The sequence below is a fragment of the Pyxicephalus adspersus genome, chromosome 2, assembly GCF_032062135.1.
Source record: "Pyxicephalus adspersus chromosome 2, UCB_Pads_2.0, whole genome shotgun sequence".
Taxonomy (NCBI): Eukaryota; Metazoa; Chordata; class Amphibia; order Anura; family Pyxicephalidae; genus Pyxicephalus; species Pyxicephalus adspersus.
Genome location: NC_092859.1, coordinates 113,894,069 through 113,966,157, shown reverse-complemented (window position 1 = coordinate 113,966,157; position 72,089 = coordinate 113,894,069). Strand labels below are relative to the sequence as shown.

Genomic DNA, 72,089 nt, shown 5'->3' with positions numbered 1-72,089 from the left:
TTTGCACAGTTACATACTAAGATATTAGGCTGTCATATGTCCCCACACTGGAAGGGGCAAAGCCAGGAACTTCTCAGCACCCCCTTTTACCATTTTATAAATTTGGTAACAACAAGCAATGCTATATTTTGTTACTTTGTTTAGCCCTTTAAAAGGCCCATTCACAGTTCCCGTTAAAATAAAAAAAAATGCCCCGTTAAAATAAAAAAAACACATAACCTCATCATATAAAAGGATTTTATGTGAGCAGGTTAAGAATTAAAAAAACAGCAAATGACAGCTACTAGGATCAACTTATTTACTTCCCTTTTTCTAATTGCTATTTTTTAGATGTTGATGGGAAATTTTACACAATCTGCATAAGAAAAAGTACAAAATGTGTCTGGTATTTTGAAAACCAAATTACTAGAGTAGAAGGAACCTTAAATGCTACTAAAAATGTGCATGAAGTTAATATTGCCTTCACAAAATTTAAGTACATCTCAAAATGTTATGATCCATGTTGGAACCTAATTAAGGAGTCTTCACATAAGCTTTCACCGAGCAGATTTTGTTTGTGATCTAATATCATTAAATAGAATTTAATTGGCCTATTTGCAAATTAAGCAAGTGTTTGTAGCAACAAAGTAATTGCTTTTAACTTAGCTGATTTGATAAAACATTAAAGGTCATTTACGAAGCCGTGAACTTGTGCATTTTTGTCGGTTTAGTGTTAGCATTTACAAAAGGCATGTGGTTGTATGTCTTAGCAAGTCCAAATGCTTTTAATGACACCTGAGTGTAAATTGGTATCTCTATGTAGTAAGTTCACTTATCACTCAGGATATACAGGGGTCACAGAGATTAAATTTTGAGTAATTATCACCCCCATCATACGTTTAATCACAAAGAATGGAATACATTCAAATGACCATTTACCTTAGTGTAGTGTAATTTCAAAATTTCACTCTCAAGAGTGTCAGATATCAATATAAACTGAAAGCTAAGGTAGAAATATGGCCATAACTGTGTAAAGTCACACTCCTTCTAAGTTCTTGTATTAAGAAAAGATAGCATTGATGTGTATTTAATGTTTTTTTTAAATTTTGGATAGAATATGGCATAACTCTTTTTTTTTATTGACAGCTGCGTACCTCTGGATTTTCCAAAAAATTCAGTCTTGGTTGGTTTTGATTGTTTTTCCCCATATGGAAACCTATATCCTAGATATCTATCCCTGTTCCGGTGACAGGTCAAACATTTTGCATTTTTCACACTCCAAATAACCCTTTCTCATCCACTTTACTATGGAGGAGCTCTTGCACCTTTAAGGTCTTGGGGAACCCATGCCAATATTTAGCTACATTACCCAGCATCCCTGCATTACAGTGGGAACTATGTGTCTACACGAAAAAGGACAAACATAGGAAAAGGAAACAATTGCAGGAAATCAGTCTGTAACACAAAACTCAAAGCCATGCATAGGTTTTTTAAATTTCAGCTACAAAGATAATAATTCTAATTTTGACTACTCAACATGATTGGTTCAACAATTTGCCTTGTTTGATTTTGGATTCATTTGGTCCTTAAGTTGCAAGAATCCTGTGATTCCATTATTCTTCCTTTCATTATTGTCCTGTATTTTCTCCTACTATGTCACTGACCTAAAACTTGTATGTTCTTAATGAAATCAGAATTCCCCATCTGTGGCCAATCAACCTCCTATATGATGATGCCTGTTTAGGTCAGGGGCCCAACCAACTTGGTAAAGCCAGCTACATGACTCTAAAGATGTTTTTAGAGGACTGTGTTTTAGCCACTATTGTGGCATCCATTTAAGAGGGTTTTTTTTCCTTATCAACCTCCAAAAATTTGTTGTAGTAGGGGTTCCCCAACACATGAAAATTATTCCAAGGGTTTATCAGAAATAAAAAGGTTGAGAAAAGCTAAAATATAGTCTACAGTGACAGGTTCTCTTCAAGTTGTCTTGCTTAGGCCTAAAATTACGGTACAGATATGAGTCACAGTTAGCTCTTAGTAATCCTAAGCAGAACTTCTAATATTTCAAGCTGGAAGTGCTGCTGGACAACATAGTTCTCATAAATATATTTGTGACTATATCTAGCTTCATTATGGTAACTTGTTAGGATTTCAGGTTCTATAAGACTGTCTCATACATCTCCAGCAATCTTTATTGGTTTCTGACTTGCACCTTAACATATATGCACCTTCCGTCTATAGCAATCTATGTATTTCATTGCATACAATACAAAATTCTGCGTGCTCAGACGCTAAATGTCTGAATAAATCTATATCACTGTAATGTTGTACCTTTCACAGCTAAGCTCCGTCTCTTTGTTTATTGCTGTATACAGCAGGCGGCCCTGCATGTCTGTTTTTTGTGCAAGTTGTATAACTGACAGAATAAGGAATAAGTAACATAATTTTGCTTCTTGGAGATCTGCAAATATGTTATAATGCAAGTATGTTGTAATGAGAGCTCGCACAAGGTGGCGCTGGCTGTTATGCAGTAACTAAAGAGGATCAAGCAAGTCAGTGGAAAAATACTATTTGGAATTCATAGGACACATTAAAAGGTATAAACATAGTACCTAAAATAAAGGGGAACTTAAACTTAAACAGGAATTTAAACTTCATGCCATTCTAGGAGCACATGAATAAAAATGTTCTTTTGTACATGCTCTATACTTTTTATTCCCAGCCATGTAAGATGGAGCCAGATGTAATTACCAAGAAGAAAATCATGCTTCTTTGTTCCATATGGCTGTCAGAGAATTCTAGATTAGAGCAAGTGCTCTGTGCCAAACACCTCCTATATCCTAACAGATTTTTACATACTTATGCATTAGAAGACAAAGCTTTCTTCTGGTTTTATTACGCCTCTTTCCTATTACTATTGCAATGTCTATTAGCCTAGCATTTAGCTTAACCTTTCAAAATACTGTACATCCAAAGGGAAGTCACTTGCTTGGGCTGGGTGGGAAAAGTAAAGCCAGATCAGGAATTTCTTTTTCAGAATAGATAGACATGGGACTAATATTATTGATTAAAAAGTGGGAAGGACACAATTTGAAAAAATGCACCGTATATAGGCATATTGAATGTGTTATCATTGTGTATAGTCCTCGGTAGCATCTGCACACCTTTCCAAAATTGCATGTGTCCTGACGTTGGCAGAAAATGCAAAAGTAAAAAATGTAGAAATAAGCTGGTTTCTAAATCTCACACCATTCACAAGTTAAGCTATGTACATCAAGTTTCTAGCAACAGTAGAACAGCACTGTATACACATTACCATTTAGTTCTATAGAGAATAGAGGGGGAGGATGAGCGGGAGGCACCCCGCTGCATCCTCCCAGGCAGAAAATGACAGCGCCCATTCCCAGTCAGTCTTTAGTAATCTGCCATGTGGATTGCTAAATGACTTTGGGGGACCTCTGTACACGTGTTACATTTTTCCCCTAAAACAATCATGCTCATTTGTCTTAGGTGACAAATGTTTAGTGTGTGTATATAGTTTTATGCTTTCAGAGAAAGACATCTGTGTCTTTCACATTCATTAATCTGCAGTATGGCTGGATGAAATAAAGCCAGAAGCAGCAAACTGCTGCTGCGAAAGTTAAAAGAAAACAAGAGAAATAAACTTCTGACTTGAAGCAAAACAAAGACATGCTTTAATAAATGTATCAGCTGTAGTTTTTTCATTAAATACAAACAGTTCATGTTGAGGTTTGTTACTACATAATATTACTCTAGTGTTCTAGTAAGGTGATAAGCCAGCCATACACCCAGGCTTGATTATTTGATTTTCTCATTTGCACAAACTATTGGAAGGATTTCGTATGATTTGTGCAACAGACCCAAGTCTGGATATGCAAGGAAGTACCTGCTGTCATTGGGATTTGGAGGTTAAACTTATTATAGGATAGGATTTCCAACATTCTGTGAAATCAAATAAACAAAAATTGTTGTAGATTTTACTAGATGTTGCCCTGTTGAATTTTAGGTTATGAATATACAAGCAGTGAAAAATACTACATTACTACAAGCCCCTGATACCCAAAACAATTACAAATAAGTGATCTAGAGATTATACCAGCAAGATTGGACTCTACTGTCAGTGGGCTTCTGAAATGAACTGGTAAGGAAATCCTTTACGACTTTACTCAATCCTTTACTTGTCTCAGATTGAGAATATCTGAACAGCCCAGTTTAGTTATATATAAATCAAGGAAGTGGGAACCTTAAAACAGAAAATCTTTACTTGTACAATATACATTATTCACCCAAAAATGTTGCCATGTTGAGATCTGTTCTGAAGTTTCCTTTTTTTCATTGTTTTGGTTACCAGGACCATTGGCAGCTTTATATTCACATTTGTGCTTGCTGCAGATATTTGAATCCCTTTCTAATATGTTAGCAAACACAGAGCAGCATATATGTTTGCATTAAAAAAAAAAAAAAAAAAAATTCAAAAAGTTAGCAAACACATAGCAGCATACATGTTGGCATAACAAAATTTAAAAGGTTAGCACAGAGCAGCACACATGTTGGCAAAACAAAAATTAGCAAAAAATGTTAAACAGTTAACAAACACAGAGCAGCATACATGTTGGCATAAAAAAAAATTAGCAAAAAATTTCAAAAAGTTAGCAAACACAAGAGCGGCTTACCTGTTTGTCTCTGCAACAATTTTTTCGATAACTTCATCGGTCAAAAACAACTTCAGGTATGCCAGGGGGTCGTCCCATTCAGCCCCAAAATCCCAGGTGTGCCGGTAAATGGAAATCTTGGTGGTGCTTTCTGGTCCGAATCAAGGTCAATAGGACACCATGTGCGCACAGGTTCAGAATCGTTGCTCAGTTCACTTTTGCTGTCCGATGACAAATTTCCTGGTGAATCGCTATCGCTCGATTCAGCAAGGGACTCCAAATCGCTATCACTTCATTCAAATTCTTCAAAACAGCGTTTGCGCCGGCGAGATGCCGTTTGGATGCCATGTGGTCTCCAGCAAACAGTCAGGAACAATCAAGGTCAAAGACAAAGTGATGAAATGATACATTCAGGAAGTGATTTATAAATCATCAAAAGATCAAGGTCAGGGATAATAGTGGGCAAAATGTAAATCAGGGCACTGGGCAATGATGCTTGGTACACTAAAATGTGAGTTTGATACTTTTATTGTATGTTATTCTGTGTATTTCACTGTAAAAAAAATTTAAAAGCAGATTACATAGTAATCTGCTTTTAAATTTCCCGCCCCCCACAATCCATCGCATCACCCGAAAGATGTCACACATCTTGTCGGGTGATGCGATGGGGATGTCCCCGCCCTGCTCACTCTCCAGGCTGATCTCCAGTTGATCGCGCTTCTGATATTATCATTAACAAATCTACTGCTGCACAATAGATAAAAAGCAGCATTCAATCATTGTATGCATTTATTAAAAAAGTGATCCAATGTATTTTTAAAGATAAGTAGCATAGATGTGTTTTATGTGACATGATTTTAGCTTCCTGTAACCCTTTGCACAACACAGACTGGAAGAGCTCTTTAAAGTAAAGAAAGGCTTTGTTGCTTGCTAGAAACAATCTTACAGGAGGAAAGAACACAGAGGTGACCTCATCAGATTGCATCTTCCTTGTTCAGACACAAGATAAAAACTGCTCCTAGCCCAGTCATTATTGCTTTAAAGTGGAACATTCAGTGAAAGAAAAATACCACTTACTTTTATAGGTGTAAGACCTTTGATCCCTCCACTATCATAGTCCAGTAGGTCCTGGCCATCCTGTCTTCTTTCTTCCTTTTTTTTCAGACTGTAAACCGGGCATTGCCATCTTCTTTCTCTTCTCCTGGATTCTTCTTATGTCAACCAATCTCACACTGCGTAAGATCTGGTGCCAAGTGTTCCTGAAAATTTAAAAAATGTAATAAAATAAAAAAGATGTTGATCTGGCTGCAATAAACGTGTTGATAGGTCCGCTTTAACAAGCATTTAACCCAGCTCTCCATGTAGGTACAACATACTGATTTTCTCATTGCCAGCTGGAGTTTAGCTTTAGCTGTATTGTAGGTTTCAGGGACATACACTACAAGAATGTGGTATTTGCAATGGAATCCAATTAGGCAGACTTACACATTATTTAGCAGGTACAATTCTTGATTGGATTCCAGCTTTTTAAAATGGGCAGCATGGTTGGCTCAGTGGTTAGCACTCTCGCTTTTGCAGCTCTAGGTCACAGGTTCTAATCTCATACAGGACACTATCAACATGGAGTTTGTATGCTCTGCCTATGTCTGCATGGGTTTCCTCTCACATCCCAAAAACATGCAGTTAGGTTAATCATCTATCCCTCAATAATTGTCTTTGGACTACCTTAATGACATATTTGAGGGACAGTGAGTGATGTAACCATGAACCTGCGTAATATGTTGATGCTATATACTTGTTAATATTAACAATAATAATAAATTTGCAGTATCTGTGCATATAACCCTAGCCTGATACACTCGAAAGAAGTATATGTCATTCTAAAAAAAATATCTGCACCCCTCTCTCTAATTAGTTAAGCTGCAAAATTTATACACAATTGTCGGTAGTTTTCTTGACAGTTTTTTTGACAACATTAAGAAACAAGAAAATATGCAGAAAATACCCATGTTTTTATAAAAATGGATCTAAAGTGAGAATAAGGATCAACTTCTTTGTCAATGAGAAAAATTCATTTTAATTTAACTTTTGAACAGAAACAGACTGTCTTAGCCTAATCCTGTCATGACCAGGGGTCATGTAAGTGTGGCTATTCAAGTCAGATTTAGCAGCAACACTATAGATTAACTGTATGACTACTAAAGCACATCACAACATACTCTAATCCAGTTCACTGTACATTAGAACATGATCTTTTTTGGTAGATTCATAAGGCACCTGATTTGAATGAATGCAACACATGTTAATGCACAAAGAAAGGGGAGAGGAACACACTGTAATAGTATTAACCCATCCTCATAACTTTTTTCTCATTATAAATTGTATTAGGTTGTTATTCATCATTTTTTAAGTGTATATACTTTTAATACTGTAACCATCTTTCACGCTCACAGTATTAAACTGAAGCGCACTGCCATTTTCATGTTGTATTGTCAACTATAGACTAAAGCTTATCATAGCTAAACTAATTATCATATTATCACTACAGTGATTAATACACACTCATTAGTAGAATCAGAGCTGTCATTGACAGCCAGGCCTAACAATTAACTGCCATGCACAATGTTGGCTGCTATCTGTCAAAGAGGTAAAACATAGCTCAATAACCCCTATGCATAGAGCAGGCATGTCCAAAGTTTGGCTTGGGGGCCAATTGCAGCCCGTGTTCAGATTTCCACCGGCCCGCAGCCTCTGTCATAAAATCAATAGTATGCAGCCCGCCAGCACTGTTGACCACAGTATAAAATACACACATACAAAAAAGCTTTTTTTTTATTTAATTACAGTTGATCAACCGCCATGCAATTATCGGCCGGCTACTCAGCTTGCATAATCGGCAGGACAGGGGTCCCCATGTGTGCACAGGGCATCCCCTACGTCATTATAGTGGAACCCACATGGACCAAGCCCACTCTTATGCCAAGAATGTGCTTTGCACAGAGCCCTCACTGACACCAGACTCTGTGTACAGGGACTCCCTCAAGTCACCCTGGTGGGCATGTGCTGTGCGGGACCAGCGCAGACTACGCCCACACTAAACCTGAGTATGTGCTGGTCGGCCCACACACATTTTCACCTCACCAAATCTGGCCCGCAAAAAGTTTGGAAACCCTGACATAGAGCATTGTGTTGAGGAGCATTAATCTATAGATTGCAGACAGGAAGTGGTTGAGCATAAACTACACACAGAAAACTTGAATGAAATGCATTAGCCTATTTTCTTCTAGCCTATATTCTCCTAAATGTCCAGCATTATAGAGAAAACTTGTTCAATGAGTTGAGGGAGCTCTTTTCATTATGGTAATGTATAGCCTGAGGTTGTAGCTTCAGTAATATATAAAAGATGAAACAGTCAGGGCAAGATTTACTTATATGTGATTCCTTTACAGGCTAATACAATCTACTTTTAGTGAACAACTCTTCTAAATGTCAGGTTTGAAAATATGGGAAAATGATTTAAACAAAAAAACAAAAATCCTAGCTCTCTTTATTTAGGAAAACTGGGTTTAATTCGTTTATTTATTCATTATCTGTATTGTTATTTTGTCTTGGCTAGTATGTCCTGAAATTGAGGTTGTGAGAGTTGATAACAATCCCTTATTTTAATTATTGCTAATACATGCCATTTTATTTATGTTGCTATGTACTGATCTAAACTTGTGAGGGTAGATAACCATCCCCTATTTTAATTATCACTAATACATAGCATGGTATTTATGTTTTTTCATCTTCCCTATTCCTTTTCAGTCGGCTCAGCAGTATATCCTGCTGTATAACCGGGCTGATTTGTTATAAGTAAAGCACGGATCCAGGTTTTATGATCATTTTTCATCCAGGAATTTGCTATGAATTCTTCCAGCACAATGTACTCAGTATAATTAGGAAACTGTTTCAATTTATAGTTGAGAATTACTTTCCAATATATTGTGAGGATATAGTATATTCAAAGTCTTCTCTAGTACAAGATATGCTGGAGTTTCAAGTGCTGTATACAGAGATTAGGAGATTTCACATTAAATCTTATGTCTCTTTCAATTATAGACTAGTACATTTTCTTTTTAACTGATAATAAAAAAATAAATTCTAATAGGGATGTGTGGCAAGTACGGGTTTATTTGGATTACATGCCCTACAGAATGACCCATTTAGTGCAAATCAAAGATTGGCAGATCCCTGCATGTGAATGGTCTTCATATTTAGGGCAAACAGCAAAAGTATTAAGGAACCTAGTATAATCAATCAGAAGTCATTTGAAAACTATTTTCTGAGTGGGGCCTCTGGTCTGCATGAGAAAGCTCTGTTTTTCATTACAGAATGTGAATTCATAAGCAAGAAAGATTCCAATTACATCGCTACCATAGAATGTCATGCAATTAGGGGCTGCATTGATGGGCAAATGCAATGTCGTTTCAGGTGTATTCTTCTTGTATTGAGATCACTTTGGAACACTCTTAGCTCATTAAAACTCATTCATTAACATTGTTAGACTTGGACTAAAACTGCACTAACCTACTTTAAATTTTTTTTGCATTCCTGTTGACTTGTATGGGGAAAGATGTCCACTGATACAGATGGGCCTCCCAGCTTGGAGCATTTGGCAGAGATACATATTCCCCATTGGGAGTGTTCTATATATAGAAAAAGGGAAACAATAATTTGTCAGGTTACATTAAAAATAACCCTATTATGTATTAATTTGCCATCTGCCATAGTAATGGTATTTAAAGTAAACTTGGCATATGTTTAAGGATGTTTGGTACTTTAATTGGTTAATTTTTTTAGAAAATATTTAGTTTGAATTGTCCGGGTGTATGCCTAGTTTAGGGATATGCATAGTCAGAACTGTTTATATTTATCTTTTGGATTGAGCAGACAAAGGGTATTATCACTGTCATGTTACTTCTAATGTCCCCTTTGGAAGATTTATCTAAAATGTTGAATTTCCCATAACTAAGTGACGATGGTCAATAAGACAAATAGAAAGTGTGAATCACCTAGCAGTGAGAGCTATTAAAACTTCACGGGGTTCTTTTCTTTTCCTACTCAAATAAAACAAAAAATAACATTTTGGACTCTTGATACTTTAGAGTTTCAAGAGGAAGTTTACTTTTAACATTTTCAGTTATTTGAACAATTTAATAGAGTGCTTCTTTCGATCCAGAGAAAAGGGCAAACTGCAAGCTAATGATACAATGATCTCACTCTGAAAAAAAATTGCACATTGTTTGTTTTGTTTCTGGGCCTTTTCTATATAATTCATGTTTAAACGTTAAAGAATTGAAAATGTTCTTCATACAATCATTATTTTATGATTTCCAAGCACTCCAGCTGATATTTTTGAACCTTCTATACCACAAAGGTTTGTGTGTTTTTTATTTTTTGATGGAGTGTTGTTAACAACTGCTTACAAATGTGCCACCGGCTAGTTTTACAGAGAACCTGCAGGGAAAGCTCCAAAGCCCACATTTCTGGCAGCCACCCAGGACTGGGCCTGAGAAACACTTGCTAACATTAACTTTTCTTCTTGTTGCTTTGTTCATAGAGGAAAGCTGTGCTATCTAGTATTTCAGCACTGCAAACAATGGACAGCTCAACATCTTTTATTGAAAATGTACTGCTCTGGAATGACAGTACATACATCAGCTGCAGCTCACTTAATATCTAAGGATTAATGATCTTCAATGTCCCCATGAAAATCTGACAATGAGTTTTGAAAAAGTGACTGCCACTTCACAGACAACATGCGTAAACAAATGCTTCAGATATGTCATTTTGCTGAACCTTCTGCTCACCTAATAAAACCGGATGGGCGAAGCATACATTAATCGTTTCTGCTTTCTCTACAGGCTTTTGGTACATTTGTTCTATCACATTTCCTTTCCTTCCTAAATTTTCCTGATCAAACACTTATGCACGCGGGACACAGACAGATGTAATATGCCTTGACGCACTGACAATAAGAAAATGCTTTTTCCTAACAGCAGTTTAATGGCAAAATGGGTATGATCTATCAACATGATGATCACAGCCAACGTTGGTGATTACTGTGTGTATATATCCATTTTGCTTTGATATTGTTTTCATAATTTATTAAAGAACAACACAGATTGCAGCCTTGCTGTCTAGCTCCGGAAGAAAAAGTACAAACATGGCAGGGAACAAATTAATTTGCAAGTGTCACACTGTATGAAATGAGTGTATACAGTTATATGCGTTGCTCCGGACAATATCATTGCACACTTGCTATACATTTCACATTTATCTTATTCATCTTGTGAACAGTGGTAACTACATACATATATTACTTCTGCAAATGCTGTTAACAAGAGCTGACAAACTACATGTATGACATTTTGAAGCAGGAATCATCCTTACTTACTTACTATAGAGTGCAGTCAATCAACAATCATCAATTGTAACCAGAAAATGTGTTTATAACTATTTAATAGAATATTCTGTACAGGCACTGTTTAGTTGACCAACAATTAAAAAGAAAACAAATATTATATTATCAGCACCTCTGTTTTTAACACCCGGGTCTTCAGACTTCTTCCTGCCTAAGAGGTGCAATTGTGCAGATAACATGTCTCAAAACATTTAGCCAAAAGAAAAACTTGTGAGTAAGGTGTAATTTTCTCAGCTGTAATGTATCAGAACAAAGATAAATAATCAAAATGTCAAAGGATAAAATGCAATTCTTTACTCACATATTGAAAACATTTTGATATGACAAGAAAACTGATATGACTATTAGCTTACAAACACTGATATCTTCAGGATACAATAAGATAGAGAATTTGTTTAAATGTGAAAGAAAGGATAACAGTCACCATCAGTGTGCATTATAGCTCAAGTGGGCCTCTTCAATAAGCAAAATTTAGTAACCCATAGCAAATAATAAAGTTTGTCCTACTAAAGACAGAACAGTAGATAGTAGAATCAGAAATTTTGCTATAATTTGCATTGTGTATATTCCAGTATAAACAGATTTTTTATATAAAAATTCTATCTTAAAAAGAAACTTGGTTTATACTTAGATTACACCAGTAGAAGGCACTGTATCCTCATGTAAAATGTGTAATAAACGTATCCAACTAAAGACATGCTCTTTACAGGAGGACACAATACCATCTACTGGTGACTATCAGGGATGTACAGAGGATCGTTTACAGTGGAACTAAACTAAAGAAACTAAAAAAAAAATCTAACTTACCTTTACTTTCACACACCCCGCAGCTTTGCTTGATTGGGTCCTGTGCTATCCTGTTATCGTTCCTGCGCGGAGGAAGCACCAGGCCACCCATCTTTGTCCATCTTCTTTCTTCTTTTGGCTACATCACCTGATCTCGCACTGCGCAGCCACAAGATTGCATGATGTAGCCTGCAGTAACTGGGAAAAAAAGAATGTCAATCTTATTGCACATGTCTGAGGCATTTCTTTTTGCTATTGCAGGAAAAAAGCCCCTTCTGCACATGCCTGATGTGGGGCATGCACAGAAGGAGCAGCCAGAAGCCTCCTGGGCTACCTAAGTCATGTTGGTTCTGCGCTCCCATTTAGTCAGATGGGGCGGATCTTCCCCCTTTTTTTAAAGGGTATCCTTTCCTATGTAAGTAAACATATTGGTGATAGGTCCGCTTTAAGAGCAAGTGACCCGTACCTGTAAAAAGGGGACACACAGCAAACAGACTGAGCCAATGTGATTTTAATTTTTTGATATTTTCAATTTTTTTTAAAAAAATAACACACCATGGATGTAAAAAGATCGCCCACGGCAGGTGACTGGCATGGGTTGTTGACCTGCCCACAAATCTTTATTGAGGCGACTCAATTAGCCGAGTGGAGTGAGCAGAAAGAAAAGAGCAGAAGCAGCTTCAAATGACAGTTCATGTATGCGCTGATGTCATATCCGCACGTTGGGATGCCAGTCTCAAAGCCAATTAAAACGAGGGAATCTCCCTGCATACCCTCCTAGCGGTTTCCAGTTTCACCTTGATGAACGTCATCGCTACAGTTTAACCCATTCACAATTCGCTATCACAGGGTAAGTCCAATGTATCCTTATACCTCTCTTTAATTATCTATGTGATTTACTGGTAACTGAGCAAGGAATCTGTTCCTAGTGATTTAATATGCCAACCTTCCATTATTAGTAGCCATTATTAAGACCCCTCCTTTTTCTTTTTTCTAATTATACTATTTAGTTTCAAATATTCAAGGAAACTTAACAAAGAAGAGTATAAAATTAATATTATATTTTTCATTTAGAACCACTTTGATGTATGCATGGTCCCAAGAGAATTGTCTAGACCCTAACGTAACAAATACGGATACTCAGTAAGTTAATTATCCTCCTATACATGAACTATTATGTGATCCTTTATCTCATATATATGTAATAATTATGATCTTACTTACAGTCTTTGATATTTACACCACCATTTCCCACACCATTACTTACTTATCCATAAACTTCATATCATTCATTACATGAGTACCTAACTTTAATAATCATTGACGTTATTATAACACAAGTGATCTTATTATATGTAAATCTTATCATGAATTTCACACAACAAACATTGTTACACCCACTATCCTGATGAACTGATTATATGACAATAGCTATTTATATCTTATTTGTACAGTTATTGTAACGATCTCACTGTATCCCCTGAAGAAGCCCTCCAGCGAAACGCGTCAGAATTGAGATGATTTTAACATCTGCCTGTATAATATAAGCTTAGGCAGTCACATGTCAAGTCAATGAGCACTTCCCTATGTTGATATACATGGGGCTGCCTAAATTCTCTATCTGATACATGTTTTGTATTATGAACCAATTGTACTTCACATAATGATCACTGATTGTTAACCACCTGAGATTACAGAATACAATTGACTATGCCAAATATGTATTTGACTTTTGCCACTTGAACCCCAGTCTCTCTGTGTCTTTCTTCGTCATATTTATTTAAATATATTCCTTGGGCAGAAAATCTTAATAATCAAGGAAGGGTTACATGTTTTCTTTTATATAACTATTTTACACCATGGATGTATTTGTTCATAAAAATTTATTCCCATTGAATACTGTTTTCAATGTTGGCAGGGATGGCCATATTGTGTTTTATATTTGAGTCTACATAGTGTTCCTGTTTTTTTCAGGTAAAGGTAAGTACCTCAGTCTATATTCAAACTGGTTTATATTTGAGCATTTATGTTACTTAAAATTGTGTTTCTTCAGTGTTCTAATGGGAATGTTTTTTAAAATGTAAAATCTAATGTAAAAGCTTGTAAATGTAAAATATTTTTTCCTGAATTGGTGAGATTTGAGGAATCACAACATTTCCCAGTCTCTCCTCTAGCACCTCCAAGCATCCAGACGAACCTGCATAAATTGCTCAAACAGCAATTAGAACGCTACACAATTCACTACGTCTGAAGTTGTAGTGGTTGTCTTGTTGTATTAAAAGGAGTCCACTGGGGACCTATGTCTTCCAAGCTCATGTATACCTAAATTAACACATTTTCTAAATTCATAAACAGATGGGTTATGGTTCATAGCGTCTTCTAGAACAAGGAAACAATTTTTAAGGCATGTTCTTATTACTGGCACATTATCTGGAACACCTGATTCTAATTCCAGGAATTTGGGATAGTGCTTTATGTATGGAGTGTACTTAATTTTCCACATCAAATATGCATTTTTGTTAATTTGGATAATGAGAATGAATTACCCCTGGAACTTCTGTGTCTGGGGCTCTTAGCTGTTGAAAACATCAATCATATGTTTTGCCATGTTTAGTTAATATTTGTAAATCTTTTTTAACTGCCTAAACTTTCTGCCTTCCCCTGCATGGCTACTTTTGACGTGGGGATAAAGGTGTGGTTTTTTTTAAGGTAGTGATGGGAGGGTTACTCTTCCCTTTTGATCCTTACCTACAAGCCAAATTCTGAAGTTCCCACCCTATTTTTTTCATCTTAAATTGTTGCGGTTTCTCTAGCGTTATATAATTTGCCAGCAGTAAAATGTCTCATGTTAAATTCAGGGGGATGTGGTTAGCTGAAAAGCCTCTTACTATTATTAATTCACTTATTATTAGGACAAACATTTCTGTGCTTTAAGGTTGGGGTGTCCACAGTTCTACTATTCAATATCTAATGTTTGTTCAAATTTGCTATAAAAAATTTTCAGGTGTGCTTACTTTTTTTACGACTGTGTGTTATACAATTTTTGACTAATTAACTTGAGGGCCATTTAATGGAATCCCTCATTACTGGTATACACACAAAATGTGGATCTACTTCCCACTAATAGAGTTCTTAACTAATGCACAAACGGTTCTTCAACTATCCCCATCAATTTCTTCTCCTAACATTCCTCACACTAAAGCTATTTTCATCTAGGTATTAAATGATTCCACATCAGAACCTTTTGTGGCCTCATGTCTCATTTTATATGATATCGCTTCTCCTACCAAGCTGTTACTAATCTGGATATACAAGTGTTTAGGGGTCTCAATAACCCCTCAATTAACATAAAGATGAGGGACTGTAGCATTGCAATATACCATATTCTTAAGCTTCACAAATGGATACAATAATCATATACCCAGTGTGGACTAAACTGTAATACATGTTAAAATACTCCACTGCACTGTCCAATGTTGGATGTATCCTCTGTAACTTATTGACATGAATATTGTAACTCTGTTTATAACAGTGACTGTTTCCTTTCTCCTCCTTCCCTGTAAAAGGCGTTTTGGCAAAGCACGTCAGGAATGGGACAATTTTCTTTTCATTTGTATTTCAATTATTTGTTTGCCTTTTCCCCGCAAGTGGGTCATGGTTTAAATATCTACAATAAGGTAGACTAAAATCTGTCTAGTACACTGTTGGTTTTTATATCTTGTATATAGGTTATGGATGTATGACTTTGAATGATAAGAATACTTTTTGTAGTACATACTACTTACTCTGATGATTATTTAAATAGTTTAGTAAATTAACATACAAAAACTTGCCCAAAAAACACTACTTTTCTGCTTTCTTCTTTTACAAAATACTTAACCTCTAGGGGTTGGCATCTCAAGAATCCTTCGAAAGAAAGTAATTCTTGGGCAAAAACTGCTATACCATATCTGATACACTTCCAATACAAATCCCCCCTTTTCTGCTGAAAATATGCTCTACCTTTACTTCTTTTCTTTCGTCCAACCCCCCAGCTTGCATTAAATATAGTGTCTTGGTTCTCCCGAAAGACAGAGAGGTGGGTCTGGGTTTTTCCATGCTATACCATGCTGCAGCCCATGTCTCCCGTATTTTTGACTGGTATTCAGCGCATTAATAGTGAGTTTTGTAATTTCCCTGTTTGTAATTGAGCATCTGTTTTTGAGTGGAGTCTTACAGACCCAACGTACAATGGCTAAAGGCCCAAAAACACTGTGATTTTCATTTCCAAAGCTCTGCAATATAGATTTCTCCTGGTCCATGGAACATTTCAGAAACCTACATGTTTGACAGTCCTTTCAATTATCCCATTTACTGAACACACTCCCTGCACTGTCTTCCTCTAAATACCCACTGACCTGTTTTGAATGTTTGTGCTCAGGTGAGGAACTTATCCGGGGAACATTAACTGAGTCCTATGGCATCTTGACACCCACATTCTCCACCTCTAGCGGACTAAACCAATCACGCCATCCTATTTTCTCATGAAGCCTCCATTGCACAACATTATCAGGAAATAAATAAATAAAGGAAATACAAATTCTTGATCCGATGGTACAGGATCCCAGCTGCCACATATACGATATTATTATCTTTCTCTGTCACAAACCTATGTCTAAATGAACCTTATTGCACATGCTCGGTTTGCACCGCACTTCGCACATGCCCAGTGCGCGCTCCAATCAGAGACTAGGATGGCACTATATGAAGGCTCCATGATTTCCTTCCAGTGCGGATTGATCGTGACAATTCCTATTTCCTGATTCCTGGTTGCTGTTTCGTGATTCCTGGTTGCTTTTTCTTTATTTCTGGTTCCTGCTCCTGATTCTTGGTTCCTGATTCTTGGTTCCTGCTCCTGATTCTTGGTTCCTGCTCCCGCTACTCATGCATCCTTCGCTCTCCATCTGTTCATCTGTGTATAACCTCCAAGCTTTGTCCCCGATCTATTATCACCACTGTTATCTGCCCAGTCATTGGACATTTACCAGCACTGTTATCTGCCCAGTCATTGGACATTTGCCTCTACTGTTTATCCGCTAGGTCATTGGACATTTACCACTATCTTTTCTGCAAATAAACTAAAAGGGACATTTACTCGTTAACCGATACATGTGTGTGTGATCTTCCGGTTAATCACCATCAATATTCCCTCAAACACAGCTCTCCTTTCTGAAGGCTGACATTATCACCCTTGTGCTGGGAATGTCAAACTGAAGTAGATAGTTTGTCATATTATTCACAATGGGTCTACAATATTTGTGGCCCAATCAGGAGAGATCTGAGCAGAGGCATATATACAGGGAATGAGGGAGGGGTTAGTCACTCCATCTTGTGTTCTGGGTGAAGGATAGAAGCAGGGAGAGACGTTGATTGTGACAGGGACAGGTTAGGAGCCTTCTGTATATCTGTATATATACAGATATTGCAGTTTTTGATGCTACCTGGTCATATTTGGCAAAAAAGATTGTTTGCTGAAGAAAACTTTCTGTCCTACTCTAAAAAAATACAGATATTTCAGCCTGATACCTCTTGCTATTTACCAAAAAAGCCAGTTTGCTGAAAAAAAAATGTCTGTCCTACTCCCTAAAAAATACAGATATTTCAGTCTTTGATACCTCTTGTTATTTACCAAAAAAAGCCATTGATATATCCTAGCACCAATCTTATTTTAGGAATGACCCATTTAGAGATCCTGGCTTTGTTTTCTCCTATCTAACAAGGAATCCATGGCTGGTAACATCATATACTTTTAAAGCCTTTTTTCTTCTCTTTTGCTATAGGACACAAAACTGCTGAAGTTGTTTGGGAAGCTCAGAGCATAAGTTCTGAGTCATAGCTAAAGCATCTGCTTTTGCTAGGTGAGGAGCATTAAGATAGCTGTCAACTAACAAAGTAAAGTCAGTGAGAATGCCATCCAACATAGCTTGACACAAATCTAGGAGGTGCCATACTTCCAGTGCCAACACTTTCAGCAAAGTAGCAGACAATGGATGGTCAGAACACATTTTAGGAGGAGCATTAAGATAGCTGTCAACTAACAATGTAAAGTCAGTGAGAATGCCATCCAACATAGGTTGACACAAATCTAGGAGGTGCCATACTTCCAGTGCCAACACTTTCAGCAAGGCAGCAGACAATGGATGGTCTGAACACATTTTAGGATTTTGCTCCATCAATGTTTGTTTGATATTCAAGAAATGTACTTGTGCAGACGGCATATTTAGATACCGAGTCAAACATTCCTTCACAGTAGATGTTCGATGAGGAAGAAAACTACCAGTCTCCATGGAAAACAAGTTCGAATCACCCTCCTGTGTATCAAAAAGCTCCCAAGTTCAAGATCTTTTGGTGCTGGAGATGCAGAATCTTTCTTCTACTGTCTCTCTTTCAACCTCTTGGCCTCTTGAGTCTTCTACTGGTGCCACATTTAGAACATTTTGCCCAAAAAACAGCCTTGCTCCTCGCACAGCTTCACCAGTCTTCAAATCTTTGACTTTAATCAGAACAGTGTTATCTTCACACTGAACACTGCACACTAAACACCAAGAAAACCCCTTGAAATCCTCCATTATTGGTTGTAATTTTGATAGTCTTCCCAATAATACAGCTCAGAAAACGTTCACCAGAAGTGGACTCCGTATAGAAATGGTAATGAAATTAATTCTGCAGCTTCTGCTGTGTGAGTTAGGCGGGATTGCAAACATCGGGGAGCCCCAATACAGATATTTTAGTGTTTGATACCTGTTCCTATTTACCAAAGAAGACTGTTTGGTACAGTAAAATTTCTGTCCTACTATAAAATAAATACAGATATTTTAGTGTTTCATACCTTTTCTTATTTACCAAAGAAGACCGTTTGGTACAGTTACATTTCTGACGATGGACTACACCGAGCTCTAGATAACAGTTACCAATGTGGTCCACGCTCCATCTCAGGACCCACCCCCTCCTGCTGCCGCCTGTCAGTACTCCATTCACAAAAATTGTTTTACACACTTCTGGGTGGCATTGACAATGTACTACACCCAGCTCTCCATGACAGTTACCAATGCGGTCTCCCTGACAATAGCTGATAAGAGGCCACACTCTGCTACTGCTCTTGCTGACCCACGCTCCCTCTCTGGTCCTCCATCTTTTTGCCTAATGTCACCACACTACTTTTACACAACTTTATGGGTGGCATTCCTAACACGTCATCCAGGGCATGATGCCAGCTAGCAATGCGCTCTCCTGCTGTACTGAACTTTTCATTACCGCCCCTATTCACTCTCCATTGGGGTGCTATGGGTAGATGCTACATGAAACATCTTCCCCGAGGAAGCAGTTCACTGGCGTGTGTAGGCAGTAACATTGAGAACTGTGTGCAGTGAAATCAGGGTAAAGTCATTTTAACATTAAACATTTTTTAAAATGTTATGTAGCTAACATTAAAAGTAATAATCTTGCCATGAAGGTATTTCTGCCAACTATTTTAAAGTGATGACACTCTGCCTTTGTCCCTTAATGGTCACCCTCTCAGTTAGGCTTGTAAACGAGACTAAATTGGCTATTTATTCATACATTACACAGCCATGACCAACTGTTGTCTCCCTGAGAAATGACATGCAGCTATCCCTGGAAGGCAGCACTAAAATGAAACAAAGAAAAGGAAAAAATAAAATAATTACTTTATTTTAAACATTGCAATTGGTTATGCCACATAGTTATTTAGTGTTTATTCTACATGGTCATTCAGTTTTGGTTTAGGTAAATGTGATACTTGGCGAAAAAGGTTACCTATGTCTTTTATATCTTGATATGTTAATGCCCCTCCAGTCTGTCCTGGAATGCTAGGTGTCTGTACCCACAATTAGGTGTACACTTCTTCATAAACATTTTCAAAATGTAAAATGAATTAAAAATCTAACAGGTATAGTAGGACACCTATGTAATGGTCATGGCAGGTCTTCAGATGTCTTCAGAGGTCTCGGCATCAGAATCCCTGAACAAGTGAACAGTAAATTGGTACATTTCCCTCACCTGCCAAAAACCAATATATGAGATATGGATGAAATGACCTTAATGTTCTCGATTAACACTAACACAATCTGGAGTTTTGAGAAATAAAAAAAAAATACATCTACCATAATTTTGTTCTACAAGTTCACTTCTTTAAGAAAATGGCCATGGCGACAAAAGTGTTAAATACGACGACAACATCTTTGAGAATAAATATGGAGATGGGATTGATTTCCAGACAATATATTGCAATAGCAGAGTCAAATGTAATGTATATCATAAAAGGTAAAGCCAATTGCTTGATTAAGGCCTAATTTCCATGTTAATGCTCTGATCCCTGGTGACAGCTAAGCAAACCTGGGTTTTGAATTTTGCCAGGAATAATATAGTAAAAAATACATACAGAGAAGCACAAAATATAATCTTGTGCTAATTATAAAACATTTTCCCATATTATACCTAAATATATTACAACTGATTTAGCAAAAAAAGATTGTTTATATGGAACAGTTTATATATCATGGATTTCCATTATCAGACTTGTACCTTGTAATATATACTACAGTATACATAGATATCACATATACTTATCACCTTTTATTACAGACAATATTGGCATTATCAAGTAATAATCAAAATGTCTATAAGTTTATGTAAAACTTCAAAAATATTCATATGCAAATTGTCTTGCTGAAAAAGTATTTAATTGTGTTAACAATTAGATATGTTTTACTAGTTTTTAGAGGACTTTTAGTACTTTAGTGTTTTGGTTTTTTTTTAGCTCAGTGCACCACATGAAGTGGGAAGGGGTACAGCATTGATTGGGGAGCATCAAAATCAGACTGGGATTAAATATATTCGACAGATATAATTTATTTATTTTTTTGTGTTATTACATAACAATTTATCATTTACATAGATAGATGGATATATAAACTAAACATGGCTTCCCTTTGATCAGAAGACAATCTGCAGTAGGTGATCACATTTAGATGTATATCATTTAGTAGCTGGTATTAATTGTGAGTCCTGTTCTAAAGGAACTCTAAATTGAACAATATCTTTGTCAAGGGCAGCGCCAAACATACCTTGTATGTACTGGACCAGGGAGCCCATTCCTCCCCTGTCTCTTGCTTACATTCGTCACAGCCTTCCAATATACCCATAACATGTAGCTTGTGAGATGTCAGTATGTCTGATTTCCCTCAAAAGTCTGTGGGGGTGATGTTTAAAAAAGTCTACTAAAGGAAATGTTTCTGGTTGCCTGCCTGCTGAATATGTATGTGATATTAGTTTCAGTATCTACCATCCCCTGCAAACAGGGGATGATAATACTTAAGCAGAATTTTAGGTATGGTAAATAGTGGGGTATCTGTCATTTACAAATGTGATAAGCAAATTTGTAACTGATGTTGAGATTTGTTTTGAGCATGGGAATTGAAAATCTCAGGATTACCGTATTTTTCGCCGTATAAGATGCTACGGAATATAAGACGCACCCAATTTTAAAGGAGGAAAATCTAGAAAAAAAAGATTCTGAAAGAATATTCCCCTTCTGATCACTCATGTGCCATTCATACTGTATTCCCCTTCTGATCACTCATGTGCCATTCAAATTCCCTTTCTGATCACTCTGTGCCTTTCAAATTCCCTTTCTGATCACTCTGTGTCATTCAAAATCCCCTTCTGATCACTCTGTCATTCAAATTCCCCTTCTGATCACTCTGTGCTTTTTTTCCACTGTACGGCAGTTAGGGCAGGGAACAGCAGGTGGCGCTGTGCCGGCTTCTTTCGCTCTGCACTACAGACAGGAGAAGACACGCTGCTGCCAGAGAGGAGAGAAGACACACGCTGCATGCAGCCAGCGAGAAGAAAAGACACGCAGGATCGGGTATCGGGTGAGTATATTATTTTAATTATTTTATAACACATTTGTCGTATAGGACGCACTAACTTTCCCCCCCAGTTTTGGGGAAGAAAAAGTGCGTCTTATACGGCAAAAAATACGGTATACCTGCTGAATCTGTGATGTATATTGATATAAATGAAAACTGAAAAATACAGAACTGTGCAGTAGTGGTGGTTTCTGTCTCATGGTGTTATGTAACAGCAGCACTGAGAAACTACGAACAGGGATGACAAGAGCGGCAGTCACTTTCAACAGACAAAAACTACCAATCTCTCCCTCAATACAAAACTGACTTTGCTTCAAAGAGGAATTAAAAATGTTTTCCTCAGATGTAAAGGTTCTTGTATAGTAGCAATGCTCTCCCTTCATGAAGGGCAACAAAAACAATGAGAAAGAAACTTCCAGTCAATGGTTTCCATGAGGCAGAGAGGGATGAGTTGTTAATTGCTTCTGGGGGTGACTGTACATGCTCTTTGCAGTGACACCTGGGAACACTCTTTTGAATTAAAAGCAGAGATGCGTCTCCAGATGCATTTTACCATGTTCACAAAAATTAGGTTTTTCGAAATAATTTTCATTATCATGTATAAGGATTTATTTTTATAATTGTGTATTAAAAAAGCTATTGTTAGTTCTATTTACAATCTATGATCTTTTAGACACAAACTATATAGATCCAAATAGACCTACACAGCATTCATATTTTAAGAACTCCGGCACATAATTGTATACAGTTATCCTATTTATATATTATGCTAAATTGCTCATCTTCCCAGTATTCATGGGAATGGAAAATCTATTTATATGATATTATTTGGAAAACATGATGTTGTTGGGGAAATTCCCATTTTAATAGCTTCATGAAGCTCGAAGCATCTCTTTATTTTATTTGCGTTTTCCCTGACAGCTGACTGTTAAGCATTTTCTATTTATAGCTGTATAGTGCTTTTCCTATACCGGGTTAGACAACAATCTAGAGTGGAGGAGGGAGGTAGAGCACCATGTATGTGTTTTATATAGATATATAGATAGATAGATAGATAGACAGATTTTTATATATAGGTTACATAAAAATACAGATAAATTTAACACATATATATATATATATATATATATATATAGTGATTTTGATGTTGCTTTGTTCTGAGAATAGCCTGCACAGAGAAGATAAAGCAGTTCCTGGCAGGGAAGTGGAAGAGGGGGGCGTTAAAATCAGAGTTTAATGCTGAGCTTCAGATAGATCCTTCACTGGCAGAATTAATGTGCTGCTATATATAGAAGCCTAGTGTTCCTAGGGGGAAACTTAATGATGCAATGACGTCACTGCAGGTCAGCTCCAGACTGGTGGAAGTCAGTTGCATGCATCTGGCTGCAGAATATTAGCAGGATGGGAAGGTACAAGGAGGGAATCACAGCCTGTACACCTAGAAACAGGCTGCTTTGCTATGAAATGCTTTGCAGCCACATGCAGCTTATTTACAGATTCCCTTCAACTATCCCTTGATTAGTCATATAGCTCATATACATGGATGCAGAAGCCTGAAAAAAAGAAGAAGGGAAGAAAAGATCCCACATCTATACTTACCTTCTGAACTGGAATTTGTTATAAGGTATGTGAATTTGACTTTCTTGAAAACATTTCTTCTAATAATACAAGATACATGTAGAATCTTTGCATCCCATGCCTAGCAACTGCTGCTCTCTACACTGAGATTCCTGATTTCTGAACTTGACACATATGTATACTTTAACTATGATGCTGTCATAATGACAGTGCCTTCATCCATTCTATTTACATGCCAATTAGATCATTATTTACCAGGTGCACACACGATTGCAATGAAAATCTTGATTTCCAGTTTTTAATGTAGACCTGTTGGCTTCTGTACTCCAGTTTTCCACCAGTTGCAATCCTGGTTTAGAAATGATACTAACAGAATTATAAAATAATAGCACCCATCACCAGGGTTTTTTACCTGTCTCCTGTGATTTTATATATACATAGATTCCTATTACTACCAGAGAGACAGTTCTCTTTGATAAATCAGATGTTGATGTGACATGAGATTACAGAAGCTCCCATCACATACAAGATCTGCTACCGGCCATAACTGAAAAACATACAGTAAACATACATGATCGGTATGCTGACTCGGAAAGGCTGCTGATAACATCAAACGTCTCCAGTTCAGATGTTTTGGCATGGATATAAGCAGAGTAATAAAAAAAAGGTAAAAATAAATGAATTTTTCTTTAACCTCACCATGCATACTCTTGGTACATCAAGGGTCTACAAATGAAACAAATTAGGAGCAAACACGTAGATGTATGTCATGACATTGTTGCACCAAACGCAGGCTTATTTAATAAGGCAAAGAGCAGTGTTATGTATAGTCAACGTTCTATAGACCATAGCAACCAATCTGATTTTATTGTAAGCTTTGAGATTTTATTGGTGGCTATGGTCCTATATACTTTGCACATCACCATTGCTTAGTGAACTACCGTAATGGATAAGCCCATATGTACTGCAAAATGCCACCTTGTATTCACAGACTCACAAGAAGGTCTATTGGTTTTCCCAGGCAACACTGTGCTGAATGAACAGCTGGGTTTTCCGCTATATGCCTGCATCCACCGACCCTGGGTAGTTCTTTCAGCTGTTTATCATCTGTTTATGATAGATGATGACACCACAGTCATCACCCCCAAGGAAAATGTTTCATTTTATACTCTGGAAATATGCCGGTTTGTAATCTCTTGTATAAAAGCTAATGTGTTGTACAGCACGTTGCCTGTTATTTAGATTAATATAAAGACATTCTCTTTTCTCGAGTCATATCGTTATATTTTTTGTAGCAATTAGGCTCCTATCATATGATAAAGTAAAATTCATATCTTCTAAAACTTGAAAGTCTTTGATGTTCATAAATAGCGATTTATATACAGAAAAAGGAATCTTCACTAAGTAAAGTGAAAACTGCTATTAACAATGACATTAAATAGGAACTTTTCCTGCATACGATTGGATGCTGGTGGCTTGGTAATCCCTCCCATAGTCTGTACCATGTACTGTATGTGTCTTAATTTCCTAACAATAATATGTATGGAAAAGAAACATTTAGACAGCTTTGCATTGCTAAGTGATGTTGGTTGGTTATCACTAGATTTTTATCTACTTGCAAATTCCCAAATTCTCAAATAAAAAGGGACCCAGGGATGGCCATACATGTTTTGTGAGAATATGCGGCCCTGCTTCTTTGTTAATCATTTAATAAACCTTAAAATGTACAGTAATGATATAATTAGCCATGTGTTACAGAAAGTACCCACCCCATGTGCCTACAGGTACAATGGTTTCTGGATGCTCTTGGGGACCTGAACCCAAACACCCAAAATACAATTTTGAAAAACTCCTGAGAATTCCTCAGTACAGTCCAAAATGTTATTTTCTGTCTTTTTGTGGAGCATTTGAAGTGTAACATCTTTGAACTGGGATGGATAGGAGGGTGCTAGAGCTTTCCTAACGAAAGTTTGCATTTGTAATGGGGGGGGGCAGAATGTAGAATAAATTGAATGACCTTTCATGGTTGAGATGAAATTTGATGTAAGAATGAAGTAAAGCAACACTTCTTCAGGAAGCAATCAGGCAACATACACAATTGTATGCCATGCAGTGTGGCAAGCCCTACCATTCCACTTGTCAAGGGCCTTGTTATATCCTGTCTTGCTTGATCTTCTCCTTAATGTCCCACAAAAATCTCCCCTATTGTTTTGAGCCTGTGCCCCAGATGCATATTCACAGTTGTCACAGGGGTAGCTCCAACCACCCAGTGCCTTCTGCTAAAAACCCACAAAAAGGAGCAAGTCTGTAGCTTTAATGGCTTGACCATGCTGACCATCCTTCGCCTGACCAGTACTGCAATAGCCTGGATCAGAAATGCATAGAAAGGAAGAAGAAATACCAGGCCCTGGTGAGCTACACTGTGAGATTTATTCCCTTTTATGTAATGCCAAGTTCACATGATTTGTGCTATTGGATGAAACTGTTTATTGTCTAATTAGGTCACTTAAGAAGGTGTTCCTCAAAATTAAAAATGGTGCATTGCCATTTGGCTTGCCAGAAACCAACCTAATTTTCCTGGTGCTCCATCTGCAGTTGGTTTGGATTCCTGTGGTGGTTTTTGGTGCATAAATACTTTATTAAAAAAAAATAAAACATATAGTTCAGACCTTAGTGCAGCAAAGACAGTTACAAGTAGCTGTATGTATCTAAATTCCAAAAGAAAACCTTGTGATTTTTTCCTTTGTGGTGTGAAAGAATGAAAGCCAGAAGCTGATTGCAATAGGCAACAATAAAATGGAAGTGTCTTATCTGCCGAAAAATGATGTTTGGCTTGATGTCTAACCCAGACACTTGTGCTTCAATATGGAAGATCATTTTCTATTCTATAATAAAGCAAAACAGTTTGGCCAAAGATAGCTTCAGCCTGTGATAGGATAGCGATGGAGAAGCAACACTCCAGAAAGATCACCCTATGCTCTCCCCTCCTATCAGAATGGTGTGGAGTGTAGTCCTCCCTTACAGTGCTGCCCCTTTCCCGTTCAGTAATATATTACAATGAATCAGGATTCATATTTTACTGATCTTTTGTCAGTATAACTGAAATCTGGTTGGTTGTTACTATTACTGCTCCTTTTGGCATAATAAAAAGCATTATGTGGTTATTACATGCATGAATTTTATGACAGTATTTGTGGGAGTAATAGAAAGGATAACCATTACGATAGCATTTGCATCATTGGCAGTTCACATCATAAAGGATCTGAGGATGTACAAAAGTGGATGCATTCTCTCTCAAAATTAGCAGCCCAAAACAGAAAACAGCAGGTATTTAAATATGCAGAAGGGTACAGCTATAACTCTTCTGGACCAGTACAGGAATTATTGTGGGTTACGTTGGGTTCATCCACTAGAATGGGGCCCATCCTGTCCATGTTTTTGTGCACTGTTGCTATGCATATGGAAGGTTGATGCTAGAAGGCATGTGCAGAGAGCAGCAGGGGCCCCCACCAGACTTTACATGCACAGCATATACATCAATAAATATATCTGCATATTTATAAAGCAGAAATTTAGCAAGTCTTTACCGGCAGTTAATTATTCCCTGTATTTGATAACACATGAAAAGGGAAGATTCACCTGCAGTGAACATTTAGTGATACATACACAAATTCACTGGCTCATAAATTTCCCCATAGCGCATGTTCACTGGCATCACCATCAAATTAAAGTATACACTGCCTACCACTAAACACGTTCACATTAACTAAAAAGCTGTGCTGAGCAAACTCATCAATTTTCCTAAATTCAAAAAAGAAAAAACAACATTAATAAATACATGTAACATAATGCAATTAAATATGTAATCCAGTGTGTAGTCAGGAAAGGCGTATATACTGTATATATAAAATTGGAGAATTTTGAGTATTCCTCCTAAATAGATAAAACATAATATTAAATTAACACTAACTTTCAAAGATTAAGTAGTGAGCTCAACAGACACCAAATAATAAAAGTAAATAATTACACCGGGCAATGCATTTTTTTTTTTAATTAGATCTTACACTTGTTTTTTTACTAATTTTTGGGTAGTGAATCCAGAAATGTCCCCAGTTTTTGCTATCACATCCAGTTTTTACAATACAGGGTACCCTCCATTTTTGTCAAAAAACATACAAATTTTACATACAATGAAAAAATAATGAAATAACTTGAATGTACTGTTTATTTAAATCTATTTTGTTCATACAAAGGATTTATTGTTACTCTATGACATTTGTAGCTTTTCCTGCAGTGTTCAGTGTTAGGAATATCCCACCGGATGCTCCAACAATAGTCAGCCATCATATGTACATCCCTTCTACCCTGATACCGTCCTTCCATGACCTTCAAATCTTGGTGGAACTGTTCACCTTGCTCATCACTGACTGCACCAAGGTTTTCCGAGAAGTTAAAAAGATGGCTATGCAGAAAATGCACCTTGATGTTCATATTGCAACCAAGCATTTTGTAGCTCTCCAAGAGTTTCTGGACAATTTCTGTGTAATCTTTTGCTTGTGTGTTTCCAAGGCAGTCCTTGACAATGGCTTTGAATGATAACCAAGCATTCTTTTTGACTTCTGACATTGTCCTGATGAAATGTTCATCTTTGATGAGCAGTTGGATCTGTGGACCATCAAACACACCAGCTTTTTTCAAATGACAGGCCAGGAAATGCCAAAATTAGGTACTTGAAACCCAGTTTCATGTGCAGAGGCATGTGCAGCTTTTTTCTATCAACAAGTGGCTCATGTAGAATGTTTGGATCCCCTGGTTTTAGGGCAGATCTTGGAGGCCAATTCCTTTCCTTCCAATGCCTCTTACAAGCTCTGCTGTCCCACATGCACAGATAACAGGGATACTTGCTGTATTTGCGTTGCTGACCAAGAAGGAAGCATACCATTTTAAGGTCAACACAGATGACCCAACTGTGTTGGTGATATTGCTACAACTCAATGACTCTCTTTATGTCTGCATATTCTTCACAAAGAGAAACTGAATGGCCAATTGGGACTGACCCAAATATATTGCCATTGTGAAGGAGGACACACTTTAGGCTCCACTTTGATCTATCGATGAATAGCTGCCATTCAGTTGAGTTATAGATTGAAATTCCCAATTCCTCCAATAAACCAGGTATGGTATGGCAATACACAAAGCCACTTTCAAAAGCCACGTTCTAAAGTACTGCAGAAATGCAATTTCTCTGGTTCGAAAGATCTCTTTGTTTCTCTGGCAGAGAAAAGCTATACCAAAGTAGGGTAGGACTATGTATTACTGGCATGATCATCAGAAGAAAATAAAGTGAAACAACCTTGAATATGAAAAAAGTGCATCCGCCATTTTTGTTCTTTTTTAAGATACGCTTTAATAAGAATTCCAGTGCTGTGATATCACTGTGCAAGCATTACATTGTTTGTGCACTAGAAAATACTACGATAAAACTTCATCCTATTGAGAAAAAAAGATTTTCTGTGATTGGTAGCGCATTTAACTGTATGTGGTACAGTAAAATCATCTATTATCCTAACATCCAAATATACGTTACCCTATAATGTGAAATGTTCCTTTTTACAAACAGCTTATTATCTCCATTCATTATTTATGAATCCCAAAAACCATTCGCGGGAAGGTCTGGCAATATTTCCTGTAAGAATTGAAGGGTATCTTTATAGCCTTTAGTTTTTATAGTCAAGCTTTTCTATTTTCAAGCTTCATATACAGCCTCACAATGTCTCTGGGCTATCCTCTGCATCCCGCTTCACTAACCATTGGAAATCCTCCCAACAGCTTGCTCTTCTCTGGTGTTATACTTCATTCCAGCTTCTGGCTAAATTTCTCAACTTCAACTCATCTTTATGCTGCAGAGACTACAGGCAACCTGGATATCTTTTACATGTATTCTGGTCTTGGAAATGCCTTACTAGCTTTCAGAGATGAGTTTCCCTAATCATTTTTAAATCTACTGGTGTCTTCTTTAACTCTACTCCCCATTTGGCTCTACTGAGCCTTATGACAATATTCCTCCCATATTCAGGCCATTACCCTTGGACATTGTAAGGCTAGCGAATGGAAAATTTCCCAGCTACAAATGTACCTGAACTAATCCATGACATCAATTTACGAGGCATCTTGGAAAGCATATAAAAGGACATCACTGGAAGAATTTTACAATAGACAAGACACTTAGTATTTCGAAGGAACAGCTTCTCACTCTCCTGAGATGTCTGTGAAGGTTCTCATTTGTCCAGGTCATTGTATATCTAGTAATAGTTAGTCACATTTAACAGGACTTTTTTTTGTATTGTTGAAATAATTGTTGAAAATTTCTAAGCTGCTTCATCAGTTGCTTGACCAGAATTGACGAAGCAGACTGGAAGGCTGTGAAAAGTCTTAAACATTAGAAGAACAAATCCAGCTTAATGTAACCACCTACTAATAGATATTAAACTTCTGAAATACTCTGCTTACATCATCCACCTGAATAGTGAGGGCCATTTTCAAGTCTAATAAATATAAAAAGTTTATCCTCACCAACATAAAAGGTTTCAAAGTATACAACTACTCTTAATTACAAGGTATGCAGTTAGCTTAAAAGATCTTTATCATTAGCATTAGAATACATGAGCAGTAACAGCCTGCTCACTTTAAACTCGCCAGTAGATTGTCTGTGTGCTGAATGCTGACGCGTTTCAAGGGCCATAACCCCTTCCTTAGAGCTGCCAATCACAAAAAACCCTTCCTCCTATATAGTCCATAAAAACTTGCAGTTAACAAGACCATGAATTAGGGCATCACAATATTCTAAAAGAATGCATACTGTATCAGAAAGGAAGAGGAAAATTCATCTGCATATGTATTTCTTTAACAAGAAAAATGATTTACACATGTTTATACACATCAGTGAAAGGTTGTTACAGTTAAATTGCACAGATGTGTGTGTATGCAGGTTTAAGGAGAATCACAAGGACTGTTGCAGTGGGCAAATTGGGCTAATGGTAATGGGTAAATACAGCTTGTATTTTTTATCAATTTGAGGTGCATTTAAGACCATTTTATTCATTGACAGCTTCATTTGTCCGGACCCATTTTTGTCTTGCATTTGACCTACTTGCTACTGCTTTTACATCGTATTGCCCTTAAATAATAGTAAGTGTCTCCATTCTGTTCAATTCTCAGAAAACTGTCTTTTTTGGTTAGAATTACTTATACTGGTCATACCTCTACCTTATCATTGTTAGTAGCATAGTAGCATAAAAGACCATTGTTGTTGAACAGATACCATAATACATAAATACAAAAATAACATGTCCTCCTAATAAAGAAATAAAGGGGTCATTGTATTCAAGCACACTTCCCTAAACAGTTTACTAAGTTAAATTTAGAGCTTTTGGCTTGCTGAAAGTTCATGGTAATGATATTTTCTGTAAAGTCAATTTAGCCAAAAACACTCCCTTAATCCCAAATCTTCACCAGCCGCTGTTTTTCCCTTGAGATAGGCTGGCAATAACAACATTTCTTCTATATGAATATGCAAGCAAATGTGCATATTTGTACAATAATCATGTGTTATAAAGATTGTTCAGCTGCCAGCTCATGAATACTTGTGTGTAACAATATGCTATATAGATCATTAAATTCCTAGTGTTTTGCTCAGTTTATTACCTGCATGATAATTGGCTTTCTGTTGGTTAACATATTGAAGATCTTCATCCATATAGATTGTGTATCATTTTCTAGTACCATATTAGATTATTAGAATATGCTTTCTGCTCCATCCTGTATTTATTGTTATAGGTGAACGGATTGGGTGGAACCATTTATCAATCCACCAATCTGCCAGTTTGCCTTCAGCTCTTCATTTCTACAAACAGTAAGTACATGGCTTCAAATTACTCTGGGATATATATTCATTACATATAGCACACAATGATACATTTCCTTTCTTTCTCTACATAAAAAAATATTTAAAAACATGAAAATCCTAAGAAACGCCTGTACCAAGAAAATATGGAGTCTCCTAATCCTAAATCCAAAGGTCCGTAGCCCAGAACAATTTATTAAATAAGGCATTTTGACTTTACTCTGACTTTGCATGCTTGTTCTGGGTCAGTGACTCAGAAAGTACTGAGGCTAGGGAACTGTTTTTGCTAAGGTCAGAAGTAAATATATTTGTATTGGCTGGCTTCAGAAACTATGCTGTCTTCTGTTTCCTGCATTCATTTTATAGATTGGGGAAAATACATTGACATGCATTGCCATTACCATTAAATATTCCTACAATGCATGTCAAGGTCAAACGAACATAAACTTTTTAAACCAACACACATCACAGCAACATGCCGTTGGGAAACCTGTGCACAGCCGTTACATGCATGCATTGATGTAAATGAGGCCACAATGTGTCAAAGATTTAGAAAGTAATTATATCCACTTCATCTATCAAACTGTCTGAAATAGAAGTAACACTTCTGTGGTGTTAGGTCACTTTAAGGAAGAGGGGGGTATGCCTATAGAATTTACTAGAATGCTCTGGCCTTTGGTTTTTCCCCAGGAAAGTCTGTTTGGTTCTTTCCCAATGCTTTTTATTAGAAGAGATGCTGCTGGAGATGGGACCTGCAGGGTGATGTTAGTTGACAGGAGCCCACATGTGCTTGATTTTGGAACTATCCCCGCAAAAGTGACCTACTCCAGATAGGGGAGGACAGGATTTGTGCAACCGAGTTCCATTATGACAAATTGCCATCCATATTAGGAGCTGCTGTCACCTACACTTTGCAGCCCTGTCTTCTAATGCTAAGTTTACAAATAAATACCCCAAGACTTAAGATGGACTGAGCCCGGGAGATTTTTACACACCACATCAGAGGGTAACCTGAGAAAATTCAGCCACTCCTGTGGGGGAGAATGCTACAAAAGAAATGTCTTGTACAGCACTTTTGTTGAATAGCAAAACTGTCTACCAAAAATGACAGAGAAAGAATCTAATTGATAGTAATAGAACAGCACAAGCAGCTCTTATTGTAAAGTTTTATGCCTACTGCACCAGTTTTTCTTTTTGTTCTACACATTTATATACGGCATACATTATTTTATAAATGGCCAGTTTGTTGCAGAATATTAAACTTATTTTGTATTCAGAAATTACAACATTTTTCTACTCTGAAATACATAATTAAGCCATTACAACTTGAGTAAACTTTCTAAAATGTTTTTCTTATTATGTAATAGAATTATTTTTATATCTAAGTATATTAAATAGTGGAATCACTGCAATTTGACAATCACTTTAGTATTGCAGAAATAATTTGAAAGCACAGAATAGATTGCAATATTTACTTTATGGCTGATCACCCAGTTACCCAATTAAATACTGAAATACTTTTACACACACAGGCACAACGATGCTGTAAAATTCAATCTTAATAACTGTGCACTTCGATCCAAAAATGTAATTTTAAACTTGCATTTTTGTTTTTTCAAACTGCATATATTCTTTCATTTATATGATGGTATGTAATTACAGGTAGTCCCCAGGTTACATATGAGATAGGGACTGTAGGTTTGTTCTTAAGTTGAATTTTGTATGTAAGTCAGAACATGTACATTATTTTATTAAATGCAATTAGGAAAGATGTTTGTCTCAACATATTATTAGGCAGCATGGTGTCAGTACAGTGTTATTGTATAAAATCTTCACTGTGAGTTAATCACAAACAAAGCAAGAAAAAATAAGCCTAGACATTCATTACCTTCTGGAGCAAGCTGTGCTTTGATATGCAAAAATAAACAACTGCAGAGTTTGTCTTGGTCATTAAAGAGTTACAAGATGTTGCAGAACAGAAAAAAAATTCTTCTGCAAGTCATCCGAACTGCCCCCTCCCCCCATCATGCCTATGTTTTGCACAGGAGCGAACAGGAATGCCTGGTTCGTATATAGGAGTCATCCGTATGTCCGATGTCCTTAACTTAGGGACTACCTGTACATGAATTGATGTAAACAGCCAAATACACAGGTGAAATGCATAAGGAAGCTGTTTTACCTGACAAACACACACCGCACAGCACAGAAAGCCTGATTTTCTCTGCTGCAGTTAAATAACTTAGGTCTTCTCTATCCACCAGCCATTAACTGGGTATTAAAAGAAAAAGCAGGAAAGTAATTAAGTGATCTCTCTGTCCTCCTGCTTTGGACTTCTGTGTTATTTGTTAGCATTGCCGATCAAATCACAGGCTCTTTTTACTGTCTCTCCCTCCCTCAGTTCTAGCTCTGCTGTATAGGAAACTGGAAGATGCTCATATCAAGTCAAGTTACAATGCATGCCTATTAAAACATTTATATGTAGTATTAAGGTGGGGCTAAATCTTCCCAGCCTTTTGGCTTAGATCAAGTGTAGTATCTGCTCCTATCAGTGGCCAGGAGTGAAAACGACACTGCCATCCTTACCGGAGGGATGGGAGTGGATCAGTACCACCTAACAGGATGCGGGACCAGATGGTGATGCTCTGTAAGGGGCAGGACTAAGACTTAACTCCTCTAAAAAAGGGCCGAAGGAGGCCAGTGACCACCCTAAGACCCAAATCCTGACTGGTGAAGAATAAAATAAACTTACCTGCCCATTTACAGTCTTTAACTAAAAACACTCATTGCTTCTCGCTCCATTGTGGGCACCAACATCTTCAACAGTCCTCTTTCCAGGTTTAGGATCTTTAGCTATCTTTATTGTCCAGGCAAGAATGACACCACTCTTGCACAGGAGTTCATTCATTACCAGCAGCTATCCATGCCCCATGGACTTGAAGAAAAGGTTTTAAACAGGCAGGAAAGATTATTTAATTGCAGAGGGGTAATGTCTGCTCTATCTGCTATAAACTTACTGCTCACAATGTTTTCTTATTTAAGTTTAGTTCCGCCTTGGTGATTACAGAGCTGCATTAATTTGTGTCTTTTATATTTGCATGGAGTTCAGAAATATATTGATTGCTGCAAGCAGTATTCCTCAGTCTGCTAGATGTGGATGAATGACAACCGACCTTATTTTTCTTTTTAACACCATTATATATATTTTCCTGTTTCATCCAAACTTGAAGAAACTACAAATAATGTTATAAAACAATAACACTTTCACATGTTGTCACTCTATTTCTAGTTATATTTGTCAGTTCCCTGGTGTCTCTATAAATTCTGGGTAAAAGATGACACTGCCTTTTAGTTAAGAATTTTATGTGTCCAAGTTTGCCATTTAGGTCTTGCCAAAGGATAGTTTTGTCTTCTGTTCTTCTCTGTGTGAAGTGTCTGCAATATCTTAGAATTTGTTACTTTTCACTGCTTTACCTGTGCTAATAATTTGTGTTTCTTGCTTCACTGACTGACCTTGAAATGCTGCCATTTTATTGCCTTATACCAATTGCAGGAATGGACACTTTCTGTACAGAGTGAAATAGCCGAAAAGCCAAAAGGCAAGATTTCCCATCCAGGTAATGTGATCTTCTCTCCTAGTTATTTGATTGATTGGAACAAAATGTGCTAAAAGATATAAACTGATTATAGCGAATGGTGATGACATCTTCGGATAGAGCAGCTGACAAGTGTGAAGAATGATTTAGTTATCTAACATGCAATGAAAAAGGTTCCTCTTGTATCCTGGATGGCCCTTACATGCTGCCAACCTGAGCTCACAGATACGGCTATGCCCCATCATTCATATGGTCAAACTGAAGGGAAGGAGATAAGGTGACAAGTAGCAGTGATCCCAATGTGATATATAATGGGTGAGCATTATTGTAGAATATGTCTCAAATGCATACAATAATACAGACAGCATCGAACAATGAGGAGAGAAGGAAATGCAGTTAAAAGAATTTCTGTATTATGGTGAAACAAACACATTTTAATGAGAACAAAATATAGGGTTAGGGCAGTAGTTCTGAATTAAGCATCCTTGTATTTCTTGAAACATCTGTCCTTCCCCAGGCACAAATGAATAGATTGAAAAACATGCAAGTAGTGCCTGCAAATGTAGCACAAAGTGAATGCTTTGCTGCACATGACAGGTTTGTTCTTTTATAAGTTTTCTAATTTAATGGCACCTTCACAGGAGTTTCCTTCTGAATGCCATATGTAAATATCCTAAGGGTCTTTTCAAGTTCTTTCAAATTTCTACTAATTTAATTATTCTTCTCTTTTTTTCTCTTTTTTTTCTCTTACTCCCACATCTTCTTCCTAAACAAAAATACTTTTCTGAAACAAATCTTTCTCTTACTTTTCTCACTCCCTAACAAAGTTTTTATTCACAAGAATAAATTCCACTGCTTTATCTCACAAGCAAAAATCTCCCCCTAGCACAAATCCACCTCCTTACTCCCCCATGTGAAACACTCACCAGACTTCAGATGCACAACCGTACCCAGAAGATAAAAGCCTTGCCATGTTTACTTTTGGCTCAGTAATATCATAAGGAAAAGGAAATGCTGTGAGAACATTTTTGGTTCTGAACTGTTTTGCATGTGAGGTCTGTTTAGGGCATTTAGGACGATCAGTACTATGGGAAAAGAAGTCCTCCCATGCTTACCTTGTCTGTGCCATGTGACACATGCAAACATCGTCCAGGAGCCTGGATGAGATTTTTTGGTTCTACACTGCTGTACATTAGTTCTGTATAAGCCATTTGATAGTTGCTATAAATTAGTCATCCTTGACTTTACCTTTGTGCATACAAGGATTCATTTTAACAGTGAGCTTTGAAAGCAGAGCAATTTTTAAAAAAGAGATAAGACTCTTGCTCGCATAAAAAAAAGAGGTACACATTGGAAAATGTTGTCTTTTATGTTGTATCTTTTTTTCCAAGGAATTTAAGGTGACTGATGCTGTTTCTTCAACTTTTGCATTTTCATTTCTGACCGCACCAAGCAGATCTGTGCTGTCGTGGTCAGTTTTCATCCCTGTGATGCGGATAGGGGACATAAGACGCCATGCTTACACAAGAAGTGCAAGTCAGTTTTTTAAGCACACCTGAGCTCCCTACCTCCATTCCCATGGCACAGCCAACCTGCAGGAAAACAGAACAGAAGGAAACTCAGCATACACAGACAAGAAAAAAGTTTCCCTCTGTGTAAAGAAACAGCTTTGCTTTAATAGAGAATACAGTGTTGGCAATGGGTCTACAAAACAATTTAACCCCAAACAATTTTAAAATAGCAAGTCCAGCAAACAAATTGTCTGCTGGGGAGTTTACTACAAAGATTACCACAAAACTCATGAAGTGTGAGAGATGTCCCTTCTGATCCTTAGGTGACAGAAGTTTATATACTCTTTTGTGTTTATTCATTGGTGTGCAATTTTGGCATATCTGAAAAGGTAACAAACTTGAAAATGTTCTAGAAAAAAGGGTGGATGGATCTGCAAGCTCTGCAGGCCATAACATTAAATCATGTGGTGGTTGTTCTGGCATTCAACTTAAACCTTGGATTAGTTGAGGGAGGACAACAATCACTTGATACCACCATGTGTATATTGTCGTTATAACTTACTGTCTTTACTGTGGCAGCTAATATATCAAAGGTGCTGTTTTCACATGTCAGAGCAGTGGGTTTCCAATGTGATCTTTCTTGCTGGAGGATCCTGAGTCTTCACTATTTCCCTAACAATATTCTCCTTTACACTTACTCAATCACTTATAATACAACAATATCTATGTAGTTCTTCCTCTGCTGTCAGCTGTACACTGTTACCAAAATGGAGCATTAAGTCACCCAGTGAAGGAACTTCAGCAGCAAGATCTGTTCATGGAGTTCATGGCTCTGTTGCTCCAATTTTTACAAGTGTAAGATAATGGAGATACCTAGTAGATAAACCTGAGAACACAAATACAGACATCTTGCTGTTAAATTGGTAACTGAAGTTACAAAAAGACTTTATATCATTTGTTTGTACAAAAAAAGTTTAAAGAATAACTAAACAATGACAAAAAATTACATTGCATGTACAATGGCATTAATATTGTTTTTACAGAAAGAAGGATTAAACTTGGGAGCCATCTTTACACAATCAGCGCTTCTCTGTCTCTCTCAAAGCTTTTTGCGGTCTGGGCTTGCTGTTTTTAATCGCAGTATCCAGGAAGCCCTTATCCCAAAAAGAATTTGCGAGGGAGGTATATCATCAAATGTAATGAAGCTGTAAGGTATAGCGATGCCGCACCATGCCATCCACTATAATTCTCTCCATCAGGGATAAAAATTCAGAGACACAATATTCACCATACATTCATATGTCAGAGCTTGGCACCAACATATTTTTTTTATGAATTATATTATTGTTACACTGCAATTTTATTAGGAAAAAAATATTGTAAAGTAGCAAGTATAGAACTAGTTCCTAAATAGTTGAAATTTTATGATGCAACTGGCATACCAAACTAATTTTGGTAAATAAACTATTGTGTCTCGTGTGTCTCCCTAATGTTTTATTACTGACAATTCTTAACTTGAGATCAAGAAGAAAAAGAAGAAAGCTTTCTTTAAATGAATTCCAGCAATATGGGTAAGTTATTCAGGTGGGTACATTAGATCAATATCATGTGGCTCACTTGGATACTTTTTGGATTATACCATATTGTGCTCTTGTTGTCTATAATTTTGTAATAGTATTACTGAGAAGTATTGTGGTTAAATGTAATGCTAGAACCATTACACGGCAAGTGTTAAATATGGCATTTTGTTCTAGTAACAAAGCTTCACCTTATATGTTAACTAAATAAATAAACACAAAATGGCACAAACATAATATAAAACTGCAGGACATAATAAAATGACTAAATCTTTGTCAGAACACAGTCTACATGGAGTTTATATGTTTCTTCCTGTCTTTGCATTGGTTTCCTATCATATCCAAGAAATATACTAGTGTAAATGGCTTACCCCCAAAAACAGGCATTAGACTTTGATTTGCTAAGGATATTAGCCTCTAACCTCAGAGAGATAGATAATTAGCCTTTGGACTCTGTAAAGCGCTGAGTATTGTCCATTCTACAAACTTGCATAAGACTAATAAGCTACATATTTAGGGTTGCCAAAGATATCATTTTTATCATTCTTCCTTTTGAACACAATTGAAAGAATAAATGATCAATGCCATTGGTGCGGTGTGGCCCCCCGGCAGCTGGCACCTTGCCAGCTGCTCAGTGACTTGCACCACAGTGCTGATTCCTGCAGAACCAGTATTTGCACATTTGACACGTGGCAGCAGTAAATGGTACCAGTACCCCCATGGAGCCGTGAGATGGTACCTGCAGCGTCTAACCAGAGGCAGCAGTTCCCTGGTATTCGGAGTGGTAACCGCACTGCAACCTTATGACCATTATGAATATAGTTTAAAAGGCCTAATCATGGGTTCTCTATGTGTTATAATGGCCAATAAAACCACTATGTATACTTTAACAACTCACTTACTGAGATGACTTCGTTCTTCTTCCAAATTCAAATACCAGATACATTCTATGCACAAATAAATATAAACATGTGCCCTTATACTACTTGAATTATTTAAGTTGACTATTAATGCAATAAATATCAGTTCTAATGACTTGAAAGACTATTAACTCCATTTTTATAAGGTATTTCTTTCACAAAGAAAACTCAAATCACTTGTGCTTACTAGGCTATATACAGCCTTGGGCTGGGCATAGACAACAGATGTCTTGCTGAGAAAAACAGGTGAAGAGACATCTGTTCATCTGCAAACTCCTAGCTTCATTGCCAGGACCCGCTGTGAGCTCCTCTGAAACTCAGGTGACAGGTTTTAGTTACTAATTCACTGTTATACTTTGGAGAAAATGGGAGAATTGGTGCCAACGTGCACTGAAATCTCAATGTTTCAATCTAATTGGGTCACAGCAATTTAATATGGTCTCAGCGTATAAATCCCCTAAACATTGTATCCTAAATCCAAAATGTTATGTGGGATATCCCAAGAATCTGGAGTTTTATGCATAAAACAGCATTATACATATTTATTGTCAGTTACATCTGATAAGTATATAGAAATATCCTAATTAAAAAAATATGTTTATGTATATTCAAATAACACTTGAAAAATTAGAGTAGAAATAGTAAGATGTACCCTTAGGACATCTACTTTTATCAGTGGTGTATTTATCAGTATTTTCTTTGGTGAATCTGACATTATGGCATCTTTGGAACATATTATGAAGTCAGAAATAATGTAAATTCTGTAACTTACACATGAAATTTCAGAGCATTAGGTCATGATTAATTGTCATCATTCAATATTTTTGGTATATAAAACAGTTAAAATGTCAAGCTGGGAAACTGCATTTAAAATGTGAAATGTGGGGAGGTCGCTATTATATATATAAAAAAAAAAAAAAAAAAACAAAAAGACAGAGAAAAACTTTTTTTTACCAGCCTGCTATTTAAATTAATATATTTTTTATTGTATTATTTTCTCTGCTAAGAGTTTCAGTGGGGTGATAGATGCAAAATCTGTGATAGAGTATATGCAAACTTACAAGGTTTGAATCACCAGAAGTTTTATTCTGTATAAGTAACTTCCCAAGCTTGCTCTTATCACGTAAAAGACTGGGATATAATGTCAGCTAAGGAGTTCTTGGGTATTCTTACTTGGACGTCAGCATTCTAAACCTGATAAAACTGCTTGAACCTGTACATCAGGGATCGGCAAAGTTTATGGTCACTAGGCCATTTATGGGGTGGGCAGGAGCACACTAGGCCGGACCCGCCCTAATGGCTCCCTGAAGTGAAATCCCTCTCCTCTGTATGCATTGAGGAGGAGAAGGATTTCCCTTCAGGGAGCTTTCCCTATTTACCGCGGCGGCGGAAGTATCATGCCGGCCACGGTAAATAGGGGAGCCACTGCAAGGGGTTGGCACCAGAGCTCCTGTGACTCCGGCTCTGGTAGTTCCTAATGTCCCCTGGCCGATCCGCTGGCAACCCGTGGCTCCAGAGCTGCGGGTTGCCGGCTGGCATTAGGCCTGGGGGCGTTAGGCCAGAACGAACTACTGGCTAGGCCGTATCTGGCCTAAAGGTCGGAGTTTACGGACCCCTGCTGTACATGATCCTAACAGAATACAATGGGTTCCAATGGAAATGGGAAGAATTCAGCAGGTGCTAACCAGGCATCCCCAAATCTACAGTCCATGCAAATCTATCCAAAATGTGGAAAAGATCCAGAGCCCCATAACAAACATTTCTTCGGGTAGATAAACAATCTGAGGGTATACATATACACCTCCTAAGGGTAGGCACATAATAAACTGATACTGGGAACTGGGAACACCATACAATAGGATAACCATATGAATACACATTTATTGAAACATTACATTGTTTCTATTAGCTTTAGATTGTAAGCTCTTCGAGGCAGGGTCTTTTCCTCCTCCTGTGTCACTGCCTGTATTCACCTGTCATTTGCAACCCCAATTTAATGTACAGCGCTGCGTAATATGCTGGCACTATATAAATTCTGTTTTATTATTAATAATAATAATAACAAATAATAAATTCAAACTAAAAGGCAGAACTTTTACTGATATATTTTTGTTTTTGTTTTTGGGGGGGGGAGCTTCTGCATTCTGAATCTTCCCTAATACCATCCACTTCATACCTTCATATCTTTCAGTATTCATAAAATGTCTCTTTTCTTTGTGTTCATTTTATGGCTTTGTGCAATCATCTAGGTTAAGATATATCTTAATGTTTTTTTTGTTCATTTACATACAGTTCTACTATTCAAAATGTAGCACGTGTCTGTTATTTGAACTGGGAAGAGGATCTAGAAAATCAAGGAGTCATACTATTTTAAATCAAACCAAATGGACATGTGGACATTTATTAACTATACTTGCTATAGTTAAAAACTAATATTTGCAATTGCTATTTTTACAATTCTATCAGATTGGATCAGTATGGTACAAAGGAATGATTAGCAATACCAGAAAAATACTGTCACTCACAGCAAGGAAAATTTCAATGTTTTGAGTTTTATGGGCACACCAAAACCTACTGTATCTGGCATTGGTTTCCTCCATGTATTCCATGTTTCTTTATACACAAACATTGGTGGAGTCCCAAACATCCTACATAGCCTGAAGCTCGCTTATAATATAGGCTAATGCTTAATTTAAGTGTTATGACAAATTTGCAATGAAATGTATATTGATACCAATACTATAAATAATCAATTACCTTCATTGTTTTTGAAGTACTCTGTCTTTTTAGCTGTTGTCTAGTCTTTGTACCAAATATTTCTGAGGGGTGCTTTGCACACTGATTTCAGTGGGATCATATGTAGAAGGTTATAGGGTTATTTTAACTATATAATGAAGACTTGTGATTTGTTTCATGATGGGTATCATCATATCTAAATGGACACACCATCATCATCTATACATATAAGTCACAAATTACTGCATAATGGCAAAAAAATGAGCCAAAATAAGAAATCAAATAAACACTGTACAGTAATTTTGTGAATAGAGACACAATGCAAGACATATGAATGGCACAAGATTAATAGTTTTAAGGCTGGTCAAAATAGTAAAAAATATGACCCCAAATGGAGCCTATTTACTAAAATGTTCTGCCATTTTACGCAAAATTCAAAAGCCACCAGGACTAAATGTCAAGTTTGACTTCATGTACTTTCTGTAAACATGCATGCAAAAGTTATATTTGTACATACAATATGGAAATGTAAGTTGGCATTAAGGAAAAAACATAAATTGAAAAAAAGCCAGTTGAACCCTTAGGACCATTTCATTTTTTAAAACCTGGGTATCAAAACCGTTCAGAAATTACTTACTTATTTTTATATTTTGGGTTTTTTATTGCTAATCATAATCATAAAATCTTTGACATAACATGTTTATAAATCTATAATATTAATATAATAATAAAAATAATAATAATAATAATAATAAATACAGTATAATAATAATTTATCTGCATTACAATACTTGTTATTACTTTGTCACTAGGTGGCGCTACTGTAGTGTTGTATACAGCATTGTAGGCCTGCGTGTGGCACCTTGACTTATGCAGTGTTAGAACATCCCACAAGATGGCACTGTGCTCACAAATTATAGCACTTTGGTGTTCCATTTTTAATAGGATAAAACATATATATGCTATAATTTAATTTTAATATACCTGTGTTTACTATTTCTCTACTTTTATGGGGGTTTGAAAATTATTAAATGAAAAAAGTCTCATTTTCTGAGGATTCCATTTCTTTTTCCTACACCAGTTAATAATTTATGCCACACAGAGACTGATAGTGAATATGTTGGTGAACATTTTAGGAGAATACCTGGAAAAAATACAATTCCCATCTTTATAAATGTGTAAAATAATCTCTGCATACTAAAAGCTGACTGTAATCATATAATGTAAAAGAAAATTCATAGATTTCATAATGAAGTCAGGAAAGTGTTGAAAATCATAGCATGATGTCAAATATTTGATGAAATATCTGTGATAAAATCACCCCCTCACCAGGTAAACCAAATTCTAAATATGTCATTTTTTTACTGAAATTTGAAATCCCATATTAACAAAGTTGGAATCCTGGCATTTGGTTAGTTATACTTAGGTAGAACTGACTATAACATTGTATAAGTTGTTTTAGTTTTATATTGTTTAAGTTTATTTATTGTTTCCAATATACATGTAAATCCATTCAGTAAACTCCTAAGTTTATTATTTTAATATTTTTAAATCCACCGACCTGGGGATCCCATGGTCTTGCACAGGGATTTTCCATTAAAGTGTGACAACGTTCCATTCCTGTGTCCCAGGTGTGCTCCTGCATCATCACCTTGACACACGAGATTCCAAAGGAGACTATGAGTGGCATTTCCACTTTCCTTTTGTAATAAAGACAAGGCCCATTGTAGTCATGTGTCCCCGGGGCCATACTGAAAATCCATGTATGTAGATATGACTGCAAAGAGACTGCAGATTAGTAGCACAAAGCTCGAACAAAAAAATAGTATTTTTTAAATTTGTAATTACTAACAGTTTTGTTTCAATAGAGCTCATAGATTGCAGGTAAACGTGCTTGTACTTATAGTTCCATAGACACTGGATTTGGAATTGTCTATCGGCATATGTGTTACTCACTCAGCACTTTTTAAATTACTTCTCTGCAATATTTACCAGCTAGCCTATTTGAGTTTTCTAAATAGCAACAGAAGTTGCTGGAGAATCCAGGCAATCTGCCCAGATTCACCTTCTGAAAAATGTATAAGTACACCTTGGCTCTCAACCCTTTCTTAAGAAGTAAAATATAATTATAAAAACATATTGAAAATGCCCCATAACTGCCAATCTCTTCCATCAAAGGAGGAAAACTTGGCAAACCAATATTAATGCCTGTGTTAAAGGTAAAAAATCAGGCTCTAAAATATATATGGTAAGTCCTTGTAGTTTAGCACAAGATATCCTTTGCACATTTTATGATGATATAACCTCTTACTGACAGACATGACAAAGCAGATTTAGCGCGTATCTTTATTAGGTTCATTCACTAGGTTCCTCCCTTACTGTCTGTCACTATAGCCCTAAGCTAAATGTATTGGGAAGGGAAGTTACACGTGAGTCATCATAGTCCAATCTGCAGTCTGTCCTCTAATTAGACATTAGCATGCCTAGCCATGACTACGAGATACCAATGTACACCCATGTCACACCCCAACATACAGTTTCACATATAAATTATGAGCATATAGTGGGAGGACAAAATAACAGGAATACCACATGAAGAATTAGGTTAGCTTTGAAGTAACTAAATCACTATTCCAAACACAGTTGAATCATATTAAGTTGGTTGTCTTGGTCTGTGTAAGCCATAAAATACATGGCTGAAACTTAAAGCCTGAAGAAATAAAAAGAAAAAAATAGTATGGTCTCATGAGTCTCCTTTCATACTGTTTGCTTTATCCAAATTTGTTTAGGTTTGGAACCCAAAAAAGAAGACTTTTGATTGTAATATTTTGTGCAGGCTGTTAAAGCAACTAAGTGGCTACCTGTAATAGTATTGGGAACTTACCTTACTGCAGACATAGGGCCTGACTTATTAAAGCTCTCCAAGACTGGAGTAGATAGACTATCATGGGTGAGGCTGGGTTACCCAACAAACCTGGAATAGATTTATTAAAATAATTTGTTATTATTTGGCAAATGTTTTCAATCCTGAACCAAGTCCATTCCAGGTTTGTTGGATCACCCAGTTTCACCCATGATAGTCTATATTGTCCAATGATTTCTGCATAATTAGCAGATAATATAGGGCCATTTTACAGGACCAGATATGTTTTTATGAGATTCATATTTTCCAGAATAATAATGGTACCCTAACCCCCAGATAATAACATTAAAACAATATTTTTGTTAAAACCTAAATCATAAAATCCATTTTTGGGTTCCCTATAAATGAATCTGATAACATTAGTTTATGCTGACACATACAGTAAGATTGGACAAAGACTGGAAGCCCGGCCCAGTATAATCCCTCCTACCAATATACTTTAGTTTGTTAACAAGCAGTACCAATGACCTTATCATAAACACAGAACAGCAGGACATGTGTCCCTCATAAGTCTTCAAAAAAGGTAATTCTTTAAAAAAAATTCTCCTTTTCTTTATCATCCATTGAGGCGTACAGGAGTTTGATGGCTTCACAACATACAAAAGCCAAAACATTGAAGCAAACATGAACATACAACTGTGAACCAATACCAAAGCTATTGAACAATAGATTTCTAGTTTCTTAGGCCAGGGCCACAACAGCAAGAATCAAAATGATTCGGCAACAACTGAGAATATTCAGGCAGCTCCCCACTTCTAGAAGAATCAAACACACGATCCCAGACTAGTATGGATGACAAATATAAGAATACAATATAATCAGGAAAGTCTATATGACTATATGAGTGGGGTCCTAGCAACACCTAGCTTTATGTCCCTTTTCAGTGGCCTTAAAGTAATCTGGAGGCAAAATGTCCAAATTACGACCCATTGATGCCAAAGAGCAAACATCTTCTAAACTATCCTTTAAATATTCCAAAATGAGACAATGTTGTAACAGCTGAAACCAATGTAACTATGAATGTAAGACATCTCTGCCAACTTTTGTAGAGGAATTTCCCTTGTCCAGACCATTTGCAGGAGCTTTCAACTCCACTAGGAGCCAAGAAAAAGATTAGCCTTGCAATTATGATTTATCATGCAATCATGCTTGACCTATAAGTATCCAAGAATTAATCAACTACAAAGCTGAGTGCCTGTGATGTACAGAAGCAGGTCCAACTGCTACAACCAAGTACCCAGGGGGCCAAAGGGCTGAGATATGGTGTTCCCCTGTCACAGCAGAGATCAATAAGACAAACAGGTTCTGAAACCCAAGACTTGGGGCTTAACAGCTAGTACTGGGAATAAAATGAGGGCTACCAGCTCAAAATGATATCTAAGTGCTTTTCAGCAGTATCCCTAAAGACTTAAATGCCTTCTATCAAGAATGTGGACTTCTTTTTTACCTGGACTGCAGCAGTGTCCACTAGGCCTGTTGACAACAATTTAGAAAACACTGTCCCAAAGGGGAAAAAACTTTCACAACGTGCCAACCAGAGTAGGTTCTAGAGAGCTTCTATGCAGAGCTCAGCACCCAAAGATAATTCCAGGTTGTAACCTGTGTGTCCAGTAATGGAGGACCTGAATAGAACTCTGTTAAGTTGTAGTTGATGGCTGTCCTGAAATGCAACTGAAATCCCAGCTAGCACAGCAAAATAAAAAAAAACTTGCAACTTTGTGAGGATTCACAGCCACTTTTGAACATTGGCACCCGAGAGCAGTACATCGTTTTTACTTCTAAAATTAGCCTGTCCTGTTAATATTGTGGTTACTGCATAGTTTGGATTTTCCCCATTTTCTCCATGATGAATACTCCAAATGTCACTTTAGGGGTGTTAAGGGAAATATTTCCAAAAAATGAAGCTTAGTGGCAGTTCCTTATTTTAATATAATGTAATTTATTGATTTTGATTGTCCTTTGTCAACACTTCTAATAACTAGAGTGACCAGCCACAGAGCTGAATTAAGAAGTCCAAACTCCCTGCGGCTTTCTGCTTTAAAGAGGTACATATTAAATTAAGGGTGTTATACCACTGATTTTCAGTTGCTGATTACCAGATAAAAAGAAAAAGCGCTTTGTTATCTTTTCTATGCTATAACCTAGCTTCACAGAACCACCTTATTATGTAAAAGAGTCATTCAATGGAAATGCATAAAAAGCTGTATTCCTAAATTATTAATATCATCTAAACAAAGCTTTTATTTTAGACCACTGCATCTTTTTTGCAAGTAAAAATCAGCCAGGAGTTAAAGTTACAAATTCAAGAATATCACTCACCCTAACTGACCACTGCAGTAGTCACAAATTGTGATTGTATAACATTTACACTAATAGTAGTATAGGAGTTAGTTGGATTTACTAAAGTGTATGCATGTAGATAGGGCAGCATAATTGTCCATAATGTACATTTTTTTAATATATCCTTTAAAATGAGTCCTGCTTCCCTCAAATGTTGCTCTGCACTATTACTCCATACGGAGTGCATAATACCTTGTCTGCAGCAGTGGTCATGGTAGCTTTGTGCGCTCTGCTCAGCTATCAAACCATATCAAAAGCTCAGCAGGCCAAGTTCTTTCATCCAAATCAAAAGTTGACTGAAAGAAAACCAAACTAAGGAGCATAGAACAGACTACCAGAAACCGGTCAGAGGAAGGCCACCACCCTACAGTGGAAGTGAATGGCAGGTGCTAGTGATAGAGATCGGTGGACAAGCACCTATGGAAGACAAGCAGTAAAAGGCAGTGCAATGGCCTTATTGTTACCTGATTGCCCAATACAGGCAGGCTGAATCATCAAGCCAAATCGGAAGCTCAACACGTGCGTGTATTCGCGATTCGGTATCAGATTTTCCAATGGGCTTCCAATGGACTTTTCCAATGGGCTTGCAGGTGCCATCAGGAAAAAATGCATCTTTTTACTTGTTGATGTTGTAAGCGGCATCAGAACTATGAAGTAATTGGGGTAAACTAGAAATAAAAGTGACAAGTGGGGTTTTCTGATGTTGAATAGCATATTTGGGTTGTAGATGGCATACATTTTTCTGTCCTGATGGTATGGGTCATTAAAGTGTAAAGGAAAACAGTGAACAAGATTAAAACGGAAGGGATGGCATAGGATACTAAGGGTGAGAATCATTTTAAAAAATGTCCAGAATTTTTTGGCCTTTTGTTTATAAAAAAAAAAAAAGCTCAATTGCAAATACCGCTATGTTCCAAAGTCATGGTGTATGCCACTTTCAGTTTGATGCATGCATATTTTATTGCTTAGTCAGTTTTACATAAAATGTTGCCATGAACATTCCTTATTACAAGTTAGAACAGAAGTTCCCAAATCACTGTAATTAAACATGTAAGAGGGGCTAATGGATTTAAGAATTTAGATATAATCTGGAAATGTGATATGTAGATCTATGACTACTTGTATGTTTGTGTAGCAGTTTTTTCAATAAATAGGATTTTAGATTTTTTTTCCTAGAGCGAGCCCACTGCAACTTCTATTTCCTAACCATTATTTGGATGTTTGATATATGCAGCAAACTAAGAACACACAATTAAAGAGCAAGATTCCCTAGATATAGTGTGTTTAGGGATTGTGTATGCTACATACATGTACACTAAAAAACAATCCTTTTAAAAATGAAAAATGGGTTTAATTTACATATGGTTTTCAGATAAATAAATACATTATGCATTTAAAAAAAAACATTGGCATATCATGCCTACTTCCAAAATTGTAAAGTTCAAGTTTTCAATAACAACATTTAAAAAATACATTAAATATAAATATGTTTATAGTTACAATTTATAAAGTTGCATTGTTATAAATTAAATATGAATAATATATATTACATAAATATAACATCATTAATTAAATACCTAAGTTCAGTGTACACATTGTAAAACTACTTTAATGCATTCAAGGGAGTAAAAAATGGATCTTTGATATGAACCTAGGGAGATGATCATAGTGCTACAGTACATAGTATAGTGCAATTCACTTTTGTATAGCCTCATTGCTTGAAAAAAAATAAATAGATATTTCTTCTTTATACCTTTCTTTCTTGAAGTAAACACATCCAACACTTTTGTTTCATTTTGGATATGATCATGAGAGGTTAGAATCAGTTTTTTTCTGCTTTCTATTCGTTTTGGTAACCATTGGTCATTATTGCTGTGTGACTCACCTACAATCACCTATGCGTTTCAAGCATTTGTCTACAGTGGTTGACATGCATTACAGAGTTACTGAGAATGTTAAAATGGTTTAAAAGGCAACTGATCGCTAGATTCTGAAAGCAGCATCTGAGAACAAATGATCTATCATGATGATTACCAAATGCCTGAACACAGCCTAATAAAACCATTTCACATCATTAACTTTAATGACACAGCAAAGATGTAAGGGTCGATCAGCAGTTGGCAGGCAGTTAAACACTAAATAACTATGAATATAAAAATTGTCCATCCAAGCTGGCTTTAAATTAGTTTCACGTTTAGGGGAGGAGCAAGCCTTCCTTTCTGCCCAATGTTAGGTTTTTACGATTAAATTGAGATAGGCTGCTAAAAAGTCTAAATATACCCCATGTTGGGGCACAGAGGGGCACCTTTTCATGGCCTTTTCAAGATCCCATTTGATCTCCCCAGTAAGCAGCTTCCACTTTCAAACCAAACTAATTCTCCTTCAATGTAAACGTATGGTTTTCTATTAGAAAACACATGGAATGTATCGAACTAAAACAATGCATTAATCCATGCAGATGTTTTGATACAAAAGTAATTGCTATCTTAATTCACGTAATAGTGCATTTGTTTATTAAGACACTTTAGGCCTGATTTAATAAAGACTAACCCAATAAACCTGGAATGGATCTGGTCCAGGACTGACAATATTCACCAACTAATAGCAAATGCTTTTTAACCACTCCAGGTTTGCGGAATCACCAGGGATCTCCTATAATAGTCAATCTTCTCCAGGCTTGAAGAGTTTTAATAAATCAGGCCCTTATATCTCTTTAAAAAGGATTGCATAAAAAAGAAAAATCTCATCTTCTGCCCAAACTATTTGGGCTGAGGAAATATGGGAAAGTAACAGCAAAATTAGTCATTGTGTTGTTAAAAATTTCCAAACATTTGTTGAAATAAAGAATATGACTCTCCTTATTATGATCTGAGTAACCTAATAGAAGCACAGCTTCATTAGGATTGCAGAAACAGCCATTCCTGAATCATAAATATTATTGCAAAGGTTTGTCCACCCCAAGGCACTCCATTATGTCTAGGGATCACATAAGTGATTACTCATTGTTCAGATATTTCCTAAACAGTTTTTTGGCATTCTGTGATATAATCTAGGTACTTTATGATGCTGTGCAATGATTTCTGAAGACGGTCAAGTGTCACCTTTTCCATAGTATAGGAGGCATTTTCATACTGTTCCTTTAAATTAACCATTATGTTGGTTTGCTTGGGCTCTGTGTCTATGCAACCCATAATGCGGTTGAGTAGCTGTAGGAGGCTGCGAAGGTTCTCTAGGTCACTTAGCATTTGTTCTACGTTTTCCATGGGGATATTAGTTAAAATCTTCTGGAAAATTTCAAGAGTCTCATCCATCTTCTCTAGACTTTCAAGTATCTGATCATCTGGTATAAAATCCAAGCCACTGCTTTTCAAACTGCTTGGGTAATTGAACTGTGGGAAAATATAAATTATTGTTAATCAATTTTTAGATGTTAAGTACGCAACTAAATCATACAGCCCTCTTCCTACACATGATATCATACTTGTGTAAATAGTGTTATGAACATTGCTGGAAAATGTTTTTGCTTTATTAGTAAACAAGAATACATTTTTGTCTACTTTGGCCATTTACATCTACTAAGAAACCTAGAAAGATGGCCAATCTGCCTTAATGTTGGGGACACAATATGCAATGTTATAACGATCAGCATACAAGTTTATCCTTTGCAATTACCTCATGCAAACATGGAGGAGTAGGGACTGCGGAGCTGATGGGTGATAAATGAGAAAAGAAGTGAAGAAGTTATGCAGTGCTAGCAGAGAATACAAGTATGTAAGTAAGCAGTGGACAAGGGGTGCAGATGTGAGTGGCAGACAAGCGACTTAGAGGTTAGCTTTGGAGTCCCTGAATATTTTATTACAGCTTTAATGTACTTTAACCTCAGTTCTATGTCTAGTTTCTGTATCCAGGATGCATATGTAAAAGTAAAGTTTCTGTTCAAAAAAATAGTGTTTAGATTCTAGTTGACTATGCCCTCCTAATCCTAAAACTAAAATGTGTGCTACCCAACAAGTTCTCCTTTGAATGTGTGTGTGGGTGGTAATTTTCAGGGAGGCATTTACATTGGAATGACATATTTCATCAAGTTGAAAAAAGACAAAATCTATCAACCACTAGCAATACTTTATAGTACAGTATGTTAGTTTATGCCTGGACATAGGCTTTGGTGGTGGCACAGACTACGTTATAAACCTAACCTTCCTAACACTAACTATACCTTACTCTATCCAAAACAATAATTATTTTTTTTTATGGTAAGAATATTGTTCTACAAAAGAGTATATATTTTACATAATATTCAAGTCAATAGGCACAATATTATTGGATTACCAGAGAGTTATATTAGTGGCATTTCTTCATCTTTGCTATCTAGCTTTATCTCACCTGGATTGGATGTTCTTGTATTCTGGTGATGAGTATTCTTGAAAGAAGCTTTGCATCAGCCTTGACCCGCTCTGTTTTTAATGAAAATCCATTGCACATAGGAAGCCACATCAAGCTAAGTCCACACAACGGAAGTACTATGTAGTACATTGTGTTGCTCTTTTACCCAGTCCTAAAATAGAACATGAGTTTAGTAGAGAATATACTGATGTCATTTGTATATAAATATATGTCTCTTTGCACATCTTTTGATCATTAATATTATATTTGCATATGTATATGCTTTATACTACCGCACAAAGTCAGGCATTTAGGTCATATACTCTATTGGATCAACTTTTGTTAAATAAATATATGTAAAACTACACAAGCCTTTTTGTAATTAATTGCCAATAAATTTAATTCAATATGCAACTGCTGCAGTTTTCTAAAACTATACTATATCACAGAATGCCCCCAGAAATATTTGCTTGTGCAATTGGCTTACTGATTTTCTCAGACATCTACACTAGGATACAAATTACATTTTAGGCATCACCTGCCATAAGGATTTCACTGTTGGCAAAATACTCTGTATTGGTAAACTCGGGAAACCCTACAACATTCCCCTATTAAAGAGATAAGAGTGCAATGGCTGCTTATAATGAATCAGACCCTTCTATTCAGGAATTAGTCCCTAAGGGAAATGGTGAAACATTATAAAAAGTTAGGAATTTGCCACAAAGTTTTTTCAATGTTTCCCCACCAAAGAATTTTTGTTAGCACACACATTAAAAAAACAAATTTTTAAACTATAATGAAATACTTTGTGAAACCTGTAAAATAAAAGTTCAAGGGTCTTTAGCCCCCAAGGCAGAAGGAAATAAGTTAACTCTACCACTTTAAACTGTGAATTACTTTGCAGCATAGTTGTAAAATCTGCCCTTTTACACTTGATGTGGCTACTTCTTTTTACCTACCCCTTGGTCGCGCCCTAAGTTTTCTAATCGGATATATTTATAGCTATGCAGTATCCATGCGACCCAAAATTTACACCAGTTTTGTATTAAATCATTAATTTTATATCTTTAATCAGCACACAAATCCTTACTTTATGGTCACATTACAACCCTTTGTCAAATCTACAAAACCAATAATCCCTCTAATAATATAAATACACATTGGTATTTTTGTACTCATTTATATGTCCTTTAGGCAGAGCCTGACACGGAAAAATTATACATAGTACATAATAACTGGTTACTAAATATCAGTGTATCCTCATTTCACCTTTTCTGCTTTATTTTTCCATTTTTAAAGTATTCATTAGCTTTTCCTTGATGACACCACCCAGGAAACAGACAGCATGCTGAGAGGTAAATATGATTTCTATTACTTGCTTAGGAATTCTTTAACATCAGTTTCCATAGTGAAAACAACTGCCAGAGTCATCAATTCCTATTTTAGTTAAAAGTGTTTTATTCCATCATTAACTGAGGCAAGATGGTGTTTCTAAAAATCAAAATCATTTTTAAAAGCCCTAATTCCTAGGATTTCATTCTTTAAAGATTGTACATTTTACAACATCTTGTAATTGGGGAGTAGAAATATGCAGTATTTTACTTATGCAGTATAGGGTTGTTGTAGAAATCTGAATTTTGAAAAAAAGGGCATCAAATTTTGCTTTTGAGATTCAAGTTCCATGGCTGTAATAGTTCAGGTTTTTTACTTAGTCACTGACTATCACCAAGCAGTCTGGACAGGAATTTAGACTTTCAGAAATTGCCAGGGTTTCCTGGAGCTTTGGTTTATGAACTTTCCATTTGTTTGTGCCTGCCTAGTTCCAGGGCCTATGACACTTGGAAGGGCCATCTGCAAGATGGGAGCATTATATCCAATGATCCCCAATTAATTAGATTTTAGCAGGGGTTCCCACCAATGATAGCTTAAACTGAAAGGTTAGCACTTTGCCGAGTCATTCATGGTTTTGGTAATGGTTCCCCAAGACCTTAAAATTGGTACCTTTGGGATAAAAAGGTTGAAAATTGCTTAGGCCAATAATTTTGATGACATATATTAGTGGCAGCTTCCTTATTTTGGCCTTCATTGGTCCTTGGCTCCTTTTTAAAACATTAGCCATGCACCACAGCTAATTGGCTCCTTGTACCGCCCTATCTCGCCCAGTCTAAGCTCCATTGCTTGTGGAATGCAAGTGGTTGACACCAAATCACATCCAGGTTCAAACACTGCATTCATGATTATATAGCTGGGAAATGTATGTATTTCCTATGGAACTGGTGCAAAAATGTTACCCTTGTTATAGGATAAATGTCCATTGGACTGGTGAAAAGTGGGTGCATTTTAGTAAGTCTAGTACATTTACTGGTAAACTCTTTTAGGAAAATGGTAGTGCCTGGCTTTAGTTTCAGTACTTTAATACTGATCTAGAACAGATAAAATAATCATTATGTATTAACCAGCCATAACTAGGCTGGATTCAGTGACGTAAAGTACTGAAGGATCAATATCAGTATGCCAGCCAGGGAACTAATGTAATAGGAAGAAAAAGGGCAGCAATGCCAGCTTTGATAACATTTAAAACCATGGATCCTGGAATTCCTGCACATCAGTATATACACAACAGAAAACATTTTTATTATTTGAAAGTAAGAACCACTGTAATGATTAATGTAAAGTATAGCTCTTCTCTTTTCTAAAGCAAGATCCCTGAAATGACAGCTTAATGGATGTAAATTTCCTATTAACATCCTATTTATCATTGTTGAGTATTCATTTTCAATGAAAAGAACACTTATTTTAAATGTTTCATCATGTTCAGCCTATACTTGTGGCATATATTGCTTCCTCTGCATTATTTTGCTGCTTGTGGCTACTGGCTGCATTATAAAATGAGTAAGGAATCCGGAGAATGACCTCATGAGTTCAACTCTTTTTTGACTCTGACACGTCTGCCTGGACTGACTCACTAAATCTTTGCCTTCCCCTTTGCTGGGAAATGACAACCTCTTTGCGTTCATGCTTTTCTGAGTTTGCAGTGTGCTAATAGTTATCCTGTTATACTGAAAGTAACGTGTGCCTCAGGGGAACAAACAGTAACCGCCAATCACAGAACATTTTGGGGAATGCTAACAATTTGGAAAATGACAGGGGTCTTTTCCAGAACTGGACTTGGATCTTAGCAACACTCTGTTAACTGTTCCGCTATTCAAACATTTAAAAAGAAAACCGTTTTTAATAATCATTAAAAAAGACTTTTTATAATTGTTTTAACTGTTGCAGTAAAATATTCAATTTAGGAAAATATATTTGTTGTCCAGTGTTATTCCAGTAAAATGAACATTCTCATTGCAATAGTTTCTTGAAGCTAATAGCCAATTCCTAGAACTATGTAAAAAACAATATAATGCTTGCTTTGCTAAACTGTAACTGCTCTTTTCTGATTTAATAGGAAAAATAATTCTTAGAAATGTAATAGATGGGGGAATAAAGAACAAAACAATGCAACAAATGAGATATAACCTGTAGCATTAATGATTTTCCCCGAGAAATGTTTGCGTTTTTTGTTTTCAGTTTTTCCCTGGTGGGAGAAGGCTTTTTCTTTAGGTAATTTTTCTCTTCTGACTATTTATAATGTTGATGCAGGCCGTCTCTACACATTTTCACACTTTAGTTAGGGTGCAAAATACCACTCAATCATATCTTCCAATCAATCATACTTTTAATATTATATCCCATTATTTTCAGAGGTGAATTCCAAAAGGAGCTTAAAAAAAGATTTTTTTTTTTCAATTTAACTTTTACATTATCTTTCTCCAATATTTTCACAATGGTTTAACAGCTGTTTTTTAACTTTTAAAAATTGAAAAAATGTGGGTGATGGTGAAACAGGAAAAAGTTTGCCTAAACAGACAATAAGAGAAGAAGATGGGGCTTAGTGTGACTTTAGTTGATGAAGTCAATGTTTGCATATAAGATTTTATCTGTGCTTGCTTTACATCTTTGCATTCTAAGCATCTTCAGGACTTTATATTACTTAGCAAAGACAAAAAAAAGAACACCATTGATGACAATGTATCACAATATTGTACACATCATTGCTGGATAAGGAATTTGCATATACACATATTTGGTGATATTTTTCATGGTAAAGGGGCATAAAGTAATGATCGTAGACAGTGGTAAGGTGACAGATAAGGATATACAATATGTCCTAGCATGTTAGAAAAAAACACCCTGTGAGTGGACTGCATCATGCAGTCTTCATGATGCAGTCCAGGATTTCATATTTAAATCCCACCATCTCTAACCATCGTCAGAATGCCAAAAACCACAAAAGGTAGAGAGCTCCAACAACTCACTCCACCTTTTTTTTTAGGTAGACATCCAGCCCACTAGGGTCACCTATGCCTGCTACTTGATCAACGCAACCTCTAATATTAAAATTGTACAAAAATCCCTATTGTTATCAATGTACAAAAAAATTCTTCATTGCAAGATAATGACATGGATTAAAGTATTTCTATAAAGAGTAGCTCCTAAAGCTGAAAGAACTGACAGGCAGACTTAAGTGTATTCTTCACTGGTCCTCTGCAAATGGTCCCTAATGATTGTATCATTAAAACAGGATGCATTTATATTTATACTTTTATGATACAACTAGAACTTTTATATATATATATATATATATATATATATATATATATATATATTACACATTGCTATTTTTTAGTTTTACGTAAGGGAAAGCATAATTTTACTTATATATTTTAAAATCAAGTCTCAGCTAGATCTGGAGAAAGAAATGGGCACACCTGAAGTCATATAGGAATAGTTAATAGCATATGAGGACGCAAACAAGCATTGTTCCAATATGAGTAATAGGAAGCACACCTGGTACTTGTAACGCGGGATAGCGTTCCTTCAAAACATGTACTGGTGATCCTATGTGGAATTGTGGATTTGTCTGAACATGAAAAAGAAGAGAATGTGGGACCTATATACAGTGGTCATCTTCTTAATAATAAATCAAGGTATTGTGGCAAAATGACTTACATAAAAGTGCCAGTTTGCTGCTATGATAATAGAGCTTATATAGTGTGTAACCTGTTTGTGAATTACATCTTAACCTAACATATCACCTAGAAGTAATCAATAAAATCCATATACATAGTTGCTTAGCTGATTAGTTTTTTTTAGAAAAAACAAACAAACATACTATTACAGATGAAAAGATAACTTAATCTAGATTTATATCTGTCTATATACAATTTATCTTTTTATTGATCCACATAATGCAGCATGTTTACTTTTACCAACCCACAAATAAAATGAATAGCAATATACCAGCTCCATCCAAAAAAATTCACATAGAAAAGGAGTGCCTTACCTTTACAAGTCAGTCTTAGTTTGAATGAAGTATGAGTGAAGTCCCATCTTTTGCTGTCTTTATATAGGGCAGACCACATTGCTTAATGATGTTATTAGTCATCCAACAAGGAATGCTGTCACTTATTTCTCTGTCTATGTCACTTCATTCATTCAGTGAGTGTGCAAACTTTCTGTCTTCTTTCTGTTATAGCTGTTTTATAGCTGTTTACACAAGGATGATGTCACATACAAATGTGAACTACATTAGTGTCAGTTTACTATGTATTCTGATATGAACACTTTGTTTAACCATGTGCTTGTATATGTATATATATATATATATATATATATATATATACCTATGGGTTTATGTGTTTAGGAGAATGATATTGGAGGCCAGTTTGATGACAAAAGCATGTTTGACAAGGTGACATAATAATAGGGCATTTGGCTATGGCTCTGGTGGTTCCATAATGCAGAGAAAGGAGCACGTTGGCACATTCATGATTCACAAACTGGCTTCCCTATTGACTCAGGCACAATGATGGTTTCATATGGTGTGTATTGGGTTCAGTCCCAGTACATAGGTTAATCAGTAGCATTCCTACAATTCAAAAGGGATTTTCTTAAAATTTTGGAAACCCTGCTAAAAAAACAACAAAAAGTAAAAAAAAAAAAAAAAAAAAAAAAAAAAAAAAAGTGTGTTTGGATGTTTAAAATGCACAGAAAATTGGGTCCACATTGTACAATATAGGATGATGTAATAATCAGATAGTTACAGAGACAGGTTCACTGTGCACATGTACATTCATACACATAAACCATCAATGAAGGGATACTATATTAATTTACCACTTTTTATTTCCTTTAGTAAATCAGGCCTTTTATGTAAGTGAATGCACACCTCTATGCAGTGTTAACCAGCACCATCAAGAGAATAAGAGAATAAGAGATCCAATCCAGTAGATTGACCGGGGCTGGAGAAACTTAATCTGGTCATGTGAGCAGACAAAGCTGGGGGATTATTAGCCAGGAAACCAAAAAAATGTGTCTCCTTTTGAGTTGTGCTGGATGTATTCCTATGTGTGTGATTGTGGCGGGAATGGAGTACAGCAATATATGTATGTGGTACACCACATGGGACTGCATTCATCCTTTAAATGTATTTGTGTTTTAAATATTGTAATTAGTAATTCAGCCTTTATTTGTTCTTCACGCCCCCTTTTTTGTTAATTGTAGGTAATGGTTTTTACCGGTGTAAGTACAGTTAATGCCTCGTGTACAGCAGAGCAATAATGAACTGGAAAATTTCACGTTAATACATTTTGTTTGGACAGCATCTCAACAAACATCTCTTTGTCTTGGTTATCCTGGTTATTTTTTTCACTTTGTTGCCAAATAAAAGGGGACATTTGTTTACTTATTTGTTATTTTATTGTTTGCTTTTTTACCCTTGTCATAATGGTTAAACAATTCTTATCGTTAGTCGTTGTCTTTTAATACAAATGTGTTTATCAGTATTGTTTTTATTTTTAATATAATACCACTAAACCAATAACATTTCCACAATTTTTTGGTTGGTCTGTCAGGTTATGTTATTATTTAGATGTCTGTAGAGTATTTTTTAGCTGTCAGCTGCAGTCTCATGGTGAAATCTTCAATTCTGCTGATCTCTTGTTTGATGCCTCAAACTGCACTGGGCTGAAATTTACAATTTGATGTTTACACTGCAGTATATTTACGTCACCTGCGACCTCACTTAAGCCTTAATGACATGAATATAAAAGAATAGGATTAAATGGGCACAGTGCACACACACTGCTTGAAATATCACTGCTACTAGTTTCAGTGATCACTCAGTGACACATTATAAATGTTTACATTTCACTTATAGCAGTTGACAGAATCTGACAAAGAGAATTTAATTGTTTAACTTAAAAGAAAAAGCCTTATTTTTTCATTCACTAAAAACATTTGGTATCATTTTAATAGAACCGATTATAAAACACAATGAAAATGTTTTTTTTTTTACAGTAAAACTACTTTTTTAACACTTAAACTGGACAATACCCTATTTTCTTATTAGTAAAGTCTTCAGGAAGATTTCAGGAAGATGCAGAAAATAAAATTAACTTTATATTAACAAAATATTATTGAAAGCCTTAAAATCAATTAATTACTTTGTTATTTTGTATCTTACAATGACAACATTTTCAAGGAATAAACAGGGCTGAAGTAAATGTAAAAATTGCTATGGTAAAAAGGTGGTTAATATAAAAGGTCAAATAGTAAATCTAGACGTTTTAGAAACTGAATATTTTGGGGCAAACAGGTGTAAATACAGGAGAGGGGGACAATTTGAAAAAACATTGAGGCAAATACATGAATGCATTTCAATTTTTCATTGGTCTGATTGTCCCAATCAAACAAATATTTTTATTTGCATAATCTAAAATTTTTATTTATTTTTTTATTTTTAGAGACAAAGTTGTTCAGCTCCACAATAATTGATTGATCAATGTAAATACCTGAATTTGGTGTGGTATTAGCCTCTTGCTCAGCAGAGCTCAGGGTGGAGTAGGTCCATAAATGTTTTGGCATATAAGAAGGAGGTTGAATAATGAACATCAGAATAAATACATATAGTAGCAGGAATAAAATCCGAATTTACTTTTGACAGTTTGCCAATACTAAGAAAATCTTTACTAGGAAAAGCCTGACAGTTAGCATTTTTAGAAGGAGATCTACAATGGCAGCCAAGTTTCTGTTTCCTTTAAAATATCTTAAATTTAGACCAAAAAATTTTAAAATATACATAATATAGGAGGTACCAGTCATTGCTGAAACAACCGCTATTGATTTCCATAGGAGCCTTTTTCATCAGCTGAGATTCAGAAATTCAAGTAACCATGTGCTCAATATTTTCAGTCCCACATAGCTAACATCATATGCAGAAAACATCCCTGCATTTGGGAAAAATACAACAAAATGTTATAGAGAGGTGAGTACGTCTTTGGTGAGCATTACAGAAAGAAAACCTCAAGCTGGATATTACAGCCTAAGATAATTGTTAAGAGTACACCGATCTCTGCATTTATAAGGAAACCAAAACATTTGTATTCTTTTTGGGATCTGGTACAAGCTCAGTGATGACAGTTTTGGCTTTAGATGAGTGTGCGAGTTGTATTCACTCCTTATTTTTCCAATTTTATGGTTAACTTTAACTTTAACACAAATCCAAGACCATCACTAATTAATGTTATTTGGTTCTAAAAAGTGAAGTGAATGACCAATTTTCTGGTCAAATTAGTTTACCTTAATATGACCAGCAACACTGAAGAGGATAAATATACACTCTGGACCAGCAAAAATAATGAGTATATAAATTTAAATCTAAATGCATTCAGGACAGTAAAAATGACAATAGATTTTGGAAGAACACACTCTTATTACACCCCTCAATAACCATAAATGTATTGGCTGATTCTCACATCCATATTCTCTCAAAACCTAAAATGGGAAGCCAACTGTGCATCCATATATATAGGAAGGCCCAACAGAGGATGTACCACCTTTAGGAAATTCAGCCTGTGACAGACTAGTTGTATGGTTTATACTGTATATATACTTATAGAATTGGCTCTTCCATGTCTATTGACTATATGACATAATGTATGCATAATGTGGAAAAAGGTGAGAATGAAATGCATTATTCCATCAGCAGAAAGAATTATTGGCTGCAGCTTGTCCTCCCCACAGAACCTCCACAACAGCAGATGCAACAAGGGAGCCATCAAAATTGCTACTGACCCCTCTCACCCTGTTCATTTCACTTTCCAGCTTTTTCTATTAAGGATGATACAGATCTGTCAAAACAAAAACGTCTTGGCATGTAGTCAGTTTCCCCTAAGCAATAGTCCTGTTTAATAATGAATTGCATAAAACCATTCCAACAACTGCTGGAATAAGTAACAGTGTACAGGTATAATAAACCCTTTATGTACTGGCAACCAATGTTATTATGTTATTATTCAATGTTATTCTGTTTGACAATTTCATTTTCTGCATTTTTTAAGCAACTGCCAAGTTAAATTCCCTTTTAGGTGAAAATCTAATTCTGATATGGGCTTGTACTGCTATTAATGACTTTATTTTAACTTTTTGTTTTACTTTTTTACATTTTGGCTGCTTTCTTATGCTGGTAGCTGATTATTATCTGGTCCTTGCACTTTGACAGTATTCATTCATTGTAGGTAGCTTTTGGCTGTGTCTGGACAGTGACTGGCTCTGTAGATTGTTACATGGCTGGCCTTGTAACTGGGATGTAAGAGGTAATGATGATCCCTGCTTATATTGCCTTGCTTTCGCTGAAGATGAAGATCATTTACACTGCTGAATGACTGATAGGAATTAATGAGCACTGTACAGACAGGTTGCTCAGCTAATAATGCCCCTCATCAGTCTACTAAACACAACAATGTTCAGAACTAAAATTCAAGAACTACAATTTTCGGAGGACGAGGTGTGTAAAGAGCTTTACCCAGTATCAATATTTACCCATATGATTAGGAAGTATGTCACATTATAGGTCCTTGGTGTACAGGTCTTATCAGAGAGTACAGTTGCTTGGCATAGGTGCAGTTTTCATGTGCAAAAAAAGCCAAAAAAACAATTGGGACTTCCCTCCAGGTATGGGGTATGCAGTATGGCACTAAGAATAGAACACTATGACCTTCCGGCTATGGTCATATCTACAGATACATCACTTCAGCTAGTAGGAGATGAATTTTGACTCATCTGCTTCTCTTTTTTCAAAAACTATGTCTAGATTGTAAACCTTCAGATTTAATTTCCTTTTTTATATTTTTTTCTTAACAACCATCAGCGAAATGTGTCTGTTAGGTTCAGGGGGAGTGGGAGGCTTCTTTGAACACAACTTTTACTAAATGACAAGGCATGTATTTTGGCATGTTCAATTACTATGAAAATACAGGAGACTTCCTATAAGGTTTTGTCCCATTTGCACGCTACCCTTGGTAAACTTCTTAAGTGTTTTCCTGCAACCTCAGCTATGAGAGTCTCCCTACCAAGAGATTTCCAAACAATTTTACATATATGGTGGGAATGTCCTCCAATTAGCCAATCTTGGAAACAAAACAAACGAATTAGCACATACACAGGCTCCCCAGTGCCCTGTATTCCACGAGGATGTTTATTACACATTTAATAAATGTCTCTGAAATACTATGGGAAATCTTTTGTCGCTGCATCTCATAAATGCAGCCCGTTTTTTGACCCTCACTTCTGGAAAATCTCTGTGGTTCTATGTATTTGTATGTGGTAAAGATGGATAAAATGTATTAAATAGAGCCATTTAGAGCTATTTCTTTAGACCGAACACCTAAGTTACTGAATACATGGTTCAGCTGGGTTGTATCTCAACATTTTAATGTCTATAAAGCTTTCATTAGCCCTTAATGTTATCTTTTTTTGTATCTAAGTGTATATTTGATGTTTCTTTTCTCTTTTCATAGTGAATGTTTTTAAATTTTTGGTTATTTCCATTTATTGTAATTATTGTAGTATTTTGTTTATGATTTTCTTTTTTTTAATATGTTTTTGTTTTCTTTCTTTTGGTTCCAATTTATTGTATGATGCTATGCCACCGCATTTCATATTTTGCTTGCTCTGTTTAAACTCTTTAAAAAATGTATTGAACTTTAAGTGTAAAAAAAGGTCTGTAAGCAAGTGCTGGATTTTGACACACTAGACATAATTTCCAAAGCCAAAATATCTATACACAGTATATGAATATATAAATAATACATGGTTATCTATCTTAGCTGTATCAATCTATCTTCCCAACAATAGATACACTATCATAAACAAATTACCATACAAAGCTGTATTATGACCGAAACTTTAATATAATTTCCCCTTCATAGTAAATGCCATAAAGTGCCAGGTAATACTGAGCCAGAAGTTATGTAAATGAAAAACATTGTTGAGTTTGGTCCTTCCCTTGTTGCCTCTTCTTTTTTTGTCAACGTGCTTATAACATTAGGAACTTGTAGTAGAAGTAGTATTTCCAAATACTAGATTCATTAATAAATCATTTACCTGTCAGGAACTATCTGATAATTTATGACAATATTGTAAGAATTTAAAAATAATGGTAAATTCAGACTGCAGCTAATTACATTTTAGCTTGTAGACTGGTTAGGTACTGTCCCTTGCAGATATGTATTGAAAAAAAATGTAATCTCTACCAATATTCTCCACCCATTCTACCCATGTTCAACATCTTGGTGACAGTGACATTTGTTGATTACCATAGATATAACATTTCAAATCATTAGGGTAAGAGTAAGCTTTGACTACCATTATAGCATAGATTCTTTTATTCATCCACCTTCTTTCCCCTCCCTTTCCCATTTATCCAGCCAACAGGGACCCATCCTATCTCTTGTAACACTCAAGAAATAAAGGAAGGAAATTAGTCATTGAGATCAACTACAAATGTGAAACGGAACAGGCTGGCCTAAACCGTTGGAATGAATGGAGTATTGTAATGTTTTTTCTTCCTGTTGTTCTGTATAGATGTAGTCACCTTGGCAGTGAGGTTTTATCACTGCCTGGTACCTTTGGGCATCACAATATGTTCTGCAAAGCTTTGTAGGTTCATAAAATATTGTGGGTGACTATGTAATACTGGTAATAAAAGAAAAAAGATAACGAGGAGGCAAAGGTGTAGGATCAGGCTAAGGTGGCATTTGTTGAGGCAAATCTGGTAAAATTCTGTGGGGTGCAAATGAAAGTGTACCAAATGCAGCTTTTTGCCCAGATGCCACTAGATGAACTTGCTTGTGATTACTGGACCATGTATGCATGTTCTTGTTCATTGTGTTACTAATAGCATGATAAGGTATAAGGGACATGTTCTTGGTCACAAAGTCATGCAGAGAAGAGGCATATTCAATTTTAGTGGCCATTGGGCATGTTGAACTGGAGGACAGCTCATGCCATTGTATGATTGTTGTTGGAAAGCATCTTTCACGATCCTTTCCAATGACTAACGAGTGCACGATGCATGAACGAGTGCTGTACATACAGCACCGTTCTGCTCTATGGAGAGGGGAGGGGGAGAACAATGGAGTGGTACCCTGCTGTGCTTTCTCCCCTTCACCTAAATTATGATTGTTCGTCGTCCATTGCCCGTGGATCCGCCAGGATGGTCATTCACACGATGGACGACGAGCACTCTACACACGCAAGATTCTCCTCCAATATTAGCTCTGAGCTGATTATCAGACAAGAACCACTGCACGTGTGTACTTAGCCTTAGAGAGAGGAAGCCTGGCTGCTATAGTGTAGCAGAATTTGCAGTTGAAATCAATGGTAAGGAGTGTGATGGTGGCTGTATTTTCAGCTTGATTGACACTCCTGGCTCTGCAACTGTGCCTCTTATCACTGCTGGAGATAGATAAGGTAACGTTCCTGCTCAAACATGTAGTTATGGAAAGTAGAAGTTAACAAAAAGTTATGGAAGAACACCCAAACCTTAGAGATTCTGGGGCAGGGTTGGGGTTGGCTGCACCTGTTCCTGCATACTTCCACTGACAATTGAGAATTAGCTAATGCAGCTTGTAACAAATGTCTCGCAATGGAACTCTTTGCTTTTTTCAGCACTCTGATCCGTTCCCAGAAGGTTGCTGATTTTCAACTTCATCTTCTTCATTTCCCTCTATATGGCTCCACTGCTCCATACCATAGGTTGGGTCACGCATGTCATTATCTATCACCTCCACTTGACCGGATTAGGATTAACGTTTCTGGACCTGCTCTTCAAGCCTGAGGTGGACTGATAGCTCACACTGATAAATCCTTCTCTTCCTCTATTACACAGCCCTCTTCCTCTTCTATCTCAGGGGAAATTACGGCTTTGGCATCAGTGCATCCATCAACAGCCCTAAGGTAGAACTCTGCAATATGTCTTCTGACTGTTTGCTGTGGTCTGTAAGAAAGAGGAAGAGTTGAATTGATTTTACCAGTGCTGGATCGTTCACTCTACAACATGTTTAACTTGTTACAACTGTATGTCATTATGGAAGAACCAAACATAGGATTAGAAAACATAGTTTTTGTAAAATCTTGCCATAAAGTCCATCTATTGGGGACACAGGTCCCTCCCCTCTGTTTACAAACATGGTTTTAGTACTGATCATTAGAAAGTGAGGAACGCTTGTAACAGGTGAAGATATTCTGGGTTAACCAACAATTTATTTTTGCCAGTGTCTAATTCTTCTTCAGTTTTTATAATAATCAGAAGAAACAAGACTCCTATGTCTCTCATTGGATACCACAAAAGGATTTTATAGTAAGATTTTCGAAAAAAACTTTTATTACATGCCTGCTGTGTAATAGCTTGCATTTGTTATATATGGAGCTGTTTTCATCTTCAGCCTGTGTTTTTTGTATATTAATGCGTGAAATGTTGTCACTTTACAAATAAAAGATAACAACAATAATCATTTAGCTCAAGAAAATCAGCTTGAAGTCAGAACTCCTAATCCAGTAAGCCAGGCAGTAACACTGGATCATCTTGACAGCCTAGGACCCAGTATTTTTAGAGGTAAAGGTCAACGATAGTTGCGTGAATGATCCTATAGTACAGATTTATTTAAAATTACTGTACTGCACACACATATGGTTGTGCAGTGTAGCAACTCTACCTTTAAAGAGAGGATAATTAAATGCTCAATTGAACTGCATTGAGGTATTGTTGAGAGCAAAGATGGTAGAGTTGAGCATATGTTGGTGATTTATAGCAAGTGCAAGGTAGTACTGACAGCCAGACAAACATGACGAGGGGTCTTTACTGGAACCTCTGTTTTTAGAAGGACTTTCCTGGAAACCCGGACATCTGACATATGCTTCTCAGCAGCATCCACTACTACATCTCTTTATGTACAATGTCATCGGCAATAAAGGGATTGGAAATAACTGTCCTTTTGTCAGTCATAAATTGAAAAACCCATCTATGCATTGAGAACTATTGGTCTAATTTGTTTCCTGTAGGCAGTCAAAGATATAGGTGCAGGTAAATGATCTGTAGCCTATAAAAGTCTAGCAGACACAAAAGAGTGTAGTAAAATGAGCAAATTTAATTAGGTAAGTGCATGCATTGCCAGTAATAATTGAGTATTTTATATACTTCACTCTTAAGTAAATCATTATTATTCACTTTATATCCCACCAAATGTATGGCTCATTTCACTTATCCTTGTTAAAAGTGATCGCGCTAAATTTCAGCTAACTTTTCTACATGTTTGAGTCATCTGTGTTCTGTTTTTTGCTCGATTTCATCTTTTGTTTTTCTGAACGACATCATTTACCTGGTTCCTACGATTACATCTAGGTATTATATACTAGCAATTTTTATAAAATATGTTTAAATAAATGTTGAGGACCATATTTTAACTATATGACATGTCAGGCAAAAGTATGGAATTACCTGGCTTTAGTCTAAATCATTGTATTTATTAGCTGTAGCATCCAGAATGAGTCAGCAAGCAATTCTGTGCCAAATCCTACATGATAATCTGATGACAGATACATTATGGAATTAGAAGCACTAGTGAACATCCTGGATTAAGATATTTTATTTAAACAACAAGCACAATAAATCATTATTCACCATTGTTGATTTAGAAACTCTGACTTTGACATGAATAACTTTATGGAATTTATAGCCTGGAGAGATCACAAAGTCCTGTACCGAAGAGCTCTTATTCTACTAAATATATTTACCACGTTCCTCTAGGATGAGGCATGTGGATATAAAGCAATTCACCAGGATGCACAAAATGAAAACTTTTACTCACTATTGTATTATTTAGAAAATTTGTAGGGTTGTAGTTAATGCTATAATATTTATTAGTTAATTTATAATCAGAGATTCAAATCCTAATAATGGTGTAGATAAAAGTCTGGCCTGAAACCAAACATAGCCAAACAAAGGCAAGTAAGTAGTGAAAGTAACAAGTAATAGATATGGAGGCCTTACTTTTTTACTGATATTTTGAAATTGTTAATTTACAACAATGCTCTAATTTTTCACATAATTTAATCTCAATTCTTTATCTAGAAAAAAAGTAACTTATTCAGCCAACAATATACTTTTTGTAAAGGCTGCACCAAACCTTTTTTGGATCAGGTGGAGTCTCCCAGCCATTGCTGATGAAGCAGCTTTGTCCATCTGCGAAACGTGTGGTGTGAATTTGGGTGACAATTAAAATTTTAATGGAATGGATGATGTTCTATTGTCAGCACAATTAAGATAAACGTACAAAAAAAACATTGGGACATTTAAGGCAGTAACAACCTATCACAGCCAATTTAGAGAGAAGCTTTTATTTTGCAAACAGGAAATAACTAACATTAACATGCTTACTATGGGAGACACCACAACTTTTCTTTGTAAATGCATCTACTAGAGTAATGCTTCTTCTCTTTTTTGAGTTCAGAAACATATCTTCAGCCCATTGTAATACTTTCCACAAAGTTCAATTTAAGTTAAAATGTTAATCTTTTTAGGCGTTAGAAAAACAGCAGGCTGTAGTCTTCTCAATTACTAGGTTTTATAACACATATATTTAATAAACGTAACACAATCTAGAATATGTTGATTTAACACACAGCTGGACATAGCTTCTATTAAACAGCTGCCTTGAATGGAAATACCAATAAAAACAATATTCTATGCTATATCAAATTATTTAACACAATCCACAAGCACAAAAATTACAAAATTTGTTTTAATGTGATGTTATATTGAAGAAATGGGAAGGATAAAACCTCCATCAGGCATTTACTACTGTCCCTAACAAGGAAGTTTCCTTGTATGTACTGTCCCAAAGACACATCAGGACGTAAAAGAAAATCTTCAAAGTGTGACAATATCCAGTGCTTGACAGTTATCAGTGGAAAAGGTGTAGCTTTTCTCTTATTCCATATCGAAAGGAACAAATGCTTGATATAGATTAGATCTATCATTATAGATTACACTGCGTACATAGCAGGGTGTAGTTTTGGAAGTAGGTGGAGCAGAAAAGACAAATTGGTTGATTTACAAGGAAACATTATAACATATCTACTAATTAGTGTGAACTGGTTCCTTGAAAATTTATGTGAATCATATAGGTTTTAATCATAAAGGGTAATGAACAAATGACTCAGGAATCTTTGGCAGGTGCCGCTGTGCTGAGAAAGGGTTACTTGGGTGTGCTAATCAAATAACATCTGTACCTCTGTAAAATATGTATATCTCCCGGGCTTTTTGTATTAGTATTGTCATTGCAAAAATAGATGAATCCTTCCTATAGTCTGTATGTGAAACTTTACTGTCATGAATCATTAGACTACAATTAAATATGACATTATACTCAGTTCTTAAGTAGATTTTAGATTATATGGTTTGATGGCAGTTCAGAACATAGAGAAAAACCCACTGATAGAGAAAAACAACAGTCTGTAGCCATCCAGTTCAGCTTTTTCTGTTGACTGTGTGCAGGTGCTTGCATATGTATGCTCCCTACACAGCTTCTGGCGGCGCGGCTCCTGAGGCTCTTGTGACTCTCTAAAACTTCTCCCCTCTCAGCCATGACCTGCCCTTTATCTGCCCCCCGATTGGTTGGTTGGGTATTTAAACCAAGGCTAGGTACACACGTGCAATAACTGTCATTAGAAATCGAACGACTAACGACCTTCGTAAATACATTCGTAACGATGCAGGAAGTGAAGTGTACAGGAGAAAGTCTATCACAGAACCATCGGATCACTGAACAGCCGTACACACAATAGATGGCAAACTATTGTTGTCCAATAAGATCCGCTGAGACGGTCGTTCGTTTCCAGCGACATTTCTCATTCGTCAACGTTGTTGACCAGTCATTCTGCACTTTTTTTTGTTAAAGATTATCACCCGATCGGTCGTTAATCGTTCGTTTCCAGCGATAATTATTGCACGTGTGTACGTAGCCTAAGGCTGACCCACAGCCCATGATAGAGTTTATTCCTGAAACCTGCAGGTTGCATTCCTGTTAACAACCCGTTACTGACCATGCTTTCATTTCTAAGACCTTGGATACCACGTATGCCAGACCATCTCTCATATATGACCTCCAGCTCCATTCTTGTCGCACAAAATGATCTTTAGTGATCGTTGGTGGAATGCACCAAAAATAATGATAAAAAGAAAAGACAGTGAAATATATCATACTGAAAGTCTGTCCACAAAGATAAGAACCAATCCAGACAGGGAATTATCTTGGGCTTTAACAGAAAAGAATGGAGTGGTGGCCTTCAGATTCTGCAATCCATACATTATTGCCAGCTTTAATAGGTGATTTAGGTGGAATGATTCAGGACAATACCAGACAGAAGATCATCAACTGGGGATTTCAAGGAAAATTGCTGGATAGTTTTGAGTAACGGTATCATTTGCATTTTTAAATGGAGAAAATTGAAACAACACACTAAAACCACAAAAAAATGGATTTATCATTACAGGGCTGCAATAAGAAACTTCCTCTTTCATTCTCTTTGTTTTCTTTGGAGCTGCACCAGGGTCCTTATTTTCTTTTTGTGTGTACAAAGTATTCATATATATGCATTGTTATACTAAAAACAGCTAAGTAACCTTTTTTTCTGCTCTATGGCTCCAGATTTTTTTCTCTCTTTTCAACCAGAAAATCAGAAACACATGAGACAGCATTACAGTTATTTCTTAGCCATGGGAATAGGAATTGTACCAGATAATGGGCTGTGAAAATCATTGGTAGAAAATACTGGAAGTTGCAATTCAATAGCTGCAGAGAGCTGATTTTGTAAATTTCATAATGTTAATAAGATGAAAGACTTTTTCTGTTCCCTCTATATTTCGTAAAAACTGAAATAGAATAAAATTTAAAAACGGTTGTTAGTCAGCATGTCATTAACCTCTGATTAACCCCATTTGTGAACTTTTTCCTCCTATTATGGTGGACACCATATGGTACTTTTCCAGTGCCTTTAAGCCTTAACTGCTCTAACCTTGGGACGTGTTGTATGTGACTTTCATACCAGACACCTTTGAGACTTAGCCTTCCGAGAAGTCTACATTGCTGGTCTGTGTGCCCAGGGATGACGTAAGAGCTTTTAATAAATCCAGTCTCACCAATTCCCAAAAGAACGATTAAATATTTTACTTCTCTCTATCCACATCAATAGTCAAATTGTTCCATAGATACACACTGCATGTCAACTCTCCAATGGGCCCTGTTTCAATCCTGAGTACATTATATTTTTTCATCTGTAGTCTTGCAGCACCATTTCCTTCATTATGTGCAAGTAATCAGTTTCCAGCATGTGACCCATTAAGACATAAGTGGAGCTAATCTAGCTTAGTAACATAAGCTAATAAGCAAAAAAAAAGCAAATCCCTATGAGTAAAAATTAATAATGTTTATTTATGCATTTAGTACAAAATCTGATCGCATTTTGCTATGAGGATTTTAGTGGGATCTTTAGGATATCAGCTTCCACCCTGAAGCTGTGTTTGAGCTAGCACTGATGAAAAAAACAAAATATGTTTCTTAAATCCGGAAAATATTGTGCAACAAGTAACTGAAAAAAATTATTCAGGTGGAACATTTTAAATCAAATAGTAATTTCCTAAGGCTCTTCAGTGTACTACTATCTATCATGTATAACAGATTCCAGGAAAGAACATGTGCTCAGTTTTACAATGTATGTGCCTTTGTAATATTACTTTTGGCTCTTTGTTTACTCCACAATTCTGCATGTTATTAGTCAGGTCCCCACACTGCCTTTTACTTCATTCTGGTTATAAGCAGAGCTGCACAGAACTAATGCCTATGAACTACAGATTGGGAACTGGATATAGGCTGCAGCCAGGGACGTCTATACTTGTACAAGCAATAGAGTCAATAGTTTTTTTATTGTGACATGATGGGGTGATGTAGATATGATTTGGCGATACAAGAAATTTACATAACTGTAAAAATCATGTTGACACTTTAACATGCAAACAATTACTATTTGATGAGATTGAGTGATTTTCCATAGAACCATGTGTCGCTCTGATTGCAGGTGCCAATGATGAGGCTGATTTAAAACAGGAATCACAACAACTTTATCACCCATCATACTTTGAAATCTATGTCATTGGTAACATCTTTCTCAATTTATCAGTCACTTTGCAATCATTTTCTACAAAAAATAGAGCAGTTGCTAATCAACTCTTCATCAGATCAAAGGCACACTCGTTCTCTCTATATCTAGCATTCTAATCAGGCATGTAACAAGTCAAAACACTGTTTATGTCACCTCTTGGTAAAGTTTTACATCTTTTATGGTATTTTTATTACTATTTATAATTCCTTGCTCAATGGTTTATCATTGTGTCTGTGTTTAAACTAGCCAAGTTTTAACTGTTAGGAATTTTTACTGTATTTATTTCATATATGCTACATTGATAGATTTTGGGAACTGTAAACTAACAACTGAACAAAAACTTTCCTTTCAACATGGAAACAAAAACATAGCTACAACAATTTTGATATTTATTAGATATATGATTTTATATAGAAATATATATATAAAATATCATATATAGATGTACTGTATGATAACATTTAATTTGGTATCTTATATATATATATATATATATATATATATATATATATATAGTTTAGCAAGCAAGACCTAACAGCTGTTTATGCAGAACAGCGCAAATAAAACATTAGTGGCCAAACAGTGTGCTGCAGTTACTGTATTAAAAATGAGCTCCAAAATTCATGCCGAAAAACTGAAGGATTCGGATTATCGATGGCCGGATTTCGATTGTCAACCTGTACGATTATTTTTTATTTAAATTATATTTAGCAGGTTCATCCAGGTGTTCTGATGATAAAATTTATCCATGCATCAAATTATAGTTAATGGTGGTATGTCTGCACATCCAGTACTGATAAATGAATTCACAATTTGAGAGCAATGGTTTGATCTAATAGTTGCAACAATAATGTCTAGAAAAAAGACAGATCAGTTAGAGCTCACAGGCTGCCAGTTAAGCTGCGTACACACTTCCAATTTTTATCGTTGGAAATGAACGACGAACGATCGATTGGGCAAAAATCGTTTGTAAAAAAAGTAACCAACGACGCCGTCGAACGAGGATAGTCGTTGGAAATGAACGACCGGACCGTCGGATCGGATTGGACGACGATCGTTGACCATCTATCGTGTGTACGGTCGTTCATTGATCGTCCATGGTCTGAGCATGCGCGGTGAACGAACGTTCGCTCACTTCCTGTGGTGCACGTCACTTCCTGTATCGTTCAAACGATCGCATCTATCGT

At 36.2% G+C, this 72,089-nt stretch overlaps 1 protein-coding gene and 1 long non-coding RNA gene across 2 annotated transcripts; one reads left to right on the top strand and one right to left on the bottom strand.

Moving 5' to 3' along the window:
• Positions 1 to 23,244: 23,244 nt before the first annotated feature.
• On the top strand, positions 23,245 to 44,671 carry LOC140324234 (uncharacterized). The gene is made up of 4 exons (XR_011919514.1): positions 23,245 to 23,460; positions 31,251 to 31,326; positions 34,868 to 34,931; positions 36,302 to 44,671. It is a non-coding gene; the product is annotated as an uncharacterized lncRNA (long non-coding RNA).
• Positions 44,672 to 48,244: 3,573 nt separating this feature from the next.
• Positions 48,245 to 51,732, bottom strand: LEP (leptin). Its single transcript, XM_072398763.1, has 2 exons — positions 51,301 to 51,732; positions 48,245 to 50,306 (listed from the first exon to the last, which is right to left on the bottom strand). Exons 1-2 carry the CDS (start codon positions 51,448 to 51,450, stop codon positions 49,935 to 49,937), a joined length of 522 nt encoding a protein of 173 aa, XP_072254864.1. The 5' UTR covers positions 51,451 to 51,732; the 3' UTR covers positions 48,245 to 49,934.
• Between the last annotated feature and the right edge of the window lie 20,357 nt (positions 51,733 to 72,089).

Bases quoted from the DNA above. Each gene is read 5' to 3' on its own strand.
- LEP (XM_072398763.1), bottom strand. From the start codon at position 51,450: ATGTACTACATAGTACTTCCGTTGTGTGGACTTAGCTTGATGTGGCTT. The intron at 50,307-51,300 runs GTGAGATAAAGC...ATTTTCCCACAG, and splicing joins TACAAGAACATCCAATCCAG to TTCAATTACCCAAGCAGTTT.